Source organism: Hyaena hyaena, unplaced genomic scaffold (assembly GCF_003009895.1).
Source record: "Hyaena hyaena isolate Hyena2069 unplaced genomic scaffold, ASM300989v1 scaffold_39, whole genome shotgun sequence".
NCBI classification, from domain to species: Eukaryota; Metazoa; Chordata; class Mammalia; order Carnivora; family Hyaenidae; genus Hyaena; species Hyaena hyaena.
The window spans coordinates 4,490,001-4,559,498 of NW_024080671.1; the positions used below are offsets into that span (position 1 = coordinate 4,490,001).

The following is a 69,498-nucleotide window of genomic DNA, read 5'->3' on the forward strand; positions in this document are numbered from 1 at the left end:
GACCCAGAACCGCCAGCTGGCTGTTGACATTGTGATGGATGGATCCTCCCAGCCACAGCCCCGGGGCACTCATTTCGATGGATGGGAGGCCAAGGTCACAAGTTTGATGTGCCTTTGGGTCAATTGAGTCTGGAAGCAAAACTCCATTTCCATCACTGCAGACTGCCCTCCGGTCTGTTACTTCTAAATGATTCTTGGGTCATGAGGGGGACAGACAGAGTACAGATGGAAAAACCCTCCAGGCCCCAACTATTGATGGGAAGTCAATTGTGCCCATTTTGTGTCCAAGCCCAGTGGGTGTGGGTGGCAAGGGGACAAGCAGAGGGCAGCCCTGCCTGGCTCCCAGCCTGGATGACACCCCCCGACCCTGCCTGCATGTGCAGCCTACTGGGAGACGGTGGGGCTGGAGGGGAGAGGCTCACCAATCCTGACCTTCCCTCTGGTGGGGGGTGGAGGGTGGTTCATCAAAGCCTTAGAGAGCTGTCCTTGGTCTTACATCTTGGATTGGCCTTGAGTTGCATCCCTGGGCCACGACTCCATTGAGATGAGCAGCTAGAGACACTTAGGGAGTTGCCCACCGTCTCCATCGTGCTGTCTGCCAGGACACGATGCCACAGATGGGGGCTTGAACAGTAGGTTTTAATTTCTCACAGTTTCTGGAGGCTGGGAGTTCAAGATCAGGGTGCAGGCAGATTCAGGTCCTGGTGAGAGCCCGCTTCCTGGCTTGCAGGCAGTCACCTTCTCGCTGTGTCCTCACATGGTGGACAGAGAGGGCTCTAGTCTTCCTTCCTCCTCCTAACAGGACATCAATCCCCTTGTGGGGGTCCCACGCTCGTGAACTTATCTAAATCTGGTCACCTCCACGAGGCGCCCTCTGCTAATACCATCACAGTTGGGGGGGCGTGTAGGACAGTAGGACTTCAACGTATGAACTTGGAGGGGTCACAAATGTCCAGTCCATGGCACCCGCCTCCCACACAGCTGCCTTCTTACCGTTTATACTTGAAATGGCTTCATAGTGGGGTACCTGGGTGGCTCAGTCGGTTAAGCGTCCGACTTTGGCTCTGGTTATGATTTCACGGTTCGTGGGTTCGAGCCCCGCGTCGGGCTCTGTGCTGACAGCCATCTCAGAGCCTGGAGACTGTTTCAGATTCTGTGTCTCCCCCTCTCTCTCTGACCCTCCACTGATCACACTGTCTCTCTCTCTCTCTCAGAAATAAATAAAACATTAAAAAAAGAAGAAATGGCTTCATAGGTCTGAGACCAACTCTAGCTTCCCTGAAATTGGTACCACCTTCCATCTCCTATAAGGAATGTCACTCCCACCAGATGCTCGGGCCAAAGCGAGGGATGTCCTCGATTCCCCAAATGTGCTAGTCCTGCCCTTCTCATCATAGATTTCTCTCATCCCTGGGTCTGATTCAAGCTCCCCTTTCTCAGGGAGACCTCCCTATTACCTTCTCTAAAGTGAGACCCAGGGGCGCCTGGGTGGCTCAGTACGTTAAGCGTCTGACTCTTGCTGTCGGCTCAGGTCATGATTTCATGGTTCGTGAGTTCAAGCTCCGCATCAGGCTCCGTGCTGACAGTGCAGAGCCTGCTTGGGATTCTCTCTGCACCGCCCCTCTCTCTCTCTCAAAATGAATAAATAAACATTAAGAGAAAAAATAGAGACCCAGGTCATTCTCTGCCCCAGCACTTGCCAGTTTATCTGTGCGAAGCCCTTAGTGCCGTGTGCAGTGTTTCACATATTTCCTGTCTTGCTGACGCTCTGCCCCCCAGCCCACCTCACCCCAAGCCCATGTTCCCACCGTGGGGTTCTCCATCAGGCCCAGCAGGTGTGGTGCCTGGGGCCCTCAGCACCTTTAAAGGCCCACGAAAATGTTTTCATTTCCTTAAAATCAGAAGAAAATATGTGGGCACTTAGGCCAAAGGAAAAATATCTTTTTTTTTTTCAGAGAGAGAGAGACAGCGTGAGCAGGGGAGGGTCAGAGAGAGAGGGAGACACGGAATCCAAAATAGGCTCCCGGCTCTGAGCTGTCAGCACAGAGCCCGACGCGGGGCTCGACCCACGAACCGTGAGATCATGACCTGAGGCGAAGTCAGACGTTTAGCCGACTGAGCCATCCAGGCGCCCTGAAAACGTTTTAATACATAACATAAATGCGTGCATGTTTTTACTAACGTGGTAAAAAGTGCCCGGCTGTCCACGCTCTTACATTCGCTCAGCGTCCCTGCGCCTCTCGCGATGCTGGGCACACAGCAGGTGTCAGGTAAACCCCTGACCGGGACAAAGAGAACGAATACGTGCTGCCCATTTCCAGCTTTGGAGGACATGGCCTCAAACTTGCAGGCGGCCCTGATTCGACTTGCTGAGGGGCAGGGGAGGGGCCCTGGTTGCCAGAAATGATACTGATGCCGCATCTTCCAAGTCAGCTGGGAGGTTACACAGTCCCCTCGCCACCCTAGAGCCGCAGACAGCAGCCCCGGCCGCGGCCACCTTCCCAGTCCCTCCCTCAGTCTGGCTCCGGGGGCAGAGACTAGAAATTTACATCTCTGTGGCACTTCTCAAATAATATCTTCAGAGAAACACGCTACTGGCTGGGGTGTGTGTGTGTGTGTGTGCGTGTGTGTGTACGCGTGCGTGCGCACGCGCGCGCCAGCTTTCCCCACAAAGTAGGTAAAATTTAAGATGGGAGTGGATACATCTCCACCCCCCCCCCTCCGCGGGACTCCATAAGCTTTTATTTTTCCTTTGAATAAAAAACACGTGACCTGAAAACAGTTTTGCCTTAAATTGGACCTTCGGGGGGGAAAAAAAAGGAAAAAGGTGTTCCTGCAACAGGATCTGTGGTTTTCAGCCCCGGATGGGACATCTGGCAATGTCTGGGGACATTTTGGATGGACATAGCCAGTTTGGGGGGGGATGCTAGTAGCATCTAGTGGGTAGAGACGTCTTGCAGAACAGTCCCCCAAAACAAAGAATGATGGGGCCCCAAGTGTCAATAGTGCTGAGGTTGAGAGCCCCTGCTTTGGAGAATCTAATCTATACGTCTTGGATGAATGACTTGGGCCACTTAGGTCTGGCCTTCTCCAGAGACCTGATTTTATTGATCTGCACTTTGGCATCAAGCCCTTGATTTGCTTGAGCAAAGGCAGCCTGATGGGCCGCATCTATTAGGAGACGGCGGTTGAGGACATTGCCTGAGACCCCACCCCTGGCTCCTTCAACGATCTCACACGAATCCCTCTCAGACCTCAGCAAATGCAGAGTTGCTTCTGGGGTGGGTCGAACCCCGTGGACATCGTGAGTTTCCTAACAGGTGGGTTTCCCTTTTCTCTTTGACTAACGGGAAGCTCCAGAGTCCAAGTTCCCTCCCACTTTTGAGAACCATGGAGGCCCTGCTCTGAGAACATTTCTGCTGGACCAACCTCTTGGTTCATTGTACTGTGTGTTCCAGCCCTGTTTTTGCTTCGATCTATTTTTATCCTGTTTTTTTTTGTTTTTTTTTGTTTTTTGTTTTTTGTTTTTTTTTTGGTAAGCCACCTCCACTCCTTTGGCAACAAAGCAGGGCATAGAAACAAAACAAAATTCAGCAGAGCCCTGTGGCTTCGGTGGGTATTTTTTAACATGCCAAGTGTCATTTCAAGGCTAGAGTCCTGCTGGGGGAAGGCAGCTCTCCTTGGCTCCTCCTGTCCCCTCCTGCGAGAACAGCAGTTTGGTGGGTTAGAGCAACAGGCTTCAGAGGCAAAGCCAGTGACATCCATCTGCCTGCAAATACCTCTCCCTCCCCCAAACATTCTTTCCAGTCTCCCATCTGGCTGCTGCCAAGGGGCTAGCAAGCTCTCCCTTCGCTATTCCTAGGTTGCCTTTCCCACATTTTCAGGCTGCAGGGATACTCTGCTGTGTAGACTGTCACTGCACCCAGGGGTGGTGTTGGCGGGGGGGCGCTGTATGCAGAGGCGGGACCCTTTGGAAGGCTGTCGTGTGAGGGCCGGGGTGAGCCAGGGATGGGTAGGGGGTGCGACATGCACTTGGAAAGGTCAACCCCCCACATCCCGACCAATCAGCCTGACAACTAACACTCCCAGCTCAGTAAGCACCCATGCCCTCCACGGTCCACAAGCAGGGCCTGCCCCTTGTCCACCGTGCCCGAGCCGGTCCAGTCTGCCTCCGTCTCTGCTCTGCTCACAGGACCCAGCCAGTGCTTTCTTCCCCCCAGCCTCCGTCTGCCCATCTGTAAAATGGGACACCGGGAGAGGCGAACTGTATCCTAAAATCTGGGAGATCCTAAGAACTCCTCCCTCCTGTGTCCTGACTCCCTGCATTCCTTTTGTCCGCTTCTGGGAACATGGTGAAGTTGCGGGGGAGAGAACGGAGTCGAAGGTGAGCGCTTTGTAGGACCAGCCGGTACCCCGGCAGGAACTCAGGCCCAAGACTGCAGGCTCGTGAGGCAAAGGGCCTGCCCAGCAGAGACAGAGGCCAGCCTTGAGCAGCCCCGGGAAGGGTCTTTGCACTGGCTGGGCCCTTTGGACAGCGTGAATCAGTAGCCACCAGCCCCTCGTGCGGCAGCGAGCAGCAACCCCCCTTCCCTTGGGCACACGGCCCAGGTGAGCCAGGAACCCCCCACCCAATGAGGCCTCTCTCTGCACTGCCCTGTGAGCCAGGTCACAGGCCCTGCTGGTCACTGTCGGTCCCAAAGTGTAAATCATCAGGTTGGGACTGGTGGAGAGGAAGGGCTTTGGAGCCCGTGCCCGGGTCCATGCCCCAGCCCCTCTGTTTGCCAGTCCTTAGCCTTCAGTTGCCATGGCGTCCTCGTCTGTAGAATGGGGGCAATAGGAATAGCATGGGCCCCATAGAGTCGTCATGAGGATCAGTGAGGTCAGCACCAAGGGCAGTGCCTGGCGTCTGGCGGTCCTAAAAGCGGACACCAGCCATCACCACAGTGATGGTCCAGAACAGCATGTGCCCAGGGAAGCATGACAGAGCCCGGCCCTGACAGAGCCCGGCCCTGCAGCGGTGGCTGGGGGCAGGACATGAAGGCCGGACCAGGGTGGGCTGGCACCGATGCATCTTTAGGCTGGACCACAGCCCTGCCCAGAGCTGCAAGGTTTGAAGCACATTTTTGGAAGTGTTGGCTGTGACCTGAATCAGCATGACTACGTTATTGCCCAGATGCGGCCCCTGGCTCCTGGTTTGGGTTGAGGGAGGTAGGGGTGGGGGTGGGGGGCCTCCAGGGCCTCTGTGAGGTGAGATGCGCTCTGCGGGGGCCGTGGGCTTCCCAGGTGAGCCTCAGAGACCAAAGGGGAGAGAGTAACGACCTCCCCCTCCGCCAGCCCCAAACCCACCCAGGGAATCTGGCTTGGTCTGTTTATGGATAGGGGTTCAACATTCAACAAATGGGTTCACTGCAAAGCGTCTGGTAAAAAGTTGACAACTGGGCTGTTGCCTAATTTTACATTTTTTCTTTTTAATGTTTTTATTTTTGAGAGCGAGAGCGAGCATGAGCAGGGGAGGAACAGAGAGAGAGTGACACAGAGTCTGAAGCAGGCTCCAGGCTCTGAGCTGTCAGCAGAGCCCAATGTGGGGCTCGAACCCACGAACCAGGAGATCATGACTTGAGCCGAGGTCAGACGCTTAACTGACTGAGCCACCCAGGTGCCCCGTGCCTAACTTTAAAGATGGAGAAATTGAAGCTACCCAGAGGGGGAAATTGGTGGCCTAACACCACGCAGCAAACCGAGATGAGAGCTGGTGTGGCCAGGTTGATTCTACCTGGTTATCCCACACTCTGCTGGGTCCGTCCCCTGGGGCCCCACCCGGAATGCGTGTTCCTAAAGGCGTGGGTCCAGCCAGGTCTCTCCGAAGGCCCCTGAATGCCAGTTGGCACTTTTGGATCAAGAGTCGATAGGCAGGTCTGTGGTCTCAGGGTGGCTGGCTTCTTCCAGGCTCTCACGGATCCAGGGTGAGGGGTTCTAGGTGGGTCCAGGGGGTTCCCGCTGTCTGGGACGCACAGCTCCATGCAGGTGCTCTTCCAGAACCTCCCTGGGCCTCAGTGTACAGAGCATTTCCTCTGCAGGCCCCCCTGGGACCCCACCTCCTCTCCCCTCCCTCTCTTGGGGCCACTCCCACCCTTTGCCACATCCCTCATTAACCGGGAACCAGCCTCTCTGGGGCCGAGGGGCCTGTGCAACATTTTTTATTACGCTTCTAATTGTTCCCAGGGAGGGTGAGCACAAGCCCAAATTTCTCTGCGGATGCTCGAGGCGAGGGGAAAGGTTTCCAGGAACTCAGCCACACTGGCCCGCCCGTGGACAGGACACGTGAGGGGCTTCAGCTAGCAGAGCCCTGCCTGGGCTGACACGGTCGGGGGCAGGGGGGGCAGGTCTCCAGGTCCCCAAACAGGGCAGACACACCCCCAACCTCACTTCCTGAGGGCATGAAACTTCCTGGAGCCTGTGTGCAGCCAGGTGTAAGGGCTTTAAGTCCGTGATGTCCCGAGTCTACTCCTTAGTGACTTGGGGAAGGTGACCATGCGGCCCCTGGAGCCCGTTTCTTCCCTAAAACGGGGACACGAGTCCACCTCTCACAGGCCACATGTCTGGATGGAGAACATGCTGCCCAAAACGGCCAGGAAAGAAGGGAGGGCAGCTCCTTCCCAGCCTCTGCACCTGCTGTTCCCGGTGGTGCCCGCTCCCAGGCATGTGGGCACCTGGGGGCTTGGGGGAACCCAGGCTCCCCAGGTTTAGTAATAGCTTTGCAAACTCCGTGGCAGTGACTGTGGCTGCACCCAGCCCTGTGAGAGCAGCAAGATTCCCAAATCACAGATGCAGGAGGCACAAAGCAACTAAGTGATTTAGTGCCCACAGGCCCCCACCTGGTAAGTGCCACATGGGGCACCAAAATCCCAGAGCCTCTAAGACCTGCCCAGCAGACAGGCACAGAAGCCTTGTCTCTCCAGGGGCCCGAGAGCAGTGCAGGGGAGGGGGGGGCGGCAGAGGGACAGGGAGAGAAGCCACCCCAGACCCCGAGGGCCTGGGGAGCACAGGCAGCCCCAGGGCCCCCAGTCTGCACCCCTACACACCCACATCCTGCAGTAACCCTCCCCAGAGGCAGAGACAGACACCAGGTGTGCCACTGTGCTTTTTTTTTTTTTTAATGTTCCTCACTGTTTTAACAATACCATGAAAAAATATATACAGTTTAGAATCTGGAACTGACCACTGTTTGGATGGGTTTCAAGGGCAGCTGGCGGGGGCTGTACAGCCTGTCCGATGCCTCCCCTACATGGCAGCCACGCTACTGGAAACAGTACTGACAGGGCGCTGGAATCAGGAACTAAGTTAGTGTCTGGATCAAGATCTGGCAACGAGCATGAGAGGCGGGAGCAGCCATGGCCGCCGGCCCCTCCCCCCACTGGGTACAAGGGGACAGGAGAAGGTGGGTCAGCTTGTTCCCAGGACAGGAACAGAATCATCGGTTAACCCTGGGGCACACGCCCACGCTCCCACTCGGCGAAACTGGGATTTCGGAAGGACAACAAATAATTTTTCAGCATAAGTATGCTCCAAACATGGTGTAGGGCATACGTATACTAAAGAAATGATCCTTTGTATGCCTGACATCCTAATTTATCCCCACATTCTGGCTTTGTTTTGTTTTATTGCTAAATCTGGCAACCCTATACCCTTAGGGGCCTCAGAAATGGGGGGGAGAGGTTCAGAAAGGCCTAAAGAAGGAAGAGGAAGTAGTCAGTGTGTGTGTGTGTGTGTGTGTGTGTGTGTGTGTGTGTAGTAACACGGTCAAAAAAGCTTCTATCCCTCCATAGGAATGATACATTTCTTTAAAAAAAATCCTTTTCCAGAAACTTCCTACACGGGCTGCCTTCAGCTGTTAATGGCTATGGGGTGGGGAGAGGGCCACACCAAGGACGCCCACCCCATACAGCTCTAAATAAAGTCTGGAAGCACTTAGTATATAGGTTTTCTAAAAGGATCTGATTTTCCGTCTGGTGGCAGACCTACTAACGCTGTTCCGGATACGGCTCTGGAAGGATTTAAACAGGACAAGAAGGACAGACAAATCGATAGGGGCTGAGCGAGCGCCCAGCCTCTTCCTAGTGTCATCCTGGGAAGGCCCCTTGTAGAAAATTCAGGAAGCCCCGGGGCCTCCTTTCTTTCATCTCCCATCCTGTTCTCCCCTGGAAGGGGCCGTGTTTAGTGCACATACTGGGTCCGGCTTTGCTCCAAGGGGCTCCAGGCTCGCAGTGCAGGGGCAGGAAGTGTGGGGGGGGAGACAGCGGGGGGGGGGGGGGCCGGGGTGTGGGATCACCCTTCCTCCAGCCACACGGCCACCAGTCAGAGCAGAGACGCCAGGAGCGGAAAGGTGAGCCCAGCGTCCTTAGCCAAGGCACCGGGGCCGCTCCCGGGCTGACCAGCTGTGGCTGCCCCGCGAGGAGGGAACTTGGCCGACTGTGGGGCACCGTCCGAGGCCAGGGTAGAGGGAAGGGAGAACCCGCAAGCACCAGCCGGCCCGCGGCGCACAGGAGGGCACCACCTCCCCATGTGTCCAGCGCCCCAGTTCCAGGAGGGAGGGGGGCACCCGGGGTGTGCGGTGGAAGCCAGGCTCCTGGCTGCCCTGCACTGGACGGGCCGGGGCGGGAAGGGGGTGGTGGCCTGGGGGCAGGGAGGAGACGGAGCCCCCTGCCGCCCTGCTGGGCGCCCCTCACACTCGTATCTCATCCTCCTCCTCGTCCATGAAGGAGAACTCCTTGTCCTGCTGCAGGGGCAGCGCGGCCCGGGCCCTGTCGGGCCCCCGCGAGGCAGGGCTGGGCTCCTCCAGGACGCCCGAGGCGCAGCTGGACAGGGAGCTGCTGTCCCGCGTGGTGTGGCTGCCCTCGCTGCGGGCCGAGCCGGGGCTGGGGGCCGCCGCCCAGCCCTGGTCCTGGGGCAGGTCCCGGCCCCCTGCACCCTCCTGCTGCCTTGCCCGTGGAGGGGCTGCCGCCGCCGCCGCAGCCGCCGCCGCTGGGGGAGCCCGGAGGGTGCCGCCTGCGGGGTCCCCGTCGTCATGGTAACCGCCGCCCTCCTCCTCCTCCTCCTCCGGTTCCCACTCCTCCTTGTCCATGATGCTGAGGACGTCGCCCAGCATGGACGGCCCCAGGTCGATGTGGAACGACATGATGGACTCGGCGTGCTTGAGCCCCAGGCTGGCCTTGGGCACCACGGGCAGCTCCGTCAGGTCCCCGAAGGCCTGCTCGTCGAGCAGGGGGTCGGGGGAGTGGGGGGCGGTGGCCCCGTTCCGCCGGGGCGTCGGCTCCCCGTCGCCCGCCTCCTCCTGGCCGCCCTCCCCGGCACTCGCCTTCTTCACGGGGCTGGACGACAGGCTCTTGGGCAGCTTGCCAGGGCCCTTCTCGGCGGCCTCCTTCTCGTTCAGCTGCGGCAGGGACATGGCGTTCTTGACGAACAGAGCCGAGTCCCGCAGGGAGCCCAGCATGTCCCTCTGCTCCCGGTCCCCCCTGGTCACCGACTGCGACCGCTTGCTGCCCCGGAACTTCCGGGACAGGAGGCTGCGTTTGGAGGACGTGGAGGCAGCCTGCTCCTCCAGGGACTCGCCGTCCAGCTCGCCGGCCTTGCTGTTGAGGAAGGACGTGTCCCCGAAGGCGTCCCCCGCCCGGCCCACGTGCATGGTGTGCCGGAAGTCGCCCAAGGGGGCGCTGATCATCTCAGCCGTGAGGTCCACACGGGAGCGGCGCTTCGAGTGCACCGAGCTGGACACCAGCTGCTTGAGAATGGGCATCTTGCCGATGGTGGGGGGGGGGGGGCAGGGTGCGCCCAAGGCGGCAGGCGGGTCGGGGGTCAGATCTGAAGTCCGGCGGGCGTAGGGGGTGACAAGGAGATCATAGGGCTGCAGGAAGAGAACAGGAGGCAAAGGGTTAAAGAGGGGCTGCTGCCCACACCTCGGCTCTCCCACCAAAACGACAGACTGTGAAATAAGCACCTCGTGTCACAACCTTGTCTGTTTCTTCACGCACAGGCACTCGGGGTAGGCGAGCGCCTTCCGCAAAGCCGGGCTGAGTTCAGGTGGCCAGAGGGACACTTTCCCAGCACCAGAGAGAAGGATGAGCCTTCTTCCGAAGGACGACATCTCCCCCAACCAGGATGCCACCAGCGTGAACGCAACCACGTTTAAGGCCGTGGAGGTGCCCAGGCGGTTCCGTGCGGCGGTCCAGGGATGGTTCTGGGACAGGACTCCCGCGGACAGCCGGGCTGGAGGCGCGCTCTAAGCTCTTCCTGCTGTCTGACCTCAATCCCCGTGAAGTCAGTGGACACCTCAACCTGAGTCACAGTCCTCCGACGAGGGAGAGAACAAGACGGGCCCCGGAGAGACGGGCCCGACATCTCTGCGCATGTGGGCGGCCAGACTCGCTTTCTGAATCACAATTGGGGCGGGGCTGCTGGGACCCACAGAGCCAGCTCTCCAGGCTTCCCGTCCTCGCTGGGTGCCCCGCTAACGAGGACCCCGCCTGCGACCTCTCCACCGTGGGGCCCAAGCTCTCTGCTGAAGACTCACCCTGTGTCTCTTAGGAATGCAGACCAGAAAAGGCCCCCCTGGTCCCTTTAATCATTAGGGGTGCAGGGCGAGAGCAGGGACTAGGTGGCCTGGCCCCCGAGGTCTGCAACCCCCAGGGGGACAGTAACTAAAATTGAAGCTCCGCAGAGAGGAGCCCAGCAGAGCCTGGGGCGTCTGAAAGCTTCGGGTACCACCCATATAGCTCCTGGAAGCACCAAGCTGAGGTCCACTGTTGGGGCCAAACCAGACGTCTTCCCTCTGGAGGGACCTGCCCCGAACGCCAACCCCAGCAATGCAGGGCTGAGCAGGGCGGGGAGACCTGCGGGATCTAACGGGGGACGGTGGTGGCCGCAGTCTTGCCAACAAGACTTCACAGAGGGACCACGCTTCCCACTGCCAAGCACAACCCATGGGGGTCCTTCCTCACGCCCAGCCAGGCCACGGCATCCCCCTCCCCCCACCCAGACCCCCGATGCCTGCCCAGCAGATCCGTTTCCCCTTCTGTCCTTCTCCAGCCCATTCTTCACCTTTTATCTAAAACAAAACCCATCCAGGACACTCGGGCGCAGGCCCCTCGTTCTGGCCGCCCGTCCTTGCCCCCCCTTCCTCCACGCCACTGCTTGCCGCTCCCCACCTTTGCTCTCTGTCCTAGCCCTGAGCTTCTGGCTCCTGGACTCCAGGACTGGACACATGCGGGTCCCTGCTGGCACACCCTGTCACCCGGCTTACTCAACGTCCTTCAGGGCTCGGCTGAGGCGTCACTTCTTCCGGGAAACTGTCCTTAGCCAGGGTGAACCCACTCCGGCCACCTCTCCTCCGGCCTTCCTGGGAGGCACCACCCACATTGTTCTATTCCTGCCAGCTGGGCTGCAATCTGCCCACTGGACCCTGAGCTTCCAGAATGTTCCGGCGGGCCGACTCACCACTGAATCCCACCTAGCAGCGGGTCCTCAAAGACCTGTTGAAAGGCAACACCTCTGTCCTGCCCTCCCCACTCTCCCTTTCTGCTTCTCAGTCCAGGGCCAGCAATGGCTTCCCTTCAGCCTATATGGCCGGCTCCAGGGCTCCCCGCCGGCCTGACCTCTGAGTCCTCCAAACACCCTCCACAGTATTCTCAGTCCTTGTCCGGTTACTGCCGCCCAGTCTGATGGCTCCCCCACCATCAAGTGGCCCCCCCGAAGCCTCACCCCAGACAGTCATGTGTTTGTCACTCCAGCAAACAAAGTTCTCTAGGACGGGAGGCAGGAGCCAGGCACAGGGGCGGGGGGGACATGCCACACAGGTGACTTGGGCTGGGCTCAGAGCCAGGGGAGGACTCTCACTACAGCCAGTCAGCTCTCCTTCCTCCCACCAACCCTCAGGTGAGTTAGCTCTCCCTACCCCTACCCTGGACCCCCTTCTCCTGCCCACGGCCTGGGATCTAACCTCTCAACAATCAGACATGGAACAGCCAGACCAAGGATTGGCCAGCATTTTCTATAAAGGACCAGAGACTAAAGACCTTTGGCTTTGTGGAAGATGCTCTCTTTGTAGTAGGAGAGCAGCAACAGACTGCATGGAAACAAAGGGTGTGGCTGCGTCCCAATAAAACTTTATATATAAAAACAAGCTGTGGGCCAGATTTGGCCCATGGGCCACGGTTTTGTTGACTCAAACTACATTAAAAGTATTGGCCTCGGGTTATCCCCTCGCCACACTGCCCCGGAGAGGGTCGCCGTATGTGACCTTCTGGGCCCGCCATGGGCTCCCAGGTGAAACTTTGCGGGAAAAGCTCTCTTTGGCTGAAAAAGAGAAAGGGAGGCTAGGGGTGGCCTCAGACGTGTTAGGAACAGAAAGAAATCAAAGCAGGTTTCTAACGAACTCTTGGTAACAGAGAATCTCTCAGCTTTTGCTGCCCCCCGCCCAGGGCACTGAGGCAACAATGGAAAAGGCTCATGTCTTCAAACTGCTTGCACTCAAATGCCTGCCTCTAGTCACTGAATCTTGGGATCTCAAAGAGCTGGGCGAGAAGGGACGCTCAGGGCAGCTGCAGAAAACCGGTGTAACGGAAGCAGAGTAACCCATCCAGGCTTCGGTCCCAAACAGCAGAGCTGGGTGGGAGGCTGGCCTCCTGGTCCAGTGCTCTCTCTACTCCGTTCCAGACCTTTCTCTGGCCTTCAGTGGGTAGCATCCTTCCCCAGTTACCTTTACCATTTGAACATCCCTCCCCGCTTCTGGGCCAGCAGAGTCCAGGAAAAGGAGGAGCTGCTTCCTCAAGAAAGTTCCTGAACGATCCGAGAGTGTCAACCCTTTGAACCAGATAATTCGTGTGGTGGGGGGTCCTCTGGCACATGGTATGATGTTTTAACATCATTCATGCCTCTGCCCCCTAAAATCCCAGGAGCATCCCTCCCCAGGGGTGACAATCAAAATGTCTCCAGACATACCGAATGTCCCCTGGGGGTGGGGGCGGGGAATGTGTGCAAAACTGTCCCAGGTTGAGAACACAGCTACAAAACTAAAGCTTATACGGCTGATCAGATAAAGAAAAATTTAAAAAAAGGAGGGGGCGGGCGGGTGGCTGGGAGGCAGGGTAGGTTCCCATAAAATTGTGGGAACATAAGCCATGAACTTCCAGAGTTCGGGGTTTCGATGTAACAGTAAGAATCCCCCGAGCCAGTAAGCAACTTTAAGCGCTGTGGTTCCCCCACGTGAAGTGCTCTTCACGGAGAAAGGGGAACCACAGACTCGACCGCCAAGGTCTCAGCAGAACCCATGAAGAGGCCTGCGGCCACTCACAGGGACCTGGCATTCTGGCCACCAAGACTACAGGACAGGAGGGTCCCAGCATCCCACCAAGCTCCCCTTAGAGGGGGGACAGATCCTGGAGGGTGAAACAAAGGCACAGGGAACGGAGGCCAGTAGGCAAATCCACAGGCCAGGCCGCTACACCCCCAGAGAGAAAGTGAACGTCCGGCCAGTGCTTTCTGCTACTTGCAGTGCTGCTCTCTGGGGGTGGGAACGAGGCTTTCCGGCTTATAAAAACCCAAACCGTCCCTCCAGTGCCCAGCACGGAAGAATCTTGAGAGAGCTGCGGGGCATCTGTGGAGTCACCCAGCATCGGGATGCCCCGCAGCCCTGAGCGGGGGCCAAGGTCTGGGCCTCAGGGCTGATGAGAACCCTAAGCTTTGAACACAAAATGATGTGGGCGTGAGGAGACGGAATACGGAGGTTAAGGGCAAGCAGGTGGCCCGGGCCAGTCCTGGGGGGGGGCAGGTCAGGAGGCCTGAACGCCCCCCGCCAGGAAGGGGGCCCTGCGAAAGAGAGCTGTGCCTTCGGCCGGGGGTGTTGCTAAGTGCAGTGACTCAGCTCTGGGGAAGTGGCTAAAACAGGCTGCCTGATGACAGGGCGGCCACTCCCCACAGCCTGTGCTGGGCGGGGCTCCCCCTCCCCACCCCGGAAGCCATAATTCCACTTTCCTGCCGGAGCAAAGGAGAAGGGGCAGTAACTCCTGGCTCTCCCTCGCTCTCCCCAGCCGCCGAAGGAACTAGATTCCTCTACCCTCAGCCTGACCATCCCCAGAACATTCCCTTAAGGCAGGAGCAGCGAGTCCTCCCTGGAAGGCCAGGCCCCTGGTTGGTTTACACGAACCACCCTCTCAGCTCAGCTCTGCTTAAGGGACCCCGGAGGACACAGCGCTCGCCTGGACCCCTCACCCATCCTCCCTGGCATGCTGCACACAGAGCACTGCCCCCCCCCCCCCCCCATCGGCCAGTCGAGTGGCAACCAGACACACAGAAGGACGGGCTGGACCAGTGCGCTCCAAGCACCCAAGCAGTGGCTTGTTCCCGGCAGCCGGGCCGAAGCAGGGGAGAGACCCAGGCTCTCCTGGGCCGGCTCTCTCTCCCACTCTCGCAGCTGGCCTGCATCTCACCCTGCTTCAGAGTACACGTGCTTCTACGCCCACTGCATGGCCACCGCCACCTGTGGCTGCCTCTCCATCGGCTCCCCTGAGCTGTTCCAACATCCATCCGGCACCAGCCCCAAGCAACGCGGCGGAACGGAAGGGGATATTTGGTGAAGGCCACCTCAGCTGTGGCTTGGAATGGCGATAGGAGGCCTTGTTCATTTACTTATTCGTTCATTCACTCATTCATTCATATCCACCCATTTTCCCATACCCATCTAGGCTTTGAAGATGCGGCAGTGGAAACACAAGGCAGATAAGCCCCTGCCTTCCTGGGGGCACGTCTGTAGTGAATACAGGTGGGCAAGGAACACCACCATATGTGTGCAAGTAGGACAGTCTCTTGTAGCGCCTGGCATCCAAAAAAGGGGAGCCAGTGTGGGCGTCACGGGCCAGGGGGAGGCCCCTCTGAGGAAGGGGCCCTGCGAGCTGAGAACTGAATGACGGAAAAGGACCCAGGCAGGTCAAGAGCAATCCAGGGAGGGAACAGAACATGCAAATGCCCAGAGGTGGGAAGAAGCTTGTGGAGTCTGACGAACAGAATGAAAACCCAGGGGCCCGGGGCCAGGTCACACAGCCCCACTGCCCCCGGAAGACCAGGTAGGAGTCTAGACGGCATTCTAGGTACGAAAGGAAACCAATGGCAGTTTCTAAGCAGCACATGCTTGGTGCATGTGGAGGTTCGCATGACGGCAGTAGCTCGGGGCAGAGGATGGGGACCAGGAGACGGATGCGGCTATGGAGATAAACAGAGGAGGGCACATTCAGGGCATGGTCTGGAGGTAGCGACAGCAGGACGTGCTGAGGGCCCAGAGAGGGGAAGAGAGGAAGCCCCAGAGCTCCCCACCGCAGGTCTCTCCGCTGGGCTATGGCCCTTTCTCCCAGGGTGCAATCAACGCTCCACTAGGAAGAACTTCACCTTGCCCACACTGGGGAGGCGGTCTGCTACACAGCCCCCCCAGCCGGAGCGACACACAGAAGGGCCTTCTGCAAGAAACTCAGGGTTAACATGGGCCACTCCTCTCCCGAAGAGGCTAGTCTGGCTTTTGTGGCCAGAGACGCATTCGATGCCTTCTGGAACATTCAGGCAGTCTGATCCTGCAGAGATAAGGAGTCCCAGTGAAGGCAGAAGGCATTTTAACTCCAACAGTGGGACAGGGCTGATGGGCGGCTCAGGGAGTGAACAGAGCCGTGGACGCTTTGATCCACAACCTTACGTAATGCAGGAGGGACCGCGGTGGGGGCGGGGTTATTTTAGCTGACTTTAGTGCTAGTTGGAATCTTTTACTTCTTTCACGTGCACTGCGAAAAGCCATCGTATTTGAAAGTGCGCTGTTTGCACCAGGAGAGTTAAGAAGCACGGTCTTAAAATAACCTGAACCTGAACAGCACTCCCTCCCCCCAAAAAGCCCAGGATGGGAACATGAAATATCAGCGTTACCCACTCCTGTACCGCTCACGTATCTGCATCAAATATCTCCTTAAAATCCCTGGGTAGGGAGTGACCATACTCTCAGAGATGGTGAAGCCACACTAAGGGACACATTAAGGGACCAGCCCAAGTGCAGTCTTGGGGTCAGTGGCAACTAAGGCCGTTTCTTTAAATAATGGCTTTAAAATGATTATGATTTATTAACTACCCTGTGGAACGGTCTCAAAGCAGGAAAAAAGTCACACACACACAGATGTTCACAGAAGCCTTATTTATAATCACGACAAGCTGGAAACAACAATCTGCCTGGAATAAGGAAACGGGTGTGAGGACTGGGCGCTATTAACTCAACCGATTAACATGCGAACACCAAGCAACAGGTGTTTACCAAGCGGCATGAAGGGGAAGGAGAAAACAGACAGGGCTCATGCTTGTTCATACACAGCGATCACACTATGTATGATCTACATACATGCATCCGTCTACACGGATACAGGCTTAAAGGGCACACAGAGAAAATGAGGAGTTACGGTAGGCTTGAGTAGAAAATAGGCAATTTTTTGGTTTCTTTTCAGGTGGTAATGCGGTTTTAATAATAATAAATCCCAAAGCATCAAAGGCTTATTAAAGAAAAGACATTAATTTCAAAGCCTACTTAAAACAGTCTGGTTTTGGGGCGCCTGGGTGGCTCAGTTGGTTAAGTGTCCGACTTCAGCTCAGGTCATGATCTCGCGGTTCGTGGGTTCGAGCCCTGCCTTGGGCTCTGTGCTGACAGCTAGCTCGGAGCCTGGAGCCTGCTTCCGATTCTGTGTCTCCCTCTCTCTCTGCTCCTCCCCCCCTCATGCTCTGTCTCTCTTGGTCTCAAAAATAAATAAAAACTATTAAAAAAATTTTTTTAAGCAGTCTGGTTCTCAGGGCTCAATCCAAAGCACCGAGCTGGGACTGGGTGAGGTGGGTCTCGGGTCCACTCTTTCTGCGCCAAAATCCCCCATGGATGTCTGTGTTCTTTCCCTCCTTCCCCGTCCCAAGCCGGACAGGTTGTATTCAAAGTCGTGTGGGAAGAGAGAGTGGGCGATCTCCAGCAGCCTGGTATCACACAGGGAGATTAAGACTCCCCCTGAAAGAGCTCGCTCCCCAGCAGCTGCTTCCTGACGCTTGAGCCTCTTCAACTGAGCAGGAGATGAAAGAAAACAATCACTCCCCCCCACAACCCCGCCCGCACCGTCACCGGAGACTGGCCAGTTTCCAGTGTCACTAAAGCTTCAAGTTGGAGGCCAGCCTCCTACATAGGTGATCCCACAGTGGGATGCTATCCGAGATGCCCCGGGCAGGTGAAAGTTCTGCTTCTGGGCTTCTACGGCCCTAGCTCAGCTCTTCCAGTGGCTGCATAGGAGCAGAGAAAAGGCTGGCATCACACGGGGCAACCGGCACCCCGGTGTTCCCCCCCCCCCCAAGCCACTGGCCAACCACCAAGCCACGTGCAGAGACAGTAAACTGTCTCAATGACAGTGTCTGGTACCTGCTGCATCCCAGGCACTGTACTAGGACATGGGACACTTGTGCCCCTCACCCCGCAAGGAGGGTGTCAAGACTGCCCCCCATTTTACAGAAAGGGAAACCAAGGCTCACATGGTGTGAGCCTCACCCGACAGAGATCACTCTCTCAGCTACTTAAATGAGGACTTCAGCCAACTTCTGGCGGACCTTGGGCCCATGGTTTTCTGTACGAGGTGATGCCTCCTGGCCTATTCAGATGTCCCCCAGCTGAGAATGTGCCCGTGGAGATGGGGGGTGGGTGGGATGGCACGGGGAGGCTGCCGATCCAAGACCCTTGGCACCAACACTCACTTGGGCTGCCTCTCCTTCAGAGATCTGCTCTCAGGGCTGCTCAAATGGGCTCTTCCCTACTCAGGACCTCTCATGCCAGCTCCCTACTCGGAGCAACCTCCCATGTTCTGACTCCCTGGGAGGGGCGGGGTGCGGGGGACCGCCCTGGAGCAGGAGCCAGGACTCCCCTGGCATGGTCAGCAGCGGGCTCAGCACAAGGCCCCGCCTCCAACGCCCCTCACGCCTGCTCGGCTCTAGGCCCCCTCTTGTGCTTCCCAGTACTTCCTGCTGCCAAGGAGGAGGACCAGAACCCAAGCTCTCTTTCTAGAACCTCCCGGGCTGGGGGCCCTGTATTTGCTCCATCGCCCCCTGCCCGCCTGCCCGGCCAGACCAGGCTCACTGGCCCACGGGTGCCACTGCGTGGCCACACGTGCGCAGACCCCACTTCCTGCTTCCTAGGAGAAAGGGAAAGTGAACAAGGCACCCAGTTTCAATACCTGCTTCCCAGAGACGGAAGCGACCTGCTCACTTTCCCCAGGTTTCCCGGCTGGGGAAGTGGGAAGCGGGGTGAGCCCGGCCCAGCTAACAAGGGCGCGAGGCAAATGGCCAGAGCGGGGCTCACAGGGAGAGCCCCACATACCCTACACCAGAACGTCTCGGTGCCTTCTGCTGCCTCTCCAGGGGCTATTAAATAATTTACAGCTATACTGTCCAGTGTGACAGCACCAGCCTTACGTGGCTACAGAGCACTTGAGCTGTGCGGAGTCCCAATTCACATGTGTTATGGGGTAAAACAGACAAGGTGTAAAACAGCTCATTCTATTTTTCTATTGGTTACATGTTAAAATTAGAATATTTTGAATTTATTGGGTTAAATAATGTTGATTTCACCTAACTCTTTTCACTTTTTATTTTTTTAATTAAAAAAAATTTTTTTAATGTTTTTATTTATTTCTAGGAGAGAGAGAGAGAGAGAGACAGCGTGAGCAGGGGAGGGTCAGAGAGAGAGGGAGTGACAGACTGAAACAGGCTCCAGGCTCTGAGCTGGCAGTCAGCACAGAGCCCGACGCGGGGCTAGAACCCACGAACTGCGAGATCATGACCTAAGCGAAAGTCGGATGCTTAACCGACTAAGCCACCCAGGCGCCCCTCTTTTCACTTTTTAAAATATAGTTACTGGGGCGCCTGGGTGGCTCAGTCAATTAAGCGTCCCTTATGTGGGCTCAGGTCATGACCTCACGGTTCGTGGGTTCAACTCCCGCGTCAAGGCTCTGTGCTGACACTTCAGAGCCTGGAGCCTGCTTTGGATTCTGTGTCTCCCTCTCTCTGACCCTCCCCCACTCACTTGCTCTCTCTCTCTCTCTCTCTCTCTCTCTCAAAATACAGTTATTCAAAATGGAAATGAAATACGAAACTTGCAAACTGCTTTTACTGGCTACTGCGGATTGAGGCGTTTTCCCCTTCCACTGTAGGTACATAAATAAAGCCGACCATTGTTCACATTTGGCGGAAATATTTACGTGTTCATACATAACGTCTGCGTTATTTTAAATTAAGTACGAAATTCCTAAATTTCACATCCAGTGGCCACTAATGAATGCTAGGTTGTTTCTATTTTATCCCAACTCTGTAACAAAAATCCTCCTGGCTAAGTTTATGCCAATCTTTATTTCTGGAGGAAAAGAAAGATAAATGACTTTTGTTTCTTATCACGAACTTGTTTTCCGGGAGGTTCCACAGCAAGTTGCAGTCCTACCAACACAGGAATATAGTGTCTGATACCAGATGCTGTATGTCCTTTAGATGAAAACAACAAAAACACAACAATCCGCACACTCACAAACTTGTCATTTGTATCTCCTTAATTATAAGGGAGGGCAGGGGCGCCTGGGTGGCTTAGTCGGTTAAGCGTCCGACTATCACTTAGGTCATGATCTCGCGGTTCGTGGGTTCGAGCCCCATGTCGGGCTCTGTGCTGACTGCCAGCTCAGAGCCTGGAGCCTGTTTCAGTCTGTGACTCCCTCTCTCTCTGACCCTCCCCTGCTCACGCTGTCTCTCTCTCTCTCCTAGAAATAAATAAAACATTAAAAAAAAATTTAAAAAAAATTATAAGGTAGGGCAAGCATTTAAAAAGTACATCATCCACATCTGTTATCTTTCTCTTAGAGTTGCTTGTTGAAGCCTTTTTGACCAATTCTCCGGGGCACGGGGCTTCACCTTTTCCAATGGATTTGCATAGGAGTTTTTAAAATATTAAAGCAGTTAAAATTTTCTTACCAACACATTTTGCAAACGTTTCTGCAAGTTTATCATACACCCGTTTGCAGTTGGGTGATACTGTCTCCTTTTCCATAGAGGGCTCATTCATTCTTTTTTTTTTTTAATTTTTTTTTTTTTTTAATTTCTCGGAGAGAGAGAGACAGCGTGAGCAGGGGAGGGTCAGAGAGAGAGGGAGATACAGACTCCGAAGTAGGCTCCAGGCTCTGAGCTGGCAGTCAGCACAGAGCCCGACGCGGGGCTCGAACCCACGAACCACGAGATCATGACCTAAGCGAAAGTCAGATGCTTAACCGACTAAGCCACCCAGGCGGCCCAGAGGGCTCATTCATTCTTACAGAGCCAAATCTGTGTCGTAGTTTCTGGCTTTAACACCATGAAGCAAAGACCTTCCCCACTTTCCAGTTTCTGAAAATATCCACCTCTTCTAAAACTACCAGGTAATAAAATAATGAGCAACTACTCAGAGGAGGAAGGAAAGGAAATACAACAAAGTAAAGATGCCTGTGGCTTATAAAACGGTGGGTTATTTAAAATAGGAAAACAAGTAAAATACAATAATGCTGTATGTTACTGATTCCTTATTGGGTTATTACAAAATGTGGGTAAGGCATTACAATGACCATCAGATATTAAATTCTTTCACGAATCTACCTCAGGGCTCCCCTCTTGGTTTGCTGGTCTGTAGATTCCTACACCAGGTCTATACTGCACTTCGTAAAACATGTTTGAGGGGCGCCTGGGTGGCTTAGTCAGTTGGGCGTCCGACTTCAGCTCAGGTCATGATCTCATGGGTTGGTGGGTTCGAGCCCCACGTCGGGGCTCTGTGCTGACAGCTAGCTCAGAGCCTGGAACCTGCTTTAGATTCTGTGTCTCCTTCTCTCTCTGACCCTCCCCTGCTCACGCTCTCTCTGTCTCAGAAATAAATAAAAACATTTAAAAAAAAAACATGTTTGAGGATCTAATATGGTAATCTCCCCACTTTAATTTTTTTCCTACAATTTCCTTGCATTTTCTTTTTCTAATGCTGTTCCTCTCCCGGACAGACTTTAAAAACAGGAAGTCCCAAAAGAAATTCTAGTGAGATCATGTGGGAATTGAAAGGACATGAGAAATTAACTTGGGGGGCACCTGGGTGGCTCAGTGGGTTAAGTATCCGACTTCGGCTCAGGTCACAATCTCACGGCTCGTGGGTTCGAGCCCCGCATCGGGCTCTGTGCTGACAGCTCAGAGCCTGGAGCCTGTTTCAGAGTCTGTATCTCCCTCTCTCTCTGACCCTCCCCTGCTCACGCTGTCTCTCTCTCTCTCAGAAATAATTAAAATGTTAAAAAAGATTTATATATTTAATGTCCACCCTGCTAAACTTGCACTGTCCTGCATACTTGAATCAACGTTAACGGTTGAATCAGTTGAATCTTTTGGGCCTTGTACGCAGACAAGCTCATCATCAGCAACTGATAATAATTCTGCCTCCTCCATTTCTTATTCTTATCTCGCTCTGTCTGCTACACCGGCCAGTATGATGTTGAATAATACGGCTGACACGAAGCACCTCTCTTCCCGGCACTTACAGGAATATTCTACATCCAACTGTGTATCCAACACAGTAGCTGTAGCCACACAGGGCTGCTGAGTGCTTGAAATGTGGCTACTGTAACTAAGGGACTGAATTCTTTACTTTAAATATTTAAACTTGAAAACTGATGCTTGATACAGTTCTTGGAAAACTTAAGCATGTTTATTTATTTATTTTTTACATTTATTTATTTTTGAGAGACAGAGAGAGATGGAGCACAAGTCGGGCAGGGCCAGAGAGAGAGGGAGACACAGAATCCGAAGCAGGCTCCAGGCTCTGAGCTGTCAGCACAGAGCCCCACGCGGGGCTCGAACTCACAAACCGTGAGATCATGACCTGAGCCGATGTCGGACGCTTAACTGACTGAGCCACCCAGGTGCCCCAAATTAAGCATGTTTAAGACCTACGTGAGTATACGGATCTACTTTTTCAGCCCTAAATTTTAGGAAATTCAAATTCGAATGAAGAATTTCTAAAACTTAGCACCGAAATGAAGATGTGCCAGAGGTATAAAATACACACTGAATTTAGAAGACTTTGTATGATAAAGTAATGTCAAATACCTTAATTTTTTATGCTTATGTGGTGGAGTGATAATTTTTTGATATACAAATTGGGTTAAACCAAACATGAAAATTCATTCCACCTGTCTTTAGTTTTTAAAAAATTTTTTTTAACATTTATTTTTTGAGAGCCAGAGAGAGACAGAGCATGAGCAGGGGAGGGGCAGAGAGAAAGGGAGACACAGAATCCAAAGGAGGCTCCGGGCTCTGAGATGTCAGCACAGAGCCCGATGTGGGCCTTGAACCCACGGACCGTGAGATCATGACCTGAGCCAAAGTCGGACGCTCAACCAACCGAGCCATCTAGACGTCCCCGTCTTTAGTTTTTTAAACTGCCTCCTGGAAAACTGACAATCAATCACGTATGCGGCTGGCACGGAACCTCTACTGCTGTTCTGGAAGGATCTCCACTGATCATGCACGATGCTCACCACTGGATTCAGACATTCTCGCATTCTCGTTCCTTTCAGAGAACTTACGGTTCTTACGGCTTATAAGAAAATGAAGCCAGTAACTTAGCCAGGCTGGGTTGTAGGAGGGCAAACACACCATAGCTTAGAAAGTCTGCCCTTTGATTGCTGGAAAACACAGACGCAGCTGTCCGGCCTTATACTCGAGAGAACTATAGTGGAACAGCGTGGGCTGGGGCTGAGGAAGCCACTCCGGGACGTGCTATCCGAGCCCCTACCTGTGGGTCTCAGGTGGACCATACATTGCAGGAAATATGAGAAAAGGAACTCCCATTCATTGAGCTTTTACTCTGCACCAGGCAGCTGCTTGGCCTTCACTAAACTGTCCTTTTTCAAAATTTTTATTTATTTATTTATTTATTTATTAAAAAAATTTTTTTTTAATGTTTCATTTATTTCTGAGGGAGAGACAGCATGAACAGGGGAGGGTCAAAGAGAGAGAGAGACACACAGAATCTGAAGCAGGCTCCAGGCTCTGAGCTAGCTGTTAGCACAGAGCCTGACGCGGGGCTTGAACCCACGATCCATGAGATCATGACCTGAGCTGAAGTCGGACACTTAACCGACTGAGCCACCCAGGCGCCCCTGTCCTTTTTTTTTTTTTAAAGAATAAAACAAGTACTAACACTGTCATATACTCTCCCCCTCCCCATCCCAGGGACGTATCATCATCCCCATCTTGCAGATAAGAAAACTGAGGCTAAGAGACACCACTGTTTCACCAAGTCACGTACTTGCTAAGGACAGGGCTGAAAGAAAAGTCTCAGGATCCGCCTGCTTCTGAACCCTGGCTTTGCTCCACTCCACCGTAGCATGTACAGGGGAGGGTCCTGAGGACTGCTGGGGCCCCGGCCTCTGAGCTCTGAAGGTTCTGGATGCATGCACACCACGGGATATGCAGCTTTACACAGAATTCCAGGTTAAAATATTCCCAGTCTGGGCGCTCCGTCGCCACCACCCCAGGGAAAAGTACAGGTAAATCCTGGGAAATTCGGGCACAGCTCCACTCTGCCAGGACCCGGTCGTTTTCCCCACTGGGCTCCTTCACGTTTGTCTCTGTACCCACCTGCTCCCGAGTCCCGGAACCATGTGCTCTGGGCCAGCTGAGGGAGGCAAGTGGGAGGGGGACGGAGAAAAGCCCCCTCACCACCTGGGAGTTAAAACAGCTCTGCGGCAAGAAAGGGAAGGCGTGCCCTGGGACCCAACGGGAAGCCAGGAAGCCACTCAGGAATCAAGAAGTCAAGGGGTCAAGAAGAGCCAAGCAACTCCAGGATATTCGGTAACTTTGCTTGTTTGGAGGACTCTTCCTGGAAGCTTGCATCCCCCCCCCCCCCCCCGGCCTGCAGCAGGACACAAGCAGCGGTGCCATCACAGAGGGCAGAGCCCGGAGGGGAGGGCAGGCACCTGCTGGGGACCCCCTCTGCCTGGCAGTGGCCCGGATGCCCCGCCCTCCAGCCCAGCACCCCACAAAGCGGCTGGGCTTGAAATCAGATCTGCGAGGCCCTGTTGGGTTTCGCTTCCCTTCTCCTGAGAGTCCAGGGCTCGGCCGAGGAGGGGGATCGAAAGACACTGGAGGCTCTCCAGAGGGTGGATCTGGACTCACTCCAGAGCAGGCTGGCAAATCTCCGTCTTGGTCCTGCCGGAGCACGCAGGGTGGAGGCGAAAAGCATGGACCCTGGAGCCAGACTCCCCACCGTGGTCTGGCCACGCTGGGTGCATGACACATGCCTCAGTTTCCTCGCGCGCTTTCAGAGGGATTGGCGCCATTATGTACTTCCTAGCGTTACTGTAAGGATTAAATAAACTCATATAAGCAAAGCCCTTAGCGCAACAAAATGGGTGAGGACTCACATATTTGCTATGAAGATGCTGTAATGTTCTCTCTCTCTCTTTCAGTGGATGCCCCATGCCCATGCCTTGAAAGGTAGAAGGAAAATCCCAGTATCCTCAGTGACACTCCGGCCAAGTTCAAAGACATCTACCTCCAGTGTCACCTGATGATACCAATCCAAAAGGCTCCAGAACTGACCGTTTTCAAGTCCTTGTGTGGGGGGGTGGGAGGGGTCAGGATGAAGTGTTGCAGGGGGAGGGGGTCCTCCAAGCTTCTGAAGCCCGGGATAGACTGCAGTCCCCACCAGCCGTGGGGCAAGGCACCCAAGACGTGGCTTCTCTCTGCACCTGACTTCCTCCCTTCCTGACCTTTCATGATGCAGGATGGATGAGCCTGGCTTCTGTCGGACAACACTTAAACTCTTGCTGATTTCAGCCTGATAGGGGGATGGGGGTTGAGGCAAAGGTGAGATAAAAGAAACGCCGGCCATTCCTCTCTAGGATGAGGGCTGGATAATGAGGAATCTGGGGCACGGTGGGTGCCAGCAACAAATAATGCACAAAACCTCCACACGCTCCACCCCCAATCAAATACTACCTGGCTCTTTGGACCTCAGCCAACTCTCACTAAGGTGTAAGAGCTGTAGCGGAGCCCAAAGAGGGCTCCTTGTGTGTTCTCCCAGGCAAGGGCGCTAGTCCCCTTTTAATACATCAGGGTCAAGGGCGATACTCTAAGGAATAAAGAAGGGTTGCAGGGAGTGGGCCCCTGGGGGTACAGACAAAGGAGGGGCAGGGAACAGAAGACAGAACAGAGCCCGGCTTCCCTGGTCACCCTGGGAAGATCTGGGAGCTGGGGTGTGCAGCCCACATTCAGTCACCATAAGGACGGCATGGGCACAGGTCCTGAGCAGACCCGGCCGAGCGAGACACCGTCCCTGCGAATACACCCAGGGTGTTTCTCACCCTGGCACTGCTGCCTTTCAGATGCCCCCGCTCCTGGGATGAAGGAAAGGGAGAGTAATGCCAGCAGGGCAGCTCAGTCTCTGTGGAAGCCATCCTTCATGAGTGTGCCCCCCACTGCCCTCGCCTGACCCCCAAAGGGAGACCCTTCCCCAGCTCGGGAGGTGGAGTGGAGACTTCCGGTGCCCCTGTTCCTGGAAAAAGGAAGGGTCTGGATGCCAGCGCCTGCCACCCTGGCATGGAGCCCCGAGCTGCAAGCTGGCAGTGCCTGGGGGAGACTCTGATGTACGTTTCTGGAAGGAAGCCCAAGGCGCCACAAGAGGCGTATTTTCAACCAGAGCTTCGAGGACACACTGAGTGGGAATGTGGGAAACCAATAGCTTAAACTTCCTCCGTGATACGCTGTGAGCAAAGAGGGACCACATTCAGCCACACACCCACCCACCCACATGCACGCGTCCCTCAAGGCGTGGCCATCCAGTTCCTCCAGAGATGGCTGGCACGGGTCTGTCTTCCCCTGAGCATCCCACCCAGAAGTCTTCGCCAGAGCAAGCCCTTCAGGACCCTCAGCCAGCTGGCTCCCTGGTTTGCTTCCTTTTCCCAAGGTTGAGGATAAAGCTCCAGTACAAAGGTCAGAAGACCCAAGCTGGGGTCAGCCCTCTCTCAGCTTCCAGGGCAAGATTGCTCAACCTCTATCCCTCCGCCCCCAGGCCTTATCTCTTGCATCAGCCTAGATCCTGTTCCTCCCAGGGACAGGCTCCACCCTCCCCACCTAGGGCAAAGGAAGCCTGGAGACAGGCGCCAATCTGCAGCTCTCTACTCCCAAACCAGAAAAGGGGTGAGAGACTGATTGGGAGAGAGGCGGTGAGAGAGAGGGAAAGGGAGGAGACAGAGAGAAAACAGGCAAGCCTGGCCAATATCAAACCCCTTGCCGGCCACACCTGGGCACAGCCTGTCCTGGTCACAGGCATCGATCAACCACTCCAAAGGGGTGGGGATTAGAATCCCTGAACCAGAGCCAATCTGAGGCCAGGCTGGGAAAGCGCCTGACTTGTCAAGAAGGGTCTAAGATTCCTCTTGCAGGTCAACATCTGTCGGGAGCGGAGGGGAGAGTCCCCCCAGCCTCACTTTGTAGATAAGGCTCTCATTTGCTTGGGGCTCCTTGGGCTCCCGGACTGCGGGGGCTGGGGACTGTCAGTCTCCAAGAGGCAGCAGGACAGAAGGAGATCTGGGTTCACACACCCACTTGGTATAAGCGTCAGTGGGTGGACATGTGTAAGAGAGAAATGGAGGGAAAAAAGAGGGGTCAAGGGAGGAAGGCAGAAACCCCAAAGGAAGGAATGTTCCAGGTAGAGGCCGGAGCTAAGCAGTTTGATGGGGTCCGTGAGCTCAGGGGGACATCAGAGGGGCTGGGATTCATCCCAAGCGTCGCCATTTGGGAGCAGACCCACTTGATCACACCAGCCCGCTCCCAGTCCCGGGGTGGGTCACCAGGACCCCGGGGAAGACCAGAACCCACGGGGATCTCTCCCAGGGTTCACCGAGAAGCCCCTGTTGGTGGGAAGGAGCAGCTGTCCTCCAGGAGCGGTGGCCAAAGTCCACATTTGGAGGAGATAAACCACACTAATCAGTCACATGGGCAGCTCACACACGGCAGCTCAGGAGAGGTGGAGCCCCATGGCACCCCCACACTCCTGGCAGGCTCCTAGCTACCTCTGGGGCAAGGAGTCTCACCTAGCTCCCCTGGATGCCCCATTATTGCTCCGGGAGACCTGGAGCCATCTAGAGGCCTGGATGGGCCCAGCTCGGGTCCAGAAAACTCCCCGTTGCTGGGGAAAATCCACAGCTCCGTTCCCCCTTCCTTTGTGCCCTTTGTTCTCTTAAAATTCAGTCCATCCTGCTGGTGGTCCCCTCCTCCACCCCAGCCTCAGAAAGAGGGCGGAGGCGGTGGGGAGTTATTAGAAACCCAGGCTGTTCGAAGAAGTTGCCTTGCAGGCGGCCCTCCTGTAACCGGGCCCCTCATTGTTTACGCCGGCTGCATGGGGAAAGCTTTCTCGGGTCCAGATGGCTGCTGGGGGTCAGGATGACGGAGATCGTCCCTCCAGCACCACGCAGCCTCTAGAGAAGAGGCGGCAGGCTTCAGCAGCTCGGGGACCCCTTTCCCCATTCAACTGCTCCGATACACACGGGCAAAGAATAGGCGCCGAGGACGCAGCTGAGGGCGTGGGAGCCAGTCAGATTGTAAAGGGTGAACCGAAAAGAAAAAGCATTGTATTTCCCCTCCATTCTCCCAGGGAGAGAAAGAAAACTTCCAAAGCCCAGGCTGCAGTATCTCTACGGGAAACACCAGGAATCTGGTTTGAGTTAACAGAGAGCACCCCTCCCCCAGCACCCGCGCCCCCCCCCCCCCCCCCCCCCCCCCCCCCCCCCCCCCCCCCCCCCCCCCCCCCCCCCCCCCCCCCGGCTCAGTCCTCTCCCAGGAAGCCCTCCCAGCAGCAGCCTTCCTGCTCCGGCTCCCCGTTCCCGCCCGGCTCTCCCGGTCGGACACTCACCGGCGGCGGCGGCCCAGCCCGCAGGGCAGCTGGTGAAGGACGCACCCTTGGCAGGGGCAGTTTTGTACCCCCGGCTGGGGGCGCTCCAGGGAGGGGGCGGAGCCAGAGACGGCCGACCGCAGCTCCACCGCCCCAAGCGGGTGATTAAATCATTAACCGACCGCTCGCGGCCGGCAGCCACGCCAGGAGCGCTCAGCCCCGGGCGCACCCGGCGCGCCGAAGCCGCGCGCGGCCCCTGCCAAGGCCACCAGCTCGGCTGAGCCCCACCCCGCCGGGAGGCACCGGGCCGCTCCCGCCGAGGCCTCCAGGTCTCCCAGGAAGCGGGCGGGGCGGGAGCCCGGAGGTGGAGGGGGGGGCGGCTGGAAGGGGGGAGTATTTGTTTCCTCGGCCGTTCCCTTCCAGGCCGCTCCTTCCTTCTTTCCTCCCTCGCCCGGTGACACTGGGTGGCGTGTGCTGCAGCGCGTGTACGAGAGCGAGCGCGTGTGTGCACGCCTCCGCCACTACACGCGAAGATTCGGCTCTTGTCCACGGAGAACTCCGTGCGCACACACGCCCCCCTCGCGGAGACGGCGGGCGGCGCCCTGCGATTGTTGCGCCCCTGCCCATCCCAGCGCACGCCCCATTCCCGGACCGGCGGGCGGACCTCGAAAGCCGGGGACAACCCCCGCCACAGGAGCGCCCAGGGCCGGACGCCGAATCCCAGTCTAGAGAAAGGAAATCGAGGCAGAGCGCGGTTTCCCGGGCTCTCGGCCACCGCCCGCCCACCTCCCCAAAGCCCGCTCGGCTCCCACACGGGGTGCGCGGCTACGGGTCCCCAGCACCCGGGCCGCCCCGCGCGCGCCTCGGCCCAGCCCTTCCACGCCGGGCCGGGCGCAGGAGAGGGGGTGGAGGGGTCCCTGGGCCCTCCTCCCCGCCCCTCAGCCCCCCGTCGCGGCGTCTTCCATGCTCTCCGCCCCACCAGGGGCCTCGAGCTCCCCCCAGGCCGAGCCCACCCAGGCCTCGCAGGGCGCGGGCTGCTGTCGCCTACCTGGGTCCCCAGAGACGCGAACGCCGGGCCGGCGCGGCTGTGCTGTCCCCTCCGTGGGCTCCGCGCGGCGCCGGGGCTGGAGGCCCATGTCAGCGCCGGCGTCGGCTTCCCTCTGGCCCTCGGGCTCCTGGGCGCTGGGCGGCGAGCCGCTCGGACACTCCCCTTCCAGGCTCCTCCCGCGCCCTCCCTCCCGCGCCCTCGGCGCTGGAGTCACGGCGCCGCCTCAGCCAATGGCGGCTGGGAACTCCCGCCCGGCCGCTGGGCCTCCTCGGTTCAAATCTGCTAGTCTCAGGCTGCCGGGGATCCAGGTGGGGCGGCCCGGAGCGGGGCCGGCGGGGTCCCGGGGGCCCCAGCGGTGACCGGGAGCCAGTACCCCCCACCCCCGCCCCGCTCCCAGCCTCCCGGGCCCGGCACCGACGGGAGAAGGGACCCCGGGGTCTGGGCCGCCCGGACCGTGGGTTCCACCCCGGACCCTTACTGGAAATGAGAGGGGTGGGAAGGAGCGGGCCCCCCAGCCCCGTAGAGGGTGTTAGCGGGGTCTGGGCGGGGTCGCCTGGCTTTGATCGGCTTGCTTTCCCAAGGTGTGTGCCCTTTGCCTCCTGAGTATCGCGGAGGCTAAGTTCTGCCCCAGGTGGACCCAGAGGACGATGAACTGCTGAGTCCCAGAGAAGCAGGCCTTGGTCTCCTTCTTCGCAGGAATGGCTTCCATTTGTAAATGATCATTACCAAGGTAATACACGCCAATGGAGGGATACTGCACAGGAGAGCGGACCCCACGAAGTGAGAATTCCCTTGCCCTTAGCAGCTCCCTGGGTTTCAAAGGAAGCAAGGCGAGGGGGCCTGTCTGGCTCAGTCGGTGGAGCCTGCGGCCTCTTCATCTCGGGGTTGTAAGTTTCAGACCCACGGTGGGTGAAGAGATAACTTAAAAATAAAAATCTTAAAGAAATAATAAAGTGAGTCAGGCAGAGGTGGTGTGCAGGTCCCAGACTCTTGTCTGGCTCAGTCGGTGGAGCCTGCGCCTCTTCATCTCCGGGTTGTAAGTTTCAGACCCACGGTGGGTGAAGAGATAACTTAAAAATAAAAATCTTAAAGAAATAATAAAGTGAGTCAGGCAGAGGTGGTGTGCAGGTCCCAGACTCTTGACTTTCAGTGGGACCCCCTTGGGGGACCCCTTTAGGCTCCTGCTTTACCCCACGTTGCTGGCATTCCAGATCCTTCTGAAACCACAGCTCAACCTTGTCTGTCTGGAGAAAACTTAACCTAGTTTGCTGAGGCACCGCACCCTGCCCCTTCTTCCCTGCAGTTTTAACACACTATTTTGTCCGTTAGGGCTAGCTGTTTAGTAATTTGTTCTTTTTGCAGGAGGCTGGGGTTTGGCCTTCCCAGTTAGATTACACGTCAATTAAGCATACCTCCAGGACAAAGTCCTCACTCTTTGTAATTCTGCCCCTCCTTATCCAAATTCAGTGCTCTGCAGGAAGGCTCCTTCCTCAAACTTTTAACCATCGAGTGTTGTTTGCCTTTGGGGCAAAGATGTGTAAAACACAACCCTGCCCTCAGAATGTCCCGGGATGGAGCTCAGTGGGTGCTTCTAGATGGTGATCCGGTCTGCTTTGCTAGAACCCTGCCTGGAAGAGAGCCTTGATTGAAATAGTGTTACTTTTCTCTGTGAATTTTCAGGGGCTTCTGCCTCCCAAGTATCTGCTGAGGCTAAGTTTTGCTCTGACCTTTCAGACTAGAGCGGCCTATTGAGTAAGCAGAGGAAATTAACAAAACGAGAAACTTGCCTCTTGAACATCGACCTTGAAATTTCTGGCGAGCTCTAAGCCCCTGACTTTGGAGAGGGATTTGAGGTCTTAACTGCACCTCTGCTATAACTTGACCTATAAGCCTTTAGGCCTGGGCGCATGTTTCTGCCTGTGGAAACTGCTGGGGCCTGCCCTGGGGGGATGGGCATATGTGATCTTAAGCTGCAGGGGCCTGCCCTAGCCCTGCTCCCCAGGGTACCTACCCCTCCCAGACTCACACCTCCCTGCTTTGTCAACACTGGGTTCTGGGCGTCTTAGTTCCTATTATTTTGCCCCGGCCTTGAGGGTCTATTACCTTAGGGGGGGGTTAATCCTAGTTCCTTGTAGAGAGGTCACCTAGTCAGCTTTGCCGTAAAGTATGACTCTGGATGGGTCATTCTACTGTCCGGAATGACCCGATCTATGGTTTCCCAGCTCTATCCTGAGTCCCCTCACCATCCTCCACCCCCCCCCCCCCCCCCCCCCCCCCCCCCCACTGAGGTTAGCCAAGATGGCCCAGGTGTCACCAGGGCCTGATGTCAGCACAGTTTGGGATGGAGCCTTGAGGATCTGAGGCCCTGCCCACCCTTGGCTATTCGTGCCCACCCTGATAGCCAGGGGCTCTTTCATGCCTCGGTTTCCTGCTCGAGGGAAGCACCTGAAGCCCTTTCACAGGCCCGGGTAACCTCTGCTGTGCAGCCTGGGAAAATCCCCAGGATACCAGGCTATTGGCAGAGAGCCTGCGGTCAGGGCCAGCCCTCCACCACCGTGGGGAAAGGCCTGCCATTGGGGTGGTGGCTTTTTTGCCCCAGGCTCCAGGTGCATGAACGTCCTTCTGAGGGATTTAACCCACATCGGGACTTGGGGGCAGTCAGGATACCGGGGAGTAAAACAGCAGTTCATTCCCACAGGCTCCTGGGGACAGGCGGTGTCTGGTTGGTGGTGGACCACGCTGGGGTGGCACACAGTACATTGGCCGGGTGAATGAATGAGCAGAGTCCAGAGCCTTTGCCCCTCCCTTCCCCCCGCTTGCGACCCCAGCCTCAAACTGGGCTCTGTTCCGTGAGCTCCTCAGTGACCTTGCGGGGCCATCCACAGGGTCAGGCATCCTCCCAGGGCTGAGGGGCTGAGGGAGACCCGCTGTGTCTCAGGCGCCCTGGCCTTCCTTGGCGAGGGAGACCTACAGCTCACCAGGCTAGGTGACAGGGAGGAGGCGACAGTATAGTTGAGCTGGACCTGAAGAAGGTGATGAGGTGGGTCAAGGGGTGGAGACAGAGCAGAGAACCCATGGAATTTACTGGAAATGAGTCCGGATGTGGGGGCAGAACATCTGGGTTGTGTGACCTTGGGGAAGTCATTTAGTCTCTTTGGGTCCCATCTGTAGGGAGGGCGTGGTGACAATCCAGCCCCGCAGGAGGCTGTCAGAAGGATGGAAGGAGACAAACGTGTGACCCTGCTTTGTGAACTGTCAAGTCCAATGTAAGGGACCCTGGTTTCTATTATTGGTGCTAAATCAGACTTTAGGTCTCTGGGTACTGTGATTCCCCCTCCTCTATCCTTCTGCCGGGGGAAAAAGACAGCACAGCCCCTCCTTCAACCACCACTTAGGGGTCCTATCTGTCACTGTGCATCAGCGAGTTATTAACACTCTGCCCCTGACCACTGAGCTGGGACATTTCCAGGAAGGGGGGAGATGATACTGACTATCTCGTTTATCTGGGACGGAGAAAAGGATGGGCAAGAAAGATACAGTCAGGGTTCTGGGGTCCTCAAAAAATTAGCATAGATTTCAGCTAAAGATAGCGAGTCCCAGAGCAGGGGAAAAAATGCTTCGGGTGGCCCCCAGATTTCTGAAGCTTCGACCCCCAGGACGAGCAAGAAAGCCCAGCCTCGCCTGTGAGCAGAGGTCTCCTCATGGAGCTCTAAGCGCGTGCAGGTCAGGATTGGAAACGCAGATCCGTGAGGCCGGACTGTCTGGGTTCAGGTCCCTACTGTCACTGTATGACCGGAAAGAAGTCACTTGAGTTCCTGGGGCTCAGTTTGCTTATCGGTAAGTAGAGGGCATGTGGGTACCCACCTCATGGAGCTGGCATGAGGCTGGTAGAAAGTGCAGGCCAGGGTTCAGCGTCAGGCCGGGGCCACACAAGAGCACGTGATGTGGACGCAGGCCGGTCTCAAAATTAAGGGCTCGAGTTAGACTTTTTGGAACAAGTGTGTTCCTGAGTGTCTCCCTGTTGGGCACAGAGGGGGCCCATTTTTGTGAGTGTTTCCCAGAATTGAGCTAACAGAAAAAAAAAAAAAGGAATAGCATTATCTGCAAGAGACAGTCCTAGACTTCTGATAAAGGAGTCTCTCAGGCTTGGGTGCGGGTGGAGGGGCTCGCCCAGAGTTCTCTGTCATTGTCTCTGGGGAGGGGTGGGCAGAGACCCAGCTCTGCTGGAGGGCAGCCCCTGATAACCAGAAACCCTCGTGGGCCCCTGAAAAGATGGAAGGAAAAGCAACCGGGGTGAGAAAAGAGCTTTTGTCCACGCTCAGAAAAGGCTGGTCTCCTCCCCAAAAGCCCAAATCAGAAGCAAATGTGGCCTAAGAGGGGCCCTTAGAAAAGACAAGGTCGCTGTCACCTGCTGAGTACTTGATTCTGAGTTAAGAATTCTATATCTCGGGGGCGCCTGGGTGGCTCAGTCGCTTAAGCGTCCGACTTCGGCTCAGGTCATGATCTCACAGTTCGTGGGTTCGAGCCCCACGTCAGGCTCTGTGCTGACAGCTAGCTCAGAGCCTGGAGCCTGTCTTAAGATTCTGTAACTCACTCTCTCTCTGACCCTTCCCTGCTCATGCTTTCTCTATCTCTCTCTCAAAAATAAATAAAACATTGAAAAAAAATTTTAATGAAATAAGGGCAAGTAGAGTAATACAAAGGAAAATCAGGGCATAGGCTTTAAAATCAGAACTGAGATTAAATTCTACNGGAGATGAATGCCTACAATAGGTAAAAATGAAGGAGGACGGAGTAGACAGGTGGGCAGCTCGCTGGCAAAATGAGGTTCAGCCCACATCATTCAAATCTTATTTATTAGCACTGAATTACATTTCTAGAGAGAATAGTAATTTTTAAAAATAAGGTTTCCTGGGGCGCCTGGGTGGCTCAGTCGGTTAAGCGTCCGACTTCGGCTCGGGTCATGATCTCACAGTTCGTGGGTTCGAGCCCCACGTCAGGCTCTGTGCTGACAGCTAGCTCAGAGCCTGGAGCCTGTTTCAGATTCTGTGTCTCCTTCTCTCTCTGCTCCTCTCCCACTTGCACTCTATTTCTCTCTCTCAACAGTGAATAAATGTTAAAAAAAAAAAAAAAAGAATTTTATATCTCGGTCCTACGAAGTAGTGCTTTTACTCCCATTTTTCAGATTAAGATCAGAAAAGGCTTAGGAACCTGCCCACGATTCCACTCCTAGTAAGTCCAGATCCTAGATTGAAAAAGACCCTAAGCTGTGGAGCTCTGAGACCCACGGTTCCAGCCACAAAACCACAAGACAGCAGGAAAGGAGGCAGCTTTGGTGACCTCACCAACTACACTGGGCCACGGCAGGCAAGGGAAGGGAGAGTGGGTACCATGTTTGCAGACACTCCTATCTTCCCCGGGAAGGTTCTTCTTCATCTCAAGGACTGACTCGAGGCCGTTCTTAGGAGGCCCCAGCCATGTCCGCCCTCGCCTCTGTTGCCCTGTCTCCACCAGCCCACATCCACACCAAAGACCCCAATTAAATCCCTTCCTGGAGCTCTGTGCATGGCCCCGGGGGTGGGGGTGGGGGGGCCGGGGGGGCGAAGAGGAGATGACCGGAGCTGAAAGCGTCACACAGCGTCCTCTCTGACCCGATGTGATGTGACACATCACCCCACACGTTCCAAGCGCTTAAAGGGACAGCCCCCTCAAAGCAGGAGGTCCCGGGGCCTGCACCTTTCACTGGGGCACTCTACCTCCTTCCCTCCCTTTGTACTGAGCCCTCCAGATCCCAGATGCCCGGGGCTGACCTGATGCTTCGCGTACTTCTGTCTGACCCCAGGCTTTCCCTATGCTCTCCCGGCCACCCCGCTCCCTCCCGGGACACGCAGAAGCAAGATCCTCTGGAAGAAACAGGCTTTAAGGGACGTCTGTCTCACCCTCTTGAATCCGTCCCCAAATTCAAGCCGGTGTGATTGCGTCTTGAGCCCATGGCTGCCAAGGAGCTGCAAGAGTGGAATTGTGTCTCTTCTCCTTGTGGGGAGAATGAGGCAGAGGTGCCAGAAAAGGTGTTTATGGCACCTTGGAATTACCAGAGCCCCTCGTTGTGGCCACAGAATTGGGTTGGTTTTCTCCAGCATCCTTTAGTTTCCTGTAAGTCATGCACGTGCGCACGTGTGTCTATGCGCGTGTGCGTGTGAGTGCGCGTGTCCTTCCTCGGGTCCTGCAGAGCCTTCGAGTCATAACAATAACCCATCCTAGCCTGATGTCAAGGCTAATTTACACTTCCCAGCTTGATGGCTTGATGCCGCAGGACGCTGGCTTTCTCCTCTCCCCAAGCCCTCCGTACAAGCCAGTTGTGGTTGGAGGCAGTGGACTTGTCAGGAGAGCCAGCAGGGGAACTCAGCTTCAGACAGCAGACTGCCCCAGGCCCAGACCAGAGGCGCTTCTGGGTAGCAGATGAGATCCTGGCTGAGTGACATCCAGGGATTCCTCCGGCAAAGCAAACTCTGCTCAGGCAAGGCCATCAGAAGATAACAGAGAGCTGCATGGGAAGGCATATGAGCCTTGTAATTAAACAAATGAATTGCATGGAAATTTGCACAAGAGACTATTTTTCTGTCTTTCCGAGCACATAGTTTGGCTACTTTAGGGCAGATGACAGAATGTGGGCCATCACCCAGGCCACTCGCTTTGCAGGGCAGACAATAAAATCCAGAGGGGTGAAGTGATTTTCCAAGGTCACACAGCCTGCTACTAGCAGGACATGGGACAGGAATGAGCCCCTGTAACCCCCGGCTAGCGCTGGGTTTGCCGCATGGGTGGCTTTCAAAGATTTTATTTTTGTAAGCAGGGAGTCCTTGTCTCTACTCCTCAAATGAAACTGGACAAGACACAAAACAGGTCGGGGCGGTCCTACTGAACTTGAAGTGGGACCAGGCTCCCAGAGCCCACCTGCTTTACCTCTTGAGGCTCTTCTGGGAGACCCCAAGGCCTTAGAACACTGAAAAATTACAACACCAATCAAAACAACAGGAAGACCCCAGGACAAGTCAGTTTCCATAAGAATCCAGGCACTCTTTCCGGGCGTTTTGTGTCTATTAGCTCATTGGATCTCCTGAAAGCCCTATGAGGCTACACATCCATGGGGCTGCAGATATTTCCCAGAGATCTCTTTTCTACATAGTCTGACAAGCAGTGTCTCTTGGAGCCTGGACTCTTGATGTGGGATCTTTGCTAGTTGAGGGTGACTTCTTGCACACACCGCATCCCCACCCAGATGGTACTGTCCCAGCAGCCTAGCTCGTGCCCATCTTTCCTATCCTTTTCATTTCATGTCATTGTCCCTTTCCCCAAGGGTGGGGAGAAGGCATGGCTCCAGGTTAGACAGCTTTTCAGCCTCGCAGAGCCCACAGGCAGCCTGTGGTCTTATCCAAAGGCAACCTGGTGGCCTGTGGGTTGGACGCAGCCTGAAGATATATCCAGTTTGACGTGCACAGCTGTCCCAGTTGCTGTTACTGCCAAACAAACTCCTTCCAAGCAGCCATTTCATTATGCTTCTGGATTCTGTGGGTCTCGGGAATTCAGAACCTGCATGTAAAGAATGGCTAGTTTCTGTTTCATGATGTAAGAGGTCGAAGTTGGGAAGATTTAAGGCAGCGGGGGCGGGGGGGGGAGACTATGAGTGGTATGACTCAGTGGCTAGGGGCTGGCATCAGACTGAGTCACCTTGACCCTGGTGGTTAATGCTGGCTATCAGCCAGGACACCTCTGTATGGCTTCTCCATGTGGGATAGTTTGGGCTTCCTCACAAGATGGCAGCCAGGTGCCAAGATCACGTGTCCCAAGAGAACCAGACAGAAACTATATGACCTTTTATGACTGTACTGGTCTCCTAGGCTGTCATAACAAACTACCGCAGAGTGGTGACTTAATAGAAATTCGTTCTCCCATAGTTCTGGAGGCTGGAATGTCAAAATCAAGCCATCAGCAGGGCTGGTTCCTTCTGAGGCTATGAGGGAGACGTCTTCCATGCTCTGTCTTAGCTTCTGGTGGACTCAGGCATCCCTCGGCTTGTAGATCCATCACCCTAATCCTCTGTCTTTCCCTGGCCCTCTTCCTTCATCTCTACACTCTCTTCCTTCCATGCGTATCTGTCTCTGTGTCCATTTCCCCTTTTTATACGGACGCCGAACTTCTTGGATTAGAACCCACCTCTTCTTAACCCGGTCATCTGTGGAGACTCTGTTTTTAAAGAAGGTCACATCCAAACGTCCTTGGGGGGTAGGCCTTGGGGACATCCTTGGGGTGGCACAATTCACCGCATAACAATGATCTTGAAAGTCACATAGCCTCCCTTCTGCTGGTCACATTCCCTTCGCACCCAGGTTCAAGGGGAGGGACCATTGGCTCCATCATTGGATGGAGGGATGTGGAAGTTATGTTATAAGAGGAGTGAAGTGAGGTGGGAAATCTGTTGCGATCATTTTGGGAAGACGTGACCAGCCACAGCACCGCAGCCAAGCTTACTGTGTATATGTAGTGTTTAAGCATAAGGGGATTCACATACAATTGAGATTTCTGGTTCTTGAAGAATCAGAAGAGCCTGGAGCACTGGGCTCTCCCCCCAACCTCACCCCCTCCCAGTCATAGCCTCCTGGGAGGCAGCGGGCTCTGAGCTGACCCACTTCCTGAGCATAGGTGTGCGTCCCTTACAGTCGGCCTGCTTTTCTCCTGTGCGTCCTTGATGCCCGCTCCAGGGGCCCTGAGAGTGCTCCCTCCCTCCCTGCCCCCAGTCCAGGCGGTGCAGAGGAGGCTCCCTGGGGCAGGACCCTGGCAACTCCCCCAGCCCCAGGTGAAGTCATGGCTCATGAAAGAAACACCTCTCCTCCTCATCCCGAGAGCTGACAGAGGCCACAGAAAGGAGCCGGCCTGTGATTCAGGGCCTGGTGTCTGCAGGACGGGTCTAGGCAGGAGGTTGAGGCCGGACAAGCACAGACAGCTGGCTGATTACAGAGCGCCAGGCGAGGAGACGTAGAGAGAGGCGAGCTGGAAAACTGCAAACAGATGTGGTCTTGTTCCGCCGGCCCCGCCCCCACGGATCGGCCCCGCCCCCCACCGGTTTCCTTCCAAGAAATGAGGACCCACCGGGGAATAATTCTGAGGTGGCTTCTCTGACTTCCTACCATTCCCATCCGTTTTCTAGAGCCCTCCGGATCTTCCCTGCTATTGGCCAAATCCCTTTGCCATACGTGCCACCAGAGTAAACAATGACAAGACTGCCAGCTGTATTTCAATGTCATCCCAGGAGCCTTGAACTTGAGCAATAATTTTCTGTGCGGAAGAGTCAGTGGAATGGAAGCCGTCCAGGCCTGGGAGTCGGAACAGGCATCAGCGCCGGGTCTCACGCGGGAGTGTGGCAGTTCTCTTCAGGCTGGGGCACGTGGCGTTTTGGCCGGTGCGGTCCTGAGCATTGGGGATATCACTGGGGGCCCCGGCCCTGTCACTTTGGGCAGGTTACCAGGCCTCTCTGTGTTTCAGCTCCTGCCTTTGTAAGAATGAGTTAATTTATGCAAAGTGCCTGTGAAAGTGTTCGGCAAGGCTTGAGCTGTTGTTCCTATATTGTTCCTATTACTGCCTGTGGGCTTCTTCCATCTGGGGATGTACTGCTTTGTCCTAGCAGAAGTGGGGGACAGTGGTGCCTTGCCTTGCAAGGGTGTGTGGCCCCCCCATACCAGGCACCGTGCCAGGCCCCCAAAAGCAGGTAGATCCTGCTGCTCCCTCTGCACTTACCCAGCAATGGCCACAGACGGAGAGGGGCCCCCAGCGTTCTGGTCATCAGCATCTGTGATTGATATTTTGCAGGTTGGTGGCGGGTGAGGGTTTTTCCTGACCTCAGGGAATGACTGTTATTTGGCTCTTGCTGGGAGGTGGAAACAATTTAAGAAGCCGGGAGGTTGGGGAGAAATGCAAAAACAAGCATCCCAGAGCTGCCAATTTAATTCCGGGCCGGCTGGCACTTTTCTTTTTTCTTTTTTTTTATGTTTTATTTATTTCTAGGAGAGAGAGAGAGACAGCGTGAGCAGGGGAGGGTCAGAGAGAGAGGGAGTCACAGGCTGAAACAGGCTCCAGGCTCTGAGCTGGCAGTCAGCACAGAGCCCGACGCGGGGCTCGAACCCACGAACCGCGAGATCATGACCTAAGCGAAAGTCGGATGCTTAACCGACTAAGCCACCCAGGCACCCCCGGCTGGCACTTTTCTGCAGAAAGCTAAGATGGTTGGGGGAAGCAGCGGAAGGGAGGCCTGAGGTCCGGGAGGGGCCTGGCCCTGGGACGCTGTCGGCCTATGTGAGTCTCTTGAACCTCAACCCTCCAAGATAAAACACACACACTGGAATCCCCAGGAGAGCTCCTTCCCCAGGGCTGTCATAACAGACTACCACAGACTGAGTGGCAGAGACCAACACAATTTTATTCTCTCCCGTTCTGGTGGCTGGAAGTCCAAACTCAAGGTGTCGGCAGGACCACACTCCCTCTGAAGGCTCTGGGGTGGGGGTGGGGGCTCCTTCCTTGCCTCTCCCAGCGTCTGGTGGCCCCTGCAGTCCGTGGTGTCCCTTGGCTCCTAGATGCACACTCTGATCTCTGCGTCTATGTCCCATGGTCTTCTCTCTGTGTGTCTCTCCGTGTCCTCTCCTCTTCTTCTTCTTTTTTTTTTTTTTAAGTTTTTTAATGTTTATTTATTTTGAGAGACAGGGAGAGATAGAGCATAAGCAGGGGAGGGGCAGAGAGAGAGGGAGACACAGAACACGAAGCAGGCTCCAGGCTCTGAGCTAGCTGTCAGCACAAAGCCTCGAACTGTGAAATCATGACCCGAGCTGAAGTTGGACGCTTAACTGGCTGAGCCACCCAGGTGCCCCTGATTTTTACATATTTAAATGATTCAGAAAGACTAAAACCCAGAGTGATATTGCATTACATGTGAAAATTATATAAAGTTCGAATCTCAGTGTCCATAAGCAAAACTTGATTGGAACACAGCCTCACAGTCATTCGTGTATCATCTTTGGCTGCTCCGTTGCAAGGACAGGCTCCACGTACCCCAAAAAGCCCTAAATATTTACCATCTGGCCCTTTAGGGAAAACGTTTGTCCACCTCGGTGAACATCGTCATCCAGAAACAATGTTTCCTGCCTGGCCTACGTCCACCCAGAATGTGGAGGCTTCCAGAACACCCAGTGGTGTCTGAGCCCCCGGCTGCAGGCTGCTTGGTGGTTAAGATGGAAGGGGGGCGGCCAGGGAAGCCCGGCAGACCTGGTGTCCAGCTCTGGTGCTGGCCCTTAACCCAGCGGATCCCCTCCCCTTTCCGTGTCTATGTGTCCCTCTCTGATAAATGGGGAGGAGGTGAAATTCCTGCATCATGGGGCTGCTGTGCGGATTAACTAGATGCAGCTTCGTGCGGGGTGTGGTATGTGGTCAGCAAAGGTCAGCTGCTGTCATTGTCCTGCAGCTCTAGATGGCCCAGGAGATCGCAGGCGACAGAAAGCCAAAGAGCTTTCAAATTCTCGAATACACCAGAAACTTCCACCTGTTCTGGTGGAAGCTCCCAGCATGCCTCTGGGGGCCGAATTCCACTCTATCAACAGCCAGAAAAGAGTAAGAGTGGAACTCTGTGGGGACTTTGACATCAGAAGACACACATGTAAGCACTGCTGTGGGCCTGCTGGCACCCACGTGACCTTCCTGTCCCCCTCGCTCTGGGCCCCTGGGGGAGGCTGACCTGTGTGGACTGCGCTCCTGGGCCCTCTGACTTCCTGCTGAATTTGGACCATCAGGAGCCCAGGCGGGAGACCGGAGGATAGAAGGAGAGCCAGGCCCAGTGTGGGAGATGGTGCTTCTCCGCCTCCCGACTGGCCTCCCGGGTGACATCTTCCTCTCCATCCAGCCTTCTCTGTCTGCGGGTTCCAGGAAGCTCCTCCTCCGCTTGCCTGTTCAGGCCTGGGGTAGGCGCCAGCTGCTCCTCGCTTTGGGTCCTAGGGTGTAGGGTGTTCTTTGTAGTCCGTCAGCACTTGATCACAACCCTATGGAACTTTCCTCAAATGGTCCGGATCTGAGTGCTTTCCGGCGTGACTGATAGGCTCTGAAAGGCAGGCTTAGCCCTTCTCCATCAGTTTTCTACTGATGTGATTTCCAGCTAGGATGAGCCCTAAAGCAGGTAGAGCACGTTTTTATCAAGGGATTGGAAACTGGGATGGATCGAGCCTGAATTGTGCCCAAACCCAGAAGCTCTTAGTGGATTCCACGTGAGTGTCACTTTATCCTTGAACAATAGCAGTAATCTCTTGCATGCGTCGAATGGTGTTAGGGCTTACAAATTGAGTTCTCATGTAATCTTCCTTCGGATAACCACGCACCTTTCGGTGGGGGATACAGAGCCGCTTTTGGCACCCCCCATTTTCTTGAAAAGGACACCGAGGTTCCGAAAGATTTTGTAGGAGCACTCGCCTCTGGTGTGGAGTTAGGATTTGTGGCGGCGAACAAAAATAGAGGATGCCCAGTGAACTCTGAAGTTCAGATCACAGCAAATTATGTGGTGTGGGATAAACACATCCCATGTAAATTTTGGTTTGTGTTTTATCCGGCGACCCTTACTTGAACCCAGTTTCCTCTGTTCCTATAGCCACAGCCTGGGTTTTCTGCTACATCAACTACGCTGACCAACACGATTCCTGAAGACAGCCTAGAACCAGCACGGATTTCCCCCAAGTTTCTACCCAGTGTCACAAACAATGGGTCAGTCTCGGGGAGTAAGAGTAGAGATGGGGGTAGGATCTCTGTATAGGGAAAGACCCTATACAAAGAGTAGGTGTTTCTTGTTCTCTTAGGCAGCTCTTAACAAGACCTGCACTATCAGAACAGGCCAGACAGGGCAGTGTCCTGTAGACATGAATGCAAGTGTCCCAGAGTCCCTGGTGGCGAGAACCGGACTGAGGACAGCACCAACCCTCAAGTGTCAGGACGTAGAGTCTGAGACAGAAACAAGAGGGAAGAGCTTCCCTCTGAATCTGGGGTCACGGTGTCCCATCCTGGCCGCTGTGGAACCGAGCGGGAGACACAGCACTGGAAGAAACCGGACCCATTGGTGGTTAATGCCAACCCCTCCTCCCAACTCACAGTTCGTGTCCAGGAGATGGTCCCTTCCGTTCTCCCAGACCTTCAACATGGCAGCCTAAGGGTCTGACTGTAGGAGGGACTGGAGGCTGGGCCCTGCCTGGCTGTCAGGTATCACTCGTCAGTAGGGGTGCGGGGACCCGATGATTAGGAAGCAAAGTCAGAGGGCGCCTGGGTGGCTAAGTAGCTTAAGCGTTTGACTCTTGATTTTGGCTCAGGTCATTGTCTCACGGTTCATGGGGTGGAGCCCCATGTGGGCTTCTGCACTGACAGTGAGGAGGCTGCTTGGATTCTCTCTCTCTCTCTCTCTCTCTCTTTCTCTCCCTTCCCCTCTCCCTCCCTCTCTCTCTCTCTCAAAATAAATAATCATTTAAAACAAGAAACAAAGTGAAAGGGATCATTGCTAATAATCACATCAGGACAATAGGTGCAAAGCAGGACCCTATTCATCTCAACCGTTCAAAGCCATGTTGCTGAGGGCACCTGGAGCAGAGGGGAGGTGCAGCGAGCCCACCCCCAGAGCCCTGCAGCACCAAGCGTAATGCAGGTCAAGAAGAGGAACCTTCCTGTTCAGTCAGGCTGGTCCTAGATTGGACCCGTGTCTGTGTAGCCAGCCTTCAGGGCTGCAGATTCCAGAAGGATCATGCTGAGGGTGTCACTGCACCCCTCCAGAGCAACGGGTGGTGTTCTTTGGGCTTTGACCCCTGTGTCACCTGGGGTAACCCTGCCCTGGCTGACGCTCTCCCCGAGTAGTAATAAAACCCCAACCCAAAGAGCCTGGATGACTTGGATGGTCACTGTTGGGAGGAAAGTGAGTCAAACACTAGTTATTTCTGTTTCTATTCCTAATCCCTGCTTGGCTTCTGAGCCATTGGCTTGATAGAGCCCCAGCAGCCCCCAAGAGGGAAGTCGTACAGTCTCCTGGATTTCCTTGAGCCTGTCAGGGCCAGCAATTCGAGAAGGGTGGGTGCAGTACGGGCTGGAGAGCTTGGGGTGGGGGGGGGCAGCCCATCTTGGGGCTGCTGGAATCAACCTGGAGCGGATTCCTCAGCCCCACCCAAGTCTCATTTCCTCCCTACCTTCCTACACTGCACCTTAACAGAACACCCTTCACAACCCATAACCTCCAGAGCCCAATGCTTCAGGGCCTCTTCCCTGCCAGAGACTAGAATGCTGAAAAGAAAGAGGGCAGCTGCATTCTGCACCTGTTGACTGTAGCCAAGTCCCATTGCCAAGGTGCTTTGCCAGTAAGATCGGCAAATCGAAAAAAATGTATTTCTGAAAGTTCTGGAGAGAGAAGCTGGGATAGGGGGCTGCTTGGGGGCCGGGGACATCTCCGGAGGCCACCTCTGTCCAAGAGGTTATTTCCCTACCCTTCATTCGAGGAATCTGATGCTGGAAGAGGCAGAAGTTGCACCTATGCCACGGATGAGGTAGTGGAAGCTGGTAAAGGTTGAGCTCAAGTTCAAGTTTAGGCTGAAATTTCTGGGAACCCAGGGCTGCCAACCCCGTGTTCTCCTTAGCTAACCTCCCCAACCCAAAGTGCTTTTCCCATTTACTCACTCTGGGAGCTTTAAGAAACTCCACTGAGTGCTGACATTTTCCAGGTGAGGTTATCTTTTCTCAGTAGAAAGGAGAACTGTGCATAATCTAAGCCAGTATATGGCCTTTCACCATATCTCCTTCGCTTTGGAAAACACCTTTCCTTCCCCTCCTTCCTTTCTTCTTACCAGGTTTACCTCCCTCATTTTTTGAGCGGGTGGAGGTAGGCATTGTTTTTGTAATGTTTATTTATTTTGAGAGAGAGAGAGAATGAGCCGGGGAGGTGCAGACAGAGAGGAGACACAGAATCCGAAGCAGGCTCCAGGCTCTGAGCTGTCAGCACAGAGCCAGACACGGGGCTCGAACCCACAGACTGCGAGACCGTGACCTGAGCCGAAGTTGGACGCCCAACTGACTGAGCCCCCCCCCCCCCCCGCAGGCGCCCCGGCATTGTTTTTGATAATGGAGCTGGAGACAGCCAAATTCCCCACTCACCGGCTACGGATAGAGAGAGCCAGTCTGGGATTAGAAATGAATGAGGAAGAATTTGGGAATTAAGGATTACAATGAGACATCTCCTGGGTCTCGAATAAACATGCCACCAGCAAAGACACGCTTTTTTGGTGCTCAAAGCCCTTCCTTTCAAATGTGACTCCAGTTTGTAGAATGCCTCCCACAGTATTACCATCTACCCAAACAACCTCATTAGTGGAGCTGCATCCAATGTGGGGGTTGGGGTCCAAATTACGTGTAAAATAAAGACTGTGCATAGTCCAAATTACCTTTGAAAATCCCTTAATCATCTTGAAAATTGGTCCTAAATTTCAGTGTGCATAGTTTGTACTGTAATATACATGGGATCTCTCTCATCTGACTTCCACTTAATCAACTAGCCATGTTAACGGATTCCCTATAGGCTCTCTGCAAAACAGAAAAACCCCACAATTCCTGGAGTTCTGAAGGCTAATAATGGTCTGCTTTCTGCAATGCCCATGTATTTCTGCTCTTACTGAATCAAGTTGTAGGTTTATAACCAATCAATCCTCACTGTTCCCAAACTTGTTTATGCCAGTTGTACTTTTTATGGTAATTCCATGATTTAGTAAAACATTAAAAAGTTTTTTTTTCGTGTATTAATTTTTGAGAGACAGAGAGAGACAGTGAGCGGGGGAGGGGCAGAGATAAAGGGAGACAGTCTGAAGCGGGCTCCAGGCTCTGAGCTGTCAGCACAGAGCCCGATGCCGGGCTCAAACTCACGAACTGCGAGATCATGGCCTGAGCCAAAGTTGGACACTTAAACAACTGAGCCACCCAGGCACCCCATAATTCCATAATTTAATTAAATATGATGGAGTGGCTAAGGGTGCAAAAGAATAGTTATTTCTTTGAAAGTTGCACTGAATGCTTTGATAAAAGAAAGGGGGAAACGTAAAAGTGTGTGCTGCATTAGTCATGGACAAAAACTATAGAAAAGTTAATAAAATCTAGGATTCTGCTTTTATATCAGTCGGCACTTTGTGGCAGAGATTCTCTGTAGTTGCCTGTCTCTGCAGTTTTGGGGGCAGTGGCTTGCCCTGGGAATCCACATCTCTTACGGAGCTCTTAAAGCTCCTTCTTCTTCCGTTTGACTTTTCACTTGTTAAAATGGAGCGGCAACTTTCAAGCTCCCTATGCGCAGGACTGGAAACTGCAAGTCCTCAATCCATAATTTCTATACACTTTTGCTTTACTTTAGTTTTCATTTATTAAATGGTTATTTATTTTTGAGAGAGAGAAAGAGAGTGAGAGTGAGTGGGGGAGGAGCAGAGAGAGAGAGAGAGAGAGAGAGAGAAAGAGAATCTCAGGCAGGCTCCGCACTGTCAGCGCAGAGCCCGATGCGGGGCTCAAACTCACCAACCGCGAGATCATGACCTGAGCGGAAATCCGGAGAGTCTGACGCTTCACCGACTGAGCCACCCAGATGCCCCCTTTTGCTTTGTTTTAAAGAACCAGACTAGAATTCACTGCCCATGCATGATAGCTGTGCTCTATGTAAGAAAGACAAGAGAGCGTGGAGACCGTGCTTAAAAAAAGAAAAACGCTACGGCCCAACATTAACAGATTGGTGAATGAATTTACATCTGTGTTTTAAGTAAAAATAAAGCATCTTCGAGTATATTTTTGTATATTTTAAATTCCCTGCTTTAATTGTGTTGAGCTGAACAGCCTCTTGTACGAATGTCTGATGTACGTTATACAGTAATGCAGACTATTTAAGTAAGTGGTAACTCGTCAAGTGGCATTACATGAACAGTTAAAATCATTTTTCCCTTCATTCTCTTTCTCCTGTTTGAATCTGACTAAATGTATGTGAGAGAAACGTGGTATCATGTAAATACCACCGTATTCATAAATCCAGTGATGCAAACCCTCGCTCCAAACCTGGCTGGCTGAACTAGGTCAGTTCCACCAAACACCACATAGGGTCTTACTAGGTCAGTGTTAGGGGCTGGGGTGCCGGCTGGGTAGGAATTAAAATAAACACGGCAGTAGTGGGGGGGGGCGGTGGGGGGAGCTGGGTGGCTCCATTGGTTAAGCATCTGACTTCAACTCCTGTCGTGATCTTCATGATCTTGAGGTTCGTGAGAGCTCTGTATCAGGCTCTCTGCCCACTTCGGATCCTCTGTCGCCCTCTCTCTCTGCCCCTCCCCCACCTTGTGCGCGCGTGCACACACACACACACACACTCTCTCTAAATAAGTAAACAGTATAAAAAAAGAAATAAAAAAAAATGAACACAGGTAAGGAACTTGCCCTAAAATATCACAGAGGCAGCCCACGGCTCTAGAGCCAGATTGCTTTAGAACCAACTCCGGCTTTTCCAATTCTCAAGGGCAAGCCCCTTAAATTCTCCCTGACCCAGCTTCTCTCCTGAAGGTGGTGTTATCGTGAGGATTTCCCAAGTTCATCCATGGAAAGTGGTAACAGCAGTGTCTGGCAGAGGGCAGATGCTACAACTGTTAGCTATTGTCATTACTGGTATTATCCACCATTACCATTTTGCCTCTAATCCGGCATAATCTGAGTGGCCCTTACCCTAAAAGTGTGAAAGAAACAAACACCTTGAACTTGATAGGGGTAGGGGTCGCCACTTATTTTCCAGGAAGGAGAAGAATAAATGTTGCTTCAGATCTCCAAAAAAAAAAAAAAGTTTATTTATAAAATACCAACAAGTTTGACAGGCCATGGGATGTCTCGTGGTATATATTTCAAATCAATTTCTTTCTTACCTTTCATTTAAAAAATAAACCTGCTAACAAGCTATAGGACATATAGATATATATTTTTTCTTACAGATAGACACCTGCCACAATGAATAGTCTCCCCACAATTTTTCATTATATCTTTTAAATCAAAAAAATAAAGATTTGTGTTGGTTTTTGCTTTTGGAGTCTATGTGTGTAAAGAAAGGTAACACGTTTAAATGCTTTTGGTTATTCTTACGGAAACGAGAAGGGGGGTGGTCCCAAGAGGGCATCTGTGCTCCGGTGGTGGCCAGGGTCGCCCGTGGGCAGGACCATACAGAGGCACTCAAATCGGGCTGCTGCTGGGGGCGGGTCCCCCTCCCCGCTCCTGTCCTCCAGCCCCTCACACCGTGTGCACCACGGGGAGGGGAGGGAAGCCCCTGCCCAGAGTGGGCTCTGGGAGGCTCTGGCACCTTTGAAAGCTCTGCCCAGGGAGGTGTGGGCAGAGACGGAAGGCCTCGAGACCTCTGGGCGGGGCAGCCACATGTCCGCGTTTCCTCTGAATTGGGGCAGTGTCGGATGAGGGGACAGGATGGGCAGCCTGGGTTTGCAAGCTCCCTGGGGCCCCAAGGCGGGGGTGGGGTGGGGAGGGGGCTGGGAAGGTGCTCCGGAAGCCAGCAGCGTTTTGGTTCTTCTTGGCAGTCTGGGGGCAGAGCTGGCGTGCACGCTGGGGGCGTGGCCACGAGGGGACAGGGCAGTGTTGGGTGCCCAGCGTGGGCGGCTGGGTGCAACACCAGATTTCCAGAGGGCGTGACGAGGCAGAGCCAGAGGACACAGAGGTGTCCTGGTCTGAACCTGCTTCAGGTGGACACACAGACAGGGGCCCTGGCATCGTCGGCCCAGGAGCCGGAAGGTTGCCTGTTACCCACGGGCAGTGCCCAGCACAGCCTTCTAATGCGACCGGGTGTCTGGTCAGTGGTCGGGAGCCTCTGGTGCCCCGGCAGATATGTAAACGAGGGTGGAGGTGTCCTCTGAGAAATCTAGAGCTCCATGGCCGAGACCTGGGCTTCCGGATGGGGACGGAGCAGTGGGGCGACATTTCGGATGGGTGGACGTGAACTAAGGGCTGGACGTTCACGGTGGACACAGCCTGCCTTCCGGCTCGCACAGTGCCCTCACCCTCTGACTCCCACCTTCCAGCGGGAGACCCCCCGCCCCGCACCTGTGCCTCACAAATGACAGACAAGCCAAGGGAAGGAATCACAAGCCTCTTTGTGAACATACATCTGTGCATACCTGTGTGTGCATGTGCCCAGGCGTGCACGGCACTGTGCTGGGTGTGCATGGGTGTGTCAGTGTGGGGGGTGAATGAGCACACGGAGAGGGGGAGGGCGCACATCTCAGTGCACTAGGCAGTCTGTGAAAGGCAAAAGAAATCTGGCCTCGTGCACTGCACGCGTGTGCACGCGCGTGCGCGCGCACACACACACACACACACACACACACACACACGGCTCCACACTCCTGTTTCTCCCGTCCCCCTGCTCCCAGATCCCTCACTGGGCCGGACTAAATGAATTCCCTAATGCAAACTGGGAACTTCTGTAAATGGCTAAACACAGCAGATAAGGAAAAGGATGAGGTTGAGATGAAGAGGAGGAGGAAGCCGGGAGATCACAGGCGGGTGGCTGCACGGGTGTCGCCATGGAGATGCCAGATGCGTACAGGGCAGGCCTCAGACCTCAGGCCTGCGTCCTCATGGGGGTGGAGGGGACGTCTCCCTCCCAAGACACTCTTGTGGAGAAACCGATGTTCGGGCCCGTCTGCTGGGACATCTGTCAGTGTTTCCGAGGGTCTGGGAGGCGAGTCCTTTCCCCAGGCCCCCAACCCTGCTCCCATCCCACACACCTGAGGCGGGGGGTGGGGGGTGGGCCGGGAGCTGGGGCCAAGTGCAGACCCTCACTTTCCTTGGCTTGCTTCCCAAATTCCCCTCTCGGATCTCCCCTACCTGTTTTCATCACCCCCAAGATGGGGCCTGCGTTCAACACCCCTAGACAACCCGGCCCCGCTACGAGGCCCCACTAACCAAACCCAACATGTCCCTGACGACCACCTCCTCCCCGACAGGCCGCTGCCCAGCCCCCCACCCCCCCAACCACGCGGCTGGGCCAGCTGAGGGCACTTGGGGAACCGGACAGAACAGTTCCTCGCTCAATCCCTTCATCCTGGGGCTGAAAGGAAGATTCAGACCACTAGAAGTGGCTTTTTTAAAAGAACATTCCTTGGAGCGGATTGTGTGCGTGTCAAAGCTTTGCTTCCTGTCAGCTATTCTCGTCCTCGGTCCCATCTGACCTGCTCCTCCTGGCCGGGAATCTTGGGAGCTGCGTCCAGTTTGGACGGGGCGCCTCCTTGCTCCGAGTCCCGGGCCAGGCTGAGGTGAGCCTGGAAGATGCGCCCCAGGGGGTGGGTCTTTGACTGTTTGTAAACCTGGTGCTGGGCAGTCGGGTCCGCTCTGGGAGCTCTGGCCTCTAGACCAGCGGCTTGGCCCACGTCTCTGGGCCTCCGGGCCCCTGTGCTTGCGGGTGGGGGGTGTTTTAGACGTGGATCGCTGTGGGTTGAGAGTGACAGGGACACATCTGGGAGTGCCGTGTGGCTCGGACCCAAAGGGATTTCTCTTGGGGAGGATCCTTAGACCCTTCTCCTTGCAAGTGCATGGGGGACGTGTGTGCGTGTGTGCGTCTCAGTCTCAGGAGGAAGGGGTGTGTCTGCCCAGACGGCCATCCCTCACCCCTTCCTAGCCCCCCAGCCCCGTACATGCTGAACTTCCTTACCTAAGCACCTTCCTCTCCCTCTTCCTATAAGGAGGGCGCAGATGGTACCTGAATTGGAAGGAAGAGGGAAGTTAAGCTTCCTTCTTACATTCCTGACTTGCTCCATCATGTCCAATTGTCCCAGTGAGGCCTGGCCAGTGCCCTGCACCTCTGTTCCCCCGGGTTCACCTCTCCTGGTCTGTGCTCAGGAAAGTGAATTCAAGTCAAGCAATGGCTGGGTTCGGGGGTGGAGTTCTTCTCTGGAGTCACGATAAAAAGAGAATGTAAGAAACAAGGAACTGGCTAGGCACACTCTCACCCCTTAGATGTTTTCCTTTTTCTAAGTAAACCAAAGGCTTGGTGGAAAAGTTGAACAAGGGAGGGGAGCGTGAGGAGCAGGCCAGGGGGACGGGCTGGGCCCCCAGAGGCCTGTCAGCGATGCAGGGGGAGGGGTGGGATGGGTGCGGGGAGGAGGGGTGTGGAGAGAGAAGGTGAGCTTTGCCCTCAGCGTCACCCAGCCTTGCACAGTATCATCCAGCACTGGTGGGAGGGGCAGCTGTCAGGGCTTCCAGAAGCTTCTCGCCCCCTCGTGCTGACTTGCAGCTGTCCAGGCCTTAGCTTTCTCTCCCTCCCTCTCTCCAGGCCCAGTCTGGGCCCCTGCAGCCCCGACTCTGCTCTGTGCAGCCTTGTGAAGGAGCAGCGAACCCCACCAACCGTCGGCCACACACACGCCCTCCTCCGGTGGTTTTTTTTCTCAACACCGTCTTTGCTGGCCCTGGAATCTCTGGAAAAATAAACTCAGGAGGTGAAAAGTTGACTTGGTTTCTTGGTGTTTTTGTTTTCTGGCAGGCAGTGCGGGGAGGGGCGGATGGGGAGTTTGGTGCTGTTCTGTTCTGTGTTTTCTTTCTTTCTTTTCCCCCTTCCGACGTCAAACGAACGATGAAAATCCTGCTATAGGAGCCCGGGGGCCGGGGGTGAGGCTGCTCGGGGGGCGGTAGAGGGTGCTCTGCTGACTCGGGGGGTTCGGGGGGTTTTGGGGCGTTGGGGTCCGACTGGCCTTGGGCCGGAAGAGGCCGCCCTGCTGGGCGCTGCTCTTGGCCACGGTGGCGGTGGCGTGGTCGGGCTCGCCCGAGTCGCTCTCCGTGTAGCTGTAGGCCTGGGCCCGCGAGATCCCCTTCTGCTGCCTCCGCCAGGAGTTGTAGTAGGTGGGGTCGCTGATGTAGTGGTTGACGAAAGAGTGGGCCTTCTGGTGGGTCGGGTCGGTCTCGTACTCGCTGTCGCTTCCCTGGGGGGACAGAGAATGGAGGAGTCAGGGGCCCTGCGGGGGCGGGTCCGTGCGCTCAGGGCTGCAAGGCGCCGGACGCCCTGGTTTGAATTTCCCAAGCCCTGGGCTGTGGCCACCTCTGCCCCCCTCACTGCCAAGGGGGCCTGATGTGGATCAGGAGGGCTGAGTTCTAGTCCTTTTTAACTGAGGGGAACTTCACAGCACACCAAGTTGACCGTCTTAAAGTGCAAGATTGAATGGCTTTCCATACATTCACAGTGCTGGGCGTTACTCTGTATGGTTCCAAAACACCTTCATCGCCCTGTACCCGTCGGCGGTCATTTGCCGGTCCTTCCCCCGCCCCTACTCCTAGTAACCACTGATCTGCTTTCTATTCCTGTGGGTCCACCTACGTGGGACATTTCCTATAGGTGGGATCCTATAACACGAGCCTGGTGCGCGGCTGGCTTCTTCTGCTTAGTATGTAATGTTTTGGGGGTTCAGTTCATGCCTTTTCATTTTCTGTGTTTCTGGTGCTTTGACACCTGGCAGGGGCTACGGCTCCAGGTGCTGGTCAATTTTTGGAGCTAGCGAGTGCCCTTTCATCACCGTCCCCTGTCCCTAATCACCCCAGAGCCAGGTTCCAGGCAACCAGGGACAGCCCCGTGCCCCAGAGCCCACTGAATTGATTTGTACTAGCCTAAGCCTGTCCCCTGGGGACCCTGCTGCTTTCCTGAATGGCCCTGCATGGTGTGATGTGTCCCCTCTTCTTAGGAACTGTAAATGATTCATTTTTTTCAAGGGCAGTCATCTGATCTCCTGGCCTTGCTGTACCTGAATAGTAACCAAGCCTACATGTTAGAACAGATGTTCACGCAGGATGTACTGAGTTCCAATCTCGCTCTACCTCTGACTTACTGTGTGACCGGGGACAAAGCCAGGGCCAGACTTGTGGAGGCTCCTGGCGCTGAAGGGGCGCGGGTGCTCACCCACGTGTGATCCAGAATAAAAGCCAACACCCAGTTTTAGAATGAGCATGAGAAAAATATCAACAAAAGCTCTGCATTTCACACGACTACCCTGTAGCCTTCCCCGACAAGTACAAGATGTTCGATTTTTCTTAAAACCATCGATAACTTTGGTGTCCCCACCATGGGTCCAACTGCCTAAGGGGTAGGGGAGTGGGGATCAGCGCGAGACAAGAGTCTGGGTTGTGAATTAAAACAGCGATTGCCGGTTGGATCTGAATCGCGGAGCTATAAATATCGTGTGCCCCTCCCCCACCCCAGGCTCCCTGCAATGTTTAGAGGACAGATGGGAACATGCTTAGAACTCTCTGGAAGAGATGCACTCTGATTTTTTTTATTTAAAAAAAATTTTTTTTAAATGTTTTGTTTATTTCTGAGAGAGGGAGAGAGACAGCATGAACAGGGGAGGGTCAGAGAGAGAGGGAGATACAGAATCCAAAACAGGCTCCAGGCTCCGAGCTGGCTGTCAGCACAGAGCCCGATGCGGGGCTCGAACCCACGAACTGTGAGATCATGACCTGAGCTGAAGTCGGACGCTTAACCGACTGAGCCACCCAGGTGCCCCGAGATGCGCTCTGATTTTAATGAACGGCTCAGAAGGCCCCATAAAGTCGCCACGTCCCTGCCCGGCTGATACACGGAGGCAGTAATTTTATCAACATACTTTCGGTAAAGCTGCAGCAAGAAAACCCGGTGAACCCAACACCAACGAGTCTGGGATGACTAGCTGTGTCCCGCATCACAGCTAGAGCAAATGGGAAGTTGTTGACCTTGCCCCAAGGGGTCTGAGCTATGGGAATGGCAACATGCCCTTGATCTCCAGAACCCACAAGTCCTGCATGGCATCCAGCCCCTCATGAGAAAGAGCTGCAATGCACAGAACTATAGCGATGCCAGCCGCGGAGCAGGCGCTCTGTCAGGAGACGGTTCCGAACGTTTGCACCTCAGTGCTGTTGCTGCTATTGCTCCGTAAGTGCTGAGAGACTAGGGCAGAAGGAGTGAGGGTTTGTCCCAAGAAATGGAGTCGGGGGGGGGGGGAGAAGGGGGGAAGGGAGGACTCAGGTCTGCCTGATTTTCCAAAACCCCCACATGCTCTGGATGACCCCACTTCTGCCTGGAGGTCACGAGACGGGAACGAGAGCCCCAGCAGGGATTACATACGCCCTGGTCCATCTGCAGATTTGTGTTGTCTGGCTCCTCCCCTCCTCCACCTCACCCCTCCATCATCCCGGCTGCTCTCATTACCACCACCCTGCACACGCTCCCAGGACCTCAGCCCTCTTGGCGGCAGAACTGGCTGCCAGAGACAATGGAAAGTCCCTCGTTGTCCCCATGACGCAGCACAGCACGACACAAGCCCCTTTCTTTGCCTACTGCCCAGCTGCCAGCCCAGGAGGGGACAAAGGGCCCGCACCGACAGGGGCTCCATATGCCAAGAGTGGGGAGGGGGCTGAGGGCTGGGCACCTGGTCTCCGGGGCCGTAGTAAGGCGGCCCAGAGGCGGGAGAATTCTGAGCAAGCTGTGGCGGATGCCACGAGGCAGGGGGCTGGGGGGCTCTGGTCCAGGAGCAGCGAGGTCCTGTACGTTTTCAGGGGTGGGGAGGGGGCACCCCACACTTCTCCCTATAGGACAGGTCTCCCCAGGAGGGTCCCCAACAACTGGCTTGAATAGTTGTTAGCGTCGTTGCTAGAGAGGTTCTAGAACTTTGGCTAGCCCCAGAACGGAGTCTCTGTCAGTGCAGTCCCATGCCAGCGGGAAGGAGTCCCTGGGAGGTGACTGTGGCATGGCGAAGTTCCGACTCTGTCCCTTGCTATCCAGGTTAAGTCTGGACGCATCACTTAGCCTCTCTCGGCCTCAGTATCCTTGTCTGTATAATGGGTAGATGCCTGCAGCTCACAGGGTGAAATGATGGAACGCTGTAAAAGGTGTTATCGGGGAGACAGTGAGGTGGGTCTGGGTGGGAAGGCCTGGAAGCCCTGGAGGAGGGATCAGAAGGAGCAGGGGTAGTGGAGGCTGACTCAATGCTCAGGCAGCTGGCAAGGATTCAGCTCCTGTCCCCCACAGTGAAGAGTGGGGATGGAGCTCTCTGGCCCTCCAGGGGGCCCAGAGCCCATTCGTGCAAATCATCACGGTCTGACGGCTACCAAGAGCTGAGCACCTACTATATGCCAGACACTGTGGAACGGTTTTCCCCATGCGGATATAAAAGCGATGGGAGCAAGAGCTGCGGTGCAGGGGTGGGGGTGGAGGGAGGGGTGCAAGGGGCTGGAGGTGCGCCTGCCCCGCCCCCAAGCTCTCCTTGGCCAGAGGAGGCGGTCTTTGCATTTGCGACCGCTCTCGCTCTCGGGCTTCCATCTCCGGGAACATCTGTTTCTTTTCTGCGTGGGGGTGGGGTGAGAAGGGAAGAAAGAGAGAGCGGGAGGGAGGGGGGGTGGGAGTGGGGGGGACCCCGGGCGCCCATTCGGGCTTTCAACTCTCCAACGTAATTGAATGCAGCTTCCCAGTAACCGACCCAGCACAAAGGGGACCTTTCACGGGCTGTCCCGCCAGGCCGCCAGGCAATCAGGCGACTGCTCCAGCTCCGGGGCCTCTTAACAGCTCCTCAAAGCCACTCAATCAGCAATTACCGGGCCTGCGGAGGGGTGCCGAGGGGAGCGGAGGGGGGTGGGGACGGGGCCGGCGGGAGGGAGGACCCGGGGAAGAGCCAGCAACAAAAGAAAGAGGGGCAGAGGAGAGCCTTTAGCTCCTCTGCCGTTGCCGGCACAGCGCAGGGACGTCTGCACCACACTCGCGGGCGATGGGCTCAGGGGTCCGTGTTGAGATCCGGGCACCAGGCAGGGTGCCCTCATCTTGTTGAATCTCCCGAAATCTGGCGGGACTGTGTTGCCCCAGGTGACAGGAGGTACCCTGCGCAGCGCCCCCAGGCTGGAAGCTGAAGCCACCCCATCTGGGGCCCAGGGGCTGTCTGCTCCCCTAGGCTGAGGCCAGCCCTGCATCAGCCCCTTGGTCGCCCTCCCCTTGAGGCAGGGGGCCCCTCCGGGGCGCCAGGGGTGGGGGCATGTGCCGAGTGTCTCCCTCTCTAGAAGCCCCCACGAGGCACAGTTTTGTCAGCCATCTGGGCTTCTTGTACTAAAACAGCTAGAAATCTCCCAGGAACGTGCTTTTTCTTTCTCTCTCTCTCTTTTTTTTTTTTTTTTTTTTAACATTTATTTGCTTTTGAAGAGAGACAAAGAATGCAAGTGGTGGAAGGCAGAGAGAGAGAGAGAGAGAGAGACAGAGAGAGAGAATCCCAAGCAGGCTCTGCACTATCAGCACAGAGCCCGATGCCGGGCTTGAACACACGAACCGTGAGATCATGACCTGAGCCAAAAGCAAGAGTCAGCGGGGCGCCTGAGTGCCTCAGTCGGTTAAGTCTGACTTCGGCTCAGGTCATGATCTCACGGTTCGTGGGTTTGAGCCCCGTGTCGGGCTCTGTGCTGACAGCTCAGAGCCTGGAGCCTGTTTTGGATTCTGTGTCTCCCTCTCTCTCTGAACCTTCCCTGCTCGCTCTCTCTCTCTCTCAGAAATTAAAAAAAAAACAAAACACCACATTAAAAAAAACCAGGAGTCAGGCGCTTGACAGACTGAGCCACCCAGGCACCCCTGCTAGGAATGTCTCTTTAAAACATCAGCTCAGTGGGGCCTGAGGCAGTGGGGACTGCCTGCACTTCTACACCATGTGATCAAGGGCATGTTGGTTGGCTTCTCTGAGCCTCAGTTTCCCCAACTGTTAACTGGGAACCCTGCAACTTGCCTGGAGGGGCGACGGCATTTGAGATGAGACCATGCAAAGCTGGGGGCGTGGCACAAAGCGGGGACTCTGCCTGTAGCTTTGCCCCTTTGCTCTGGGCTCCCTCTGCGCCGCCTGTAGTGTGTTTGTAGTCTGGCACAAGCCTGGGCTTCCTGGGCCTGTATGGGTCAGAGGCTGGCTCAGTGAATCTCTTGGACTCACGGCCGAACTCAACGGACAAGGGGCAAACACCGATCAAAGACCAGAGACGCTCAGACACTCGGGGAAGGGGGTGTCGGAACCGCTCAGCCAAACGCACACCTACAAATCTGCACTGCTCCTCCCTTCTCTGCACCACCCAGTCCTGTTCACACTTTGAGGCCCAGCTGAAAGGCCACCTCCTCCAGGTAGCCCTCGGTGAGCCTCCGGGAGGATGTGAACTTCTCCCAAGATTCCTCAGAGGGCAGCGGCCCAGGAGACAGGAAGCCTTTTGTTTCCCATTTCCTTCCCATTTGACCGCAGGACGCCGTAAAATTTTAATAAATGAAAACACGTGGTTCTTTGAAACATGCGGTCTTCCCTCACAGATCCTAACACGGCATAGCACAACGTTCCCGAGAGTCGGTCCTGCACACCACCGTAGCCGCCATGTGGCGACCGTGCCTGGTAGTTTAGTGGGTGCAGAAGAAACAGGGGTTGAATAAATGCTGTAAGGATGGAATGAACGGGTTCCAAGGAGGACAAAGCCAGCAAGATGCCGCCCAGGGCCCAACCCCAGCGTGGCGCCCAGTAGGTGTGTAGGGGGTGCTAAGGTGGGCCTGGCCTAGTCATTGGTGGCCCCCTGACTCTTGCAATAGATACCCCCCCCCCAGGCTTCACAGGGGGCTGGAAGGTGGAGTGGTGTCATTTGGAACAATCCCTAGAGTCATTCCTGGCCGCCAGCAAGGGCTCCGTAAATATTCGCCGCTATGACTGGGTGCTCCAAAGTGTTACAGAGAACCGAATTTGTCCTATTTTCTTACTTTTCCACATAGGCTTAATTTCACTGCAGTGGGTTTCCTGGGGCTGCCCAGGAAGTCACAACGACTGAGTATTTATTAGAAGAGGCGTGCCCTTGGCTGGGAATTCCTTTTCCATTGAGATTTGCTCGTGTGCTATATAATTTTTCTCCCATACTTGGGCTTTTGCTTTGAAAATGACATTGGAATGCAGCCATGCTTTGTTTTCAGAAGTTGTATCAAACAAGCCATGGGTTCCTCAAACCTCAGCCTTTGTGTGTCCCCTTCCTGGGCACCCCTTCACCAACACCCCTCCGGGGACAGCCCTCCGTGCCCCAGTCTTCCCGCAGCCCCATTATGCCTCTTCTTACATCTTACCCTGCATGTTTGTTTATAAGCAAGGCAGACTTTTGTTTATTACCATATCACAGGGAAAGGGCCCAGGGCAGATTTCTGCCAATTTTGGGTGGTCCGACTTGGAAGAGAAACCGGGCAGCATATGCGAAAGTCCCTCTCAGAGGATGCAGGGGGAAGGGTATGCTTCAAAAAGTCAGGCCATCGTTCTCCAGAGCACTTGAAACGGAGGGGGCCCCGCCTGTGTGGCCACTGGCCCTCGAGGAGACACCCCCCCTCCAGAAGCCACCCCACGCAGGCAGACTGGGGAGCACCCGCCTTAAGCCCCAAATTGCGAGTCGCGATGTCTGATGCTCTACATACCAGACACCGGCATGTACTTGAGCCGCATCACACAGGGGCAAGTGAGCAGTTATAGGATCTGCTTATTTATGTTTTCGGCAAGGACATCAGAGGGGGACCAGCGGCTCTGTCTCCAAGTCTGTCCCCTCCAGCCCACAAGCAGCTCTTTGGAGGCAGGGTCATGTCTCCATCCCCTCTCTGTCCCTGGAGTATGTGCTCAAGAAGTGTTGAGGAAAAGTCTGCGTGTGCCCCCCGCCGCACCCCTCCCCCTCCTGGAGTCGCCCTCACTGCCCTGGGCAGGTGCTGACACCAGGCCTCCTTAGCTGTTATGACACAAAGTTTGATGTGATCCCGGAGGCATACAGGCAAGGCTCCGGCGGAAGCAGGGCCCTGTCATCTATCTGCTGAGCCGGGGGTAAGCCTGTAGGGGCAAAGACCAGAGCAGTCTGCTTGGGATTCCCTTGGTGACACTCGAGGGCTCAGGGTGGTGGCTCTTTCCCAACAGGTATGGAAGCGACTCAACATTTGAACAATGGCACACTTAACACTACTGGGGGGTGGGGGAACATGAGTGACTTGGGCTGAACAGCCTCAGGGGCCTCCTGATGCTTGCACCTCTGAGGACACCAACCCAGCCTCCTGGATCGTGTACCAGCTGCCGTGACCCCAAAGCCAACTGCTTGGGTTTCTTTTCTTTTTTTTTTTTTAATGTTTTTTATTTTTATTTCTAGGAGAGAGAGAGAGAGACAGCGTGAGCAGGGGAGGGTCAGAGAGAGAGGGAGTCACAGACTGAAACAGGCTCCAGGCTCTGAGCTGGCAGTCAGCACAGAGCCCGACGCGGGGCATGAACCCACGAACTGAGAGATCATGACCTAAGCGAAAGTCGGAAGCTTAACCGACTAAGCCACCCAGGACCCCCCAGCTGCTTGGGTTTCAAGAAGCATTCCAAAGCAAACAGACCCACATGATCCTGAGTGCCATTTCCAAGGTCCTTGTGATGAGCCTGGCTTTGCATGGCCTGATTCCATCTCATGTCATGTACTCCTTAGAACAGTCCTTTGGACAGGGGGCTGTGTCAGAAGGCCTGTGGGCGAGGTCTGCGTCCGTGACTCGGGCGCTGGGATTCTGGGTTTGCACTTTCTGGCTTGTGGGACCTGAGCCAACTCAGCGAAGCTCTGTGAGCTTCAGTTTCCCCATATGTATGAACAAGATGACATGAAGGCCGCTCGGAGGGTCACTGTGAACATAAAGTGTGAGGCATGTGGGATGATGAGTGCATGGGATGATGAGTGCAGCCCCAGGGGTTGTGACCATGGCCATCGGTGTCACTCTGAAGGATCACAGCTCTCTGAATGTATGCCCTCTGGCCTTGGTCTAAAATGAACAGCTTTACAACTGCGAACCTATGTGCCTCTGTCTTGCTAACCTTCTAGTCTGGACCAGCTTGACTAGCTTCTCCAATGGGACTTTCATGCTTATCAACAGTGTGCAGGGTGCCCACGCATCATGTGCCAAGGACACTGGGGAGGTAATAGACCTCAGGATGGTCACAAGTCCCTGACTACGTGGAACTTCGCCTTCAGAATAAGTAAACTCAACTCAACCCAGCCAACCTCCCAATCAAACCCCACACCATCCCAAAGTCCACAGGCGGAGCTCTGGGCCCGGGCTGTGGTCCACTGCTCCCCATGAGAGGGAATGTGGGTGTTCTGCTGTGACAACTGGCTTCTAGAACTGGGAGGCCTCCCCTCTCCAGGGCACATGCTCCCTGTGGGTGACTGGTTCCAGATTGCTATGGGAAGTGCATTCAAGCGATGGGCTTGTGTCGAACAAAAGGCAACAGTGGCAAAGTGGGGGAGTCTAGGGATTCTGCCAGCCTTGGGTGGGGGTGATGGAAGTAGAATGGTCTTTGGATGAGGTTTTTTCACTCAGCAACTCCTTCACGGTGGGGGTGGGTGGCTGGCCTTAGGGACCAGCTCTGCGTCCTGGGGGAGGTTCCACCTGACTCATGTAGAGATGGCTCTGGGCCATCTGAAGACATCTGGGCAATGTCTTTCCCACTTAGAGGGCTCCCTCCCTGAAAGGTCAGTGCCCAGCCAATGAGTGTGCATGAATGATGCCCTCTGTAGAAGGGCAAAGGAGGCTGATCAAAGCATCAGGGAGAGTCCCTCCCCCTGGCCACTGCCTTTGCTCTCCATAGACAGGAGCATGACTTAAGGGGCCTTCCATTACAGCCTCACGGGCTGTATTTTTTTTTTGATTTTTACCTTGAATGACCTGAACCTAAATGCTCATTGTCATCTTTGGGGAGAAAGAAAGAACTGTGCTCCAGTGAAGCCTGGCCTCCCAAGTCCCGGGTGTATACGACCGCAGAGAGTTAAATACTTGTAACAAGACCTGAATCATGTGAGTCCCTGTGTCAGCCAGGCTAAGTTGGGGTCCCTGTCTCTGCCAGCTCAGAGCTGGGGTGTTAGCTCCAGCCTCGTCAGCTCTGCCAAGCCCATCAGTCACCCTGGAGCTGAACAAAACAGCAGTGAGCCAGAGGCCCTTGGTCTACTGGGCCCACAAGTGGAACCCGGGTGTGCTGGCACCTCCTACCCGGCCAACAGCCTTGTTCCCTGCTGACATCTCTTCCTCCCTGTCCTCTCCCAGGACTGGGCAGAAAGGTCTAGGGGCGTGGGACACAGTGGCCTTTCTTGGCCCCTTCCTGGGCAACCACCAGGCTTGGCCAAGGCCAACAGGGCTGGGTGGGAGGCCATGACATAACTTCACCGGAATGCACTCAACCCCCCTCTCCCCATAGTGTGGGACAGTGTCCCCGTGTGGCCCACCTAATGGCAGCCTCTCTAAAGCTCTGTGCCCGTTCCAGAGGCTCCATCTCCTTCTTCACAGAAAAGCTGACATTTATTGAACAGTAGCTGTGTGTGCTGGACTAAGCTTCTCTGTGTCTTGACCTCAGCAATCCCACAGCCCATGACAGAGTCTATTAGCATCTCTGCCTGTAGAACAGATGGAGAAACTGAGGCCCAAAGAGCTTACCTACCACACCCAGGATGCCCGGGCCCCTGGACAGCAGAGTCAGGATGGAAACTCAGGTCTGAATCTCCAAAGCGGAAGGTCTCACTAGTCGGTACTGCTTCCCAGCCTTGGGGCTCCGGAGCTCCTGGCCCTCAGTTTCCAGAGCTCATTCTGACCCTAACTAGCTGAGGTCTGCCATTCTCCAGGCTCTGGCAATGCAGGGCTCCTTCCCCTTGCTTGCACGAGCTCCTCTGCATGCCAGAGCATGTGGGGACATTCTGGAAACTCTAGAGGACTGTGCGCTTGTTGGGGGGGGGGGTCCTCACCTAGTCAAGGTTATAGGGCCCCCATCAGCCCTGGAGCAAACTCTGAGTAGAGCTTGGGAGGTGACGGCTGGTTCACATATGACCCTTCTGTCTTTGTGGCCCCAGAAAGGAAAGGAGGAAAGGAGGCCCGCGTGAAGGGCCGCACTCTGGGAAGGGGCTGCTCCGCTCCCCTCTGCGGGGCACCTGGCCCACCTGCTCCTCACCTGAGAGTCGGAAATTTCTGAGGGCTTCTCGGTCAGGCTGCTGCTCTCCGCCGGGATGAGGTCGTTGTACTTGGTGACGTCCTCGTCGGAGTAGTGGAGGCTGCCGGGGCTGGGCCGGGGAGGAGACCTGAGGGAGTGGAAGTGAGGCTGAGAGACAGGCTCTCCCGGAGCTGCCGCTGCGGCTGCAGAGGCCACAGCGGGGCCGGGCAGGGCGCTGGCCCTCGACGCGTCCGTCCTCTGTCGTTCCTGTGTCTGCTCCTCACGAGCCTGGGCCTGGGTCATGGACAGCGGACCCTGGGGGGTCCCCTCCAGCGGGAGAAGAGGCTCAGTGGGGACCAACCCGCTGAACCAGCTTCAGGGAAGCAGGGAGGGGCAGCACCCCACTCGATTCTCCACGTGCGGTTGCAAGGCCTCGGGCACTGGGCTCCCTCGGCAGGGAGTATCACAGCATTTCTGAGCCCCGGAGACCTCCCGAGTCAGAATCCCCAGCGAGGCCTGCAGGCCTGCGCAGCACACAAGCCCCCACGCCACTCCTGACCTCGCCAAGCGAGCGTCAGAGGCTTAATGCAAAGGGTCAGGGGGAAACGGGAAGCCACGGCCTCTTCCCTCCAGACCAGAAATGAACCCGGGCGCCAAGTCCTGCTCCACCTCTGACAATCGGGCTTAGAGAGAGCGCGTCGCCCGCGGACTTAGAGGCCTGGCTCTACCTCACCTCGGTGAACATGCAGCGCGAGGCACCTGGTGGCCCATCTGGCATCGGTGCCCAGAGGCTGGAGGCCAAGGCCATGAGGCCCCTGAGCTGGGGGAGAGGGCGGTGGGCGGGGCGCCGAGCCGGTGGCTGGGGTCTTTCATGACTCTGCCCTGTCTGTGCTTCCTCAGGGCCCTGGGGAGGGGTGGTGGGGGGGGTCTCATGGCCTGAGATCTGCCCAGGTGTTCTGGAACCGTGGCTCTGAATGCCGGCTGGCCCCAGAGGCACGGGCGGTGCCTTTGCTACAGAAATACTGTTCTGAGACCAATCCCGCGGTCTGGAGACAAGTCACCAGCAACCTCCCCACTGCCTCCAACCTCTCGTACTAAATTTGCACTGGTTTCATTCCAAATAACAGAGCTGCCTCCTGAGCTACTTACAGACAAGACAGTAACAGCACTGGCCGCAGTGACGTTGGGGCGGGGCGAGGAAACGGGGTGCCAGGCTAGCGCTATCTTGGCCACAAGCAGGGTGAGTGGGCAGGGGGTGGGGGTGGGGGGCTGACGGTGTCACCAGGGCCGGGTCAGACTCGCGGAGCCCGAGGCTGGTGGGATGCAAACAGGACTTCTGTGTGTACACAGTGGAGCAGGGGGCACGCGGGGGCCGCGGTGTGTGTACTCTGGGGGCGTGAGAAGCAGGTGAGGCCAGGCCGTCTGTGAAACGCCCCCTTGTTCCATGTGGCAGAGCCCCGGGGCCAGCCTGGCGGGGCCGCGGCCGACAGCAGGGCCCACCGCCTCTGCCTCAAATGGCTCTTTCTTTGGAACGCTAGATCTGGCCGAGGGGTGAGAGCTGGGCCTGCCTGCATGCCCCCCCCCCCCCCCCCCGTTCTCCCAAGGAACACACACAGGGCCTCCTCCCTCCCGGACGACACAGAGAGAAGCTTTGTGAGTCGCGCCTGGCCGGCATGCACCTCTGATGAGCCGGGAATGTTAAGAGGGCTGAGGCCAGGGACAGGCGCGCTTCTGGGCCACAGGCCCCTCCTCCCCATTCCATCTCTCCTGAGCTCCCCGGAGCATAAAACTGCCAGGTCACATCATGTGAGGGGCAGGTGGGCCCCGGCAGCTGCCCTTGCCCTTGGAGATGGGCAGCCCAGCTCGCCACAGGGAGTGGGGCTGGGGGAGGGGGACCTAGGGTTGGAGAGAATTCAGGAGGAAACCGGGCGCCGGGCGCCCCGCCAGCCTGGACCTTTCCTGGTTGGCTGTTCTCAGGCGCTGCCCTTTGAGCGTGGACTTGTGGGGTGAGTAGGAGAAAATTGTTCTAGAAGATGTAGGAGTAAGGAGCCAGGGGAGAGGCTGTCCACATTCTGAGTGCCCTCTCCTTCCAGAATTGGGAGGAGATTGGGAGGGCATGAGCAATACTGGGGAGGGACTCCTGGCACCTCCCACTCAAGCGTGTCCCCTGAGACCTGCCTCTGCTGGGCCCACCTCACCGCTGGGGCAAAGCGGCTCTCACGGCTTCCGGGCCTGCCCCGGGCCGCAGCTGGCTCTGAGCAGTAGGCTGGGCTGCTCTCTGCATTTTGCGGTCATTGGCAGGAACCCTTTGTCTCTGCCTCCTTGTGATGTTGCTCCTACTGCGCTCTCATGCTGGGCTGTGACCTCGAGATCCCGGATGTGCTTCCTGGACCCTGCTGACCATTCCCAGCCCCTGAGCTTTAATGTCATTTCTGGGACAACGAGGCCACGTGGACACTGCCTGCTCTGTGCCCTCCCCAAGTCCTCCACACCGCGGGCACTGCGCTTCCCCCCAGACCTCCACCCTCTGGCCGTCCCCCTGACCCCCAATTCAGAGAGCCCTTTACCTGGTGTACAGGCCGTTCTTCCGGCAGAAGGAGTTCTTGACGGAGAGCCTCCGGTTGTTGAGTTCCAGGGCAGGGAAACTGCTTTCATCCAAGCTCATCATCTCACCATGGCCAAGGGCACCAGACTTGGCACTGTTCCCTGGGTGGGCGGCAGGCGGGGGGGGGGGCAGGGAGACAGCCTCTGGTCACTCATGCCATCCCTCAGACCGGTGGCCTCCCTTCTCCCACCTGGCTCTCCGGTCAGAGCGGAGACCAAACCACAAGATGGGAGATTGTGTGCAGGGGCCCCAGGCTGCCCGCCTATCAGAGCAGGTGCATCCCTAGGAGAGAGAGAACCCCAGCCCCCCAACCTTGCGACAAGGGGAGACAGACCCACGGGAGTCCTGTCCAGCCAGCAGGGCTTGGTGCCAGCTCACCAGAGTCTGTCTTCTTGGCATACTTCTTGCTCTGGCCCCGGATGATGAGCACAAATACCAAAAGCAGGATGAAGATGAGGCCGACGAGCGCAATGACCACCAGGAACCACCACTCCTCATAGAACGGGTTGGCTTTCTGAGCTGGAACACAGATTGGGGAGGGGAGGCAGTCAGGTCCAGGGCGATCAGCCCCCTCCTGCCTCCAAACCTCCCGCTCCGGCTGGGATCCTACCATCTGCTCCCAGTAGGCAAAGTCTGTGCTATATCCATGGGGGACAACCTAAGACAAGGTTGGCAGGGACAGTTTTAGCTCAGGTGCCTGCTCTCCTCCGTTGTTGGTCAAGGGATGCCTGGAGAGCTGCTTTTAGTTCTGAGGTTGCTTCTGGACTCACTGGGAAAGAGTGCTTGGATTGATTAGTGATGTCTGGTGAGACACAGGAGGGGGAAGTGGCCATGTGCTTGCTTGTGGACTCACTGGGAAAGAGTGCTGGGATTGATTAGTGATGTCTGCTGAGACATAGGAGGGGGAAGCAGCCATGTGCTTGCCTCTTTTTCAACGTTTTATTTATTTTTGAGAGAGAGAGAGAGAGACAGACAGACAGACGGCATGAGCAGGGGAGGGTCAGAGAGAGAAGGAGACACAGAATCCGAAGACAGGATCCAGGCTCTGAGCTAGCTGTCAGCACAGAGTCCGACGTGGGGCTCGAACCTATGAACCATGAGATCACGACCTGAGCTGAAGTCGGACACCTAACTGACTGAGCCACCCAGGCACCCAACTTGCTTCTGGACTCATTGGGAAAGTGCTGGGATTGATTAGTGATGTCTGCTGAGACACAGGAAGAGGAAGCCACCATGTGCTTGCTTCTGGACTCACTGGGAAAGAATCATGGGATTGATTATTGATGTCTGCTGAGGACACAGGAGGGGGAAGTAGCCATGCACTTGCTAGTTTTCCTTTTTTCTTTTTTTCTCCCTCTTGCCACCCATGGCCTAGGTGCTGCCTTGGCAGGCTGGCCCAGATTTGTATTGGAAAAGTAGCCCTCTGGCCTGTGTTAGGCCTGTGAGAGCTTCTCCCTGGGGGCAGGGCTCAATCTTTCTCTGGTGGCAGAAAGTGGGCGGGGGGGGAACCAGGAAGATGGACATGAGTGAGTCTTTAGATGCTTCCTCAGCCAGGGCTCTGCTTCCTTCAAAGCCCCCAGTACCATGCCTTTTTTTTTTTTTTTAATGTTTTACTATTTTTGAAAGAGAAAGAGAAACAGAGAGAGACAGAGTGTGAGAGGAGACACAGAATCTGAAGCAGGTTCCAGGCTCTGAGCTATCAGCACAGAGCCCAGTGCGGGGCTCGAACCCACAAGCTGTGAGATCATGACCTGAGCCCAAGTCAGACATTTAACCGACTGAGGCACCCAGGTGCCCCTCTCAGTACCATGCTTTTTGCACCCAGCCCCTTCTCACCCGGGGGCTGCCTGATGAGGGGCTCGCTCTTCTATTTCCCATGATCTAGTTCCATCAATCTGGACAAGGGAGAATGTATGTGGGAGGAGAGAGGCAGCCAGGTTTCTGAGGCTCACCTAGCAGATTACAATTTTGAGCTATATTTCCGCCTTGAGGGAAGAGGCCTTGATATTAAAAGTTGGTTAGTGATTGGATTTGGGGTCATGGGGTTTGGCATTAGAGTCGTCTGTGAGTCCTTTGGGACATGTTGGATGGAAAGATGAGAGGAAAAAGAGGAGGGACGGGAGTCCTCTCCCCCCGGCCCCGGGCACTGCTCCACAGGCCGCTGGCTCTGTTTTTGGGGCGGTTTCCACAGAAACACGCAGTTTACAGCCTGGGTGAATCTCCTGGGTGATGAGCTCATGGAAGCTCTCATCCTGGGTTCATGGATTCGTCCATAAGCCCCGCTGAGCCCCCTGCCCAGGACTTCTGGAGTCCTTATAACAGAACCCCAAAGATGCACAGCCCCCAGCTTCCTCTGGACCTCAAAGCTGACTCAGGCCCTGGCCCAGGGCTCACTGCCCTTGGAGAACTGAGAAGACAATGCATTTTAGCTCCCGCCCCAATGCCGCTGGTGCTATACCGCCTGCCCCTCTCCTCTCTGCCCAGCACCAGCCTCTGCCACCAGGCTCTTCCATGGGGCGCTTTCACCCCACCCCACAGGCAGTACCTGGTACAGACTGGGAGGGGCTGCTGGGGGTGCCAAAGCCATAGTCGTTGACGGCGATGACCCGGAAGTCATAGCTCACACCCGGCTTCAGGATGTCCATGCTGAACGTGTAGGAGGTCACCTCCTTGGGAATGTCTTTGATGAGGATGTCCCATAGCCCCTCATCTGCAAGAGGATCGGGAGGGAGGTGCTTGTGAGGGAGAGCCCCCTCCCATGCCACCCGTTACCCCTGAGAGCAGGAACTGTCTGGGCCGCCCCCTCAACACAATCTCAGCAGATGTTTTGAAAAAGATGCCTGTTTGGAGTCTCTGACCCTTTGCTCCTTTTATTAAAATGCCTGTAAAACATTTAAAAAATGCGTAGTACGTAGAAAATACTGTAACAAGCAACCCAATACCACTGTCCACAGGAAGAGACTCGGCATTTCAGCCCTTGCGCAGAATAACTCAACTCACCCGTTTTCCGTGTAATTAAAAAGCTCTGGGCAACGTGACTTTAAGTGTCGGTCTAAGCTTTTATCGCACGGGCGTACCCTCCTTTCCTTAACCAGGCCTCTGTTTTTCTGACCCCACCCCCACTTCCTATTCAACATATACACAGTAGTGGCATCACACAAAAGAAGACCCTTCTTCCGAGAGCTGGAAGAGGGGCGGGGCTCGCCCGTGAGGGTTTGGTCACGTTGCGTGGACCGATGGGGCCCACCCTAGGCCGCCTCTTTGCCGAGGAGCAGAGATTTGAGAAAGCCCAGAGGTGCCTAGAGGGGTCCTCCATCTGTTCTTTACCCATGGCCCCAACCACCCCCATCCTGTGAGCTCCTGACTTTCTTTTCGGACCTGCCCCTTTGTCCGTGGCTCTCTGGGTCTTGCCCCCTTGGGACCTAATTCGTCTCCACTGCATTTTAAAGGAGCAGAGAGAGTGCTGCCCGGACAAGAGACACGCGCACACACTGACGGGCAGGCTGGGAAGGGGCCTCGGCCAGAGGCCCCCACGTAGAGCCAACGGAGCTGGTGCGGCCCCTGGAGTCGGTGAGCCCTGTCTGTGCTAGGACAGGGCTGATTCGGCGACCAGAGTGTCCAACCACCCGCGTCACACGCTCCAGAGGGCCGCAGCGGGCCAAGCTCCCAGGTCCTCCACCCGTGGCCCACTCTAGGGAGGTGACTTGTCAGCCTTGGGTGAGCTCCTACCTGCATCCTGCTCGCAGGAGCCTCCCAGCTCCCTCCTGACCCTCGGCGAGGCGCTGCTCCCCCCCACTCGTCGGTTTCTGAGCTCCCTCTGGGCACAACTGCCCGAGGGGTCCACAGGCCACCCCCTCCCTGCAGCTTAGCCCTTGCAGGGGCTGATGGATCCTCCTTCCTTCACCACATGTGTTACAGATCCACCCACGTCAGGGACTCCGGCGGAGGCACCGTCACCCCCATCGGTCACCTCTGAACTGTGGGCCGAGGGTGTGCTGGCACTTTCCGAAGCTGCCTTCTGGTCTTACCCGTCCAGATCCCTCCAACTCAGAGGCAGCCGTGAGGCCCCGTCTGGGTCCTGCTGTCCTCACAAAGGCTTGGGGTCCTGAGCGGGGCCTCATTTTCCATCTTATTTGTTCTGGGCGCCTGCCTCATGCACACCGTGGCTCTCTCCTGCTAAGACTGTGCTGCCCCTCCGGGCAAGGACCACCCAGCGCCCGCATCATCTAAGAACTGGCTGAGGAACTTAGCACAGATCTTCTTCCCCGACCTCATAGTGTCAGGGGCCCCAATTTCAGTACTGCGTGCCTCGGGATCCCAGTATCAGGGTGCAAACCCACTCTCCTCCCATGGCCTCGAATTCTCTCATTCACCTTCAACACCAGATGCTGACAGTGGTGATGCCAATACGGCAGCGACACTCATTCCTCATCCATCAGGCATCGTGGATGTAAGGGCTTTACTTTCCAGGCCCGTAGCAATGACAGGGAGAAGGAAGAACCGTTGTACCCACGTTACAGATGAAGCAACTGAGGCCGGGAGAGAGGGGAGCCCATCTTCCCAAGGGAAGGCTGCCCTGAGTGGCAGAGCTGGTGTTTCAGCCCAGGGCTGCTTGACTCCTCCGGGCACCGGACGCCCTCTGGGTATCCAGGAAGCCACCGTTCGAGATGCGCAGCTGATTCAGTGCTGGCTGGGAGGGCTCGCCCAGGAGCCTGGTGCCCCGCAGAAGCTGGGGGCCTCCCCCCACCTGCTGCGTGACCCGCTCCACACAGAACGAGCGGTGGGGCCGGGCAGCGGGGCCAGGCCAGAAGCTGCAGCGCGTCACGCAGGGGCTCTGGCCTCTAGCGCCGGGAATCAGCCAATGCGCACGGTGGGTTCCAGGGGCCAGACGCCCCGAGCGAGTCCCTCCCTGCTCTGCGGCGCCTGGCCGTTCTGGGTTTGTAGAAAGCAGGCATGTTTGGCTGATTCTGTCTGGCGATGCAGAGCAATTTCATCTGGGAGATGAGGACGTGCAGCTTGTGGCGGGGGCGGCGGGGGGCGGTTGCAGCCGGTGGTGGTGGGGATGGGGGTGCGGAGGTGGCGGGATGTTCTCCAGCAGCCACAGGGGTTAGACAGGGCTTTCCCCTTGCCCTCCACCCTCACTCTCTCCTCACAGCCTTTGATCTCTGTCAGAGCTCTCGGGACCTTCGGGGGGGGGTCGTCCCACCTTGATCCCACCTGTGTGCACCGAGTCACAGCCCTCCCACCCCAAAACACCAGGGCCCATGCTGGACCACCCAGGGAACGTCGGAGAATCAGCAGAGCCGAAGTCTGGAGCCAACATTCCACAGCCTGGCATGCCGGCTGGCTAACTTGGATGGAAAACAGAGGCACGGGCCGCGGCCAACGCAGCAGCCGGTACAGGGGGGCAGGGGAGGGACCATCTGGGGTGGGGGGACAGTCAACCTCGCACACGTCTTCCAGCTACACATGGATCGGAGTTGCTAGATGTGATTGCTCTTTGCCACTACAATTATTAGTATACGATTAGGGCAATGAGGAGGTGCTGGAAGCTTCCTGAAACAGCTGGCATTAACTACTTGCTATTGAGGTGATTACACCTCACTATGGTATTAAGTCTGTCACTGGGATGTTTCGAGGCTCCCATTAGAAGTATTAGCTCTGATGGGCCCGACTTCCTCCTGTTACGATGATTTGCTCTTCATGCTGAAGCCCCACAGTCATGCTTTCCTTTCTTAACTTCAGCCGGCTGATCACGGATCCACGGAGCACCCCGAACACGCCTCCAGCTCTTTGCTGGCTCTGGGCCCTCTGCTTAGCGAAAACCTAGCAACTGAGAGAG

At 55.7% G+C, this 69,498-nt stretch overlaps 2 protein-coding genes across 5 annotated transcripts in view; both read right to left on the reverse strand.

The window, feature by feature from the left end:
* Positions 1-7,141: 7,141 nt before the first annotated feature.
* On the reverse strand, positions 7,142-29,127 carry CDC42EP4 (CDC42 effector protein 4). 3 transcript variants are annotated; one of them, XM_039229834.1, is made up of 2 exons: positions 29,028-29,127; positions 7,142-9,901 (listed from the first exon to the last, which is right to left on the reverse strand). In XM_039229834.1, the coding sequence occupies exon 2, from the start codon at positions 9,791-9,793 to the stop codon at positions 8,723-8,725; it is 1,071 nt and encodes a 356-aa protein (XP_039085765.1). In that variant the 5' UTR covers positions 9,794-9,901; positions 29,028-29,127; the 3' UTR covers positions 7,142-8,722. The 3 variants fall into 3 exon arrangements, with proteins under 3 accessions (XP_039085765.1, XP_039085766.1, XP_039085768.1); XM_039229835.1 differs by lacking the exon at positions 29,028-29,127 and adding an exon at positions 28,001-28,335; XM_039229837.1 differs by lacking the exon at positions 29,028-29,127 and adding an exon at positions 9,995-10,108.
* Positions 29,128-50,576: 21,449 nt separating this feature from the next.
* Positions 50,577-69,498, reverse strand: part of SDK2 (sidekick cell adhesion molecule 2) — a 261,230-nt gene continuing 242,308 nt past the window's right edge. For both annotated transcript variants that reach the window (XM_039229793.1, XM_039229792.1), the window contains 5 exons: positions 66,202-66,366; positions 64,035-64,175; positions 63,619-63,757; positions 61,073-61,199; positions 50,577-51,055 (listed from right to left, as the gene is read on the reverse strand). In XM_039229793.1, coding sequence (XP_039085724.1) covers positions 50,699-51,055; positions 61,073-61,199; positions 63,619-63,757; positions 64,035-64,175; positions 66,202-66,366 — 929 coding nt within the window. In that variant the 3' untranslated portion in view covers positions 50,577-50,698. The remainder of the gene's footprint in view (positions 51,056-61,072; positions 61,200-63,618; positions 63,758-64,034; positions 64,176-66,201; positions 66,367-69,498) is intronic.

Excerpts from the sequence above, each read along its gene's own strand:
- CDC42EP4 (XM_039229834.1), bottom strand. The coding sequence starts at position 9,793 with ATGCCCATTCTCAAGCAGCTGGTGTCCAGCTCGGTGCACTCGAAGCGC.